The 64,311-nt window shown below is 42.7% G+C and overlaps 2 protein-coding genes and 6 long non-coding RNA genes across 13 annotated transcripts; 5 read left to right on the top strand and 3 right to left on the bottom strand.

The window, feature by feature from the left end:
• The first annotated feature begins 18,500 nt into the window (after positions 1–18,500).
• On the top strand, positions 18,501–19,025 carry LOC124462541. The gene is made up of 3 exons (XR_006955450.1): positions 18,501–18,595; positions 18,669–18,738; positions 18,909–19,025. It is a non-coding gene; the product is annotated as an uncharacterized LOC124462541 (long non-coding RNA).
• Positions 19,026–20,007, top strand: LOC124462542. Its single transcript, XR_006955451.1, has 3 exons — positions 19,026–19,115; positions 19,414–19,584; positions 19,823–20,007. It is a non-coding gene; the product is annotated as an uncharacterized LOC124462542 (long non-coding RNA).
• Positions 20,008–20,274: 267 nt separating this feature from the next.
• LOC124462546 lies at positions 20,275–24,024 on the top strand. The gene is made up of 3 exons (XR_006955455.1): positions 20,275–20,535; positions 20,658–20,697; positions 23,571–24,024. It is a non-coding gene; the product is annotated as an uncharacterized LOC124462546 (long non-coding RNA).
• Positions 24,025–26,606: 2,582 nt separating this feature from the next.
• On the bottom strand, positions 26,607–29,511 carry LOC124462536. Its single transcript, XM_047014144.1, has 7 exons — positions 29,494–29,511; positions 28,879–28,941; positions 28,357–28,474; positions 28,147–28,251; positions 27,853–28,038; positions 27,587–27,766; positions 26,607–27,456 (listed from the first exon to the last, which is right to left on the bottom strand). Exons 1-7 carry the CDS (start codon positions 29,509–29,511, stop codon positions 27,221–27,223), a joined length of 906 nt encoding a protein of 301 aa, XP_046870100.1. The 3' UTR covers positions 26,607–27,220.
• A 1,166-nt stretch (positions 29,512–30,677) lies between these two features.
• On the bottom strand, positions 30,678–31,368 carry LOC124462544. Its single transcript, XR_006955453.1, has 3 exons — positions 31,110–31,368; positions 30,872–30,973; positions 30,678–30,781 (listed from the first exon to the last, which is right to left on the bottom strand). It is a non-coding gene; the product is annotated as an uncharacterized LOC124462544 (long non-coding RNA).
• Positions 31,369–31,396: 28 nt separating this feature from the next.
• Positions 31,397–32,249, bottom strand: LOC124462545. Its single transcript, XR_006955454.1, has 4 exons — positions 32,209–32,249; positions 31,981–32,114; positions 31,601–31,793; positions 31,397–31,505 (listed from the first exon to the last, which is right to left on the bottom strand). It is a non-coding gene; the product is annotated as an uncharacterized LOC124462545 (long non-coding RNA).
• Positions 32,250–49,946: 17,697 nt separating this feature from the next.
• Positions 49,947–55,851, top strand: LOC124462547. Of its 6 annotated transcripts, none has more exons than XR_006955458.1 (13): positions 49,947–50,086; positions 51,187–51,388; positions 51,548–51,623; positions 51,869–52,137; positions 52,503–52,571; positions 52,662–52,741; positions 52,961–53,062; positions 53,147–53,352; positions 53,439–53,538; positions 53,635–54,009; positions 54,430–54,531; positions 54,745–54,871; positions 55,120–55,851. XR_006955458.1 is itself a non-coding variant. In XM_047014152.1 (7 exons), exons 1-7 carry the CDS (start codon positions 52,705–52,707, stop codon positions 55,476–55,478), a joined length of 990 nt encoding a protein of 329 aa, XP_046870108.1. In that variant the 5' UTR covers positions 52,600–52,704; the 3' UTR covers positions 55,479–55,851. The 6 variants fall into 6 exon arrangements, 1 of the variants encoding a protein (XP_046870108.1); XR_006955457.1 differs by having other exon boundaries at positions 53,147–53,538; positions 53,635–53,797; positions 53,912–54,009; XR_006955456.1 differs by having other exon boundaries at positions 53,147–53,538.
• Positions 55,852–57,407: 1,556 nt separating this feature from the next.
• Positions 57,408–59,379, top strand: LOC124462543. The gene is made up of 3 exons (XR_006955452.1): positions 57,408–57,522; positions 57,641–57,916; positions 58,253–59,379. It is a non-coding gene; the product is annotated as an uncharacterized LOC124462543 (long non-coding RNA).
• The last annotated feature ends 4,932 nt before the right edge of the window (positions 59,380–64,311 follow it).

Below are 64,311 nucleotides of genomic sequence, written 5' to 3'. Positions count from 1 at the left end.
ATTGCTTTGAAAGTACCAAGTCAATGAAGTGAATCACCAAGTACAAGTTCAAGATAAATTCAACGTATTTATTATAGATCTATAAAGTGCAGGTGTCTGCACCTTTAGTACTGGTGTCTTCCAGGTCCTCAGCTCTCTCAATACCTAGATATGTTTCTGTAACTTTTTTATTTACTGGGGAAAAAAAGGCTGCAATGTCCCTTCCATAGTTCATGATGACTTCTAGAAGAAGAAAAACAATGTAATGTGTAAAATGACTAGTGAGTGTGTCGACAATGTATCAATATACATATCAATGTGCATTCAGAAGGCAACAGGGGGAAAAGACTGAAGGATGGGTGGTAACAGTCTCTTAGGATCCTGCCAGCTTTCCTGAGGCATCGTGTGTGGTAGGTGTCCTTTAGGGCAGGGAGCATCCTGCCAATGATTAACTTAGCAGGCCGGACCACACTTCATGGGGCCTTGCGAGTGAGTCCCATCAAGCAGAGACTGTCTCCAGATTTTAGAATGAGAGGTGGGGACAGGGTGACACCCAGCCTTACAAGCTCTATAAATGATGATGGTGTCCAACCATCAATGTGCTTTGTAGGTGAGATGAAGGATTTTTTATTAGATTCTGTATTTACAGGGAGGCAGTTGAGAGAAGCAATTAATGGAAGAAATATGATCTCTCTTCCTAGTTAGATTTACATGTTTAGCAAAATATTAGCCTAATCGTTTATACAGGTCTATCTTATTATAAGGCCTTGGCTATAAATCAGTTATTCTACTTAGTCCATAGATGTAAAGTGAAGAAAACTTAAGGCCAACTCTTAATGATCTGGCAGGCTAGTTAGGAGGCCTATCTAGTAATAGATAGAGTAGGCTGTTACTTTCATATGGGCTTCTCCCGCCATCCACTCTTGGAACTGGAGTCCCAATGTTTCTAGTAATAGCACTACAATAGACATTCTCAACCAGTATTTTATCCACTGCCTGTTTTGTCCTTCTTAAGTTGTTAAATTGAATAGGCTAAACATCAACATGTAACATCAAGTATAGCCTAGACATTCCAAACGAATTAGGTTTCAATTTTACGTATGCCTAGGCTACTTGGACCGTGTCCTGGCAATACATATAGAACATTATGTTACATGTTTTGCCAGGATAAATGGGCTAGACCATTGAATGTTCATGATGTTCCTGTGTGTTTATTCCTTTGACTGAGTACAACAACGCGATCAGTCAACCGACTATTAAATGTTTTTAATGTTGGGCTACGACTAGTCATCTTCTGACAATGCCTTTGCTTCGTGGAATTCACTTACTCGATGAGTAAGTGAATTCCTACACCTGGGGTTTTAAACTCTTAAACTACAAGTCCGGAGCCTGCTGGTTTTCTGTTCTACCTCATCAGATCACAGCTTTGCAATGAAAAAATGGATTGCCACTGTCTTCGAAGGCCAGAGTGAAATAGGGATGTCCCTTCACTATGCATATTTTGTCATTTGAACAGGAGTTGTGTGTCCATAGTTTTTGTCAATGGGCATGCGCCGCTCCGGCTTTGATAGAAATTATGCATTTTAGGCTGTGATTTTGTATGTAAACACTGCATAGTGTAAGGAACCATCCCATATCATTTTTTGGGGTTTCTTGATCAGAAATATCAGAAATTCAGCATTTATAAGCTGGTCAGCTGGAAAGAGAAACTAGTTTGTTTCTTCTCAAATTCTACAAATGGCACCATTAAAGATGTATTGTATATAACTGCAAAGTACAAATTTTGTTGACCAATAGTTTTTCCTTTACAGGTGGGGCTTGGTTGTTCATGGAGCCATAGATGGATACTCACACCTAGTAACATACCTAAACTGTAATACAAACAACAAAGCTGTCACTGTACTTACACAGTTCTTGAAGGCAACATGCCTGTATGGACTCCCATCCAGAGTTCGATCTGATCATGGTGGGGAAAACACAAGTAGCATTGTTCATGAATATTGTCCAGAGTGTAGAGCGCAGTAGTCACATAACAGGGGAATCAGTCCACAACCAGAGGATAGAGCGCCTCTGGAGAGACGTGTTTCTGCAAGTTCTACACTACTTCTACAATGAATTCTACAGCCTAGAGGATGCTGCCATACTAGATCCATAAAATGACATCCACAAGCTATCACTACACCTGACCTATCTACCAGAAATTCAACGTAGGTTGAGCATGTTTAGAGAGGCCTGGAATCAGCACAGTCTCAGGACAGAAAACAACCGAACACCCTCACAGATCTGGACAGAGGGCATGCTGACCAACAGAGGCAGACAGCACTCCCATCAACAACGTATTTGGTGATGACCCATATAGGGAGGACAGTTTAGAGGCCCTTCTGGCACAACATGGCATCAACAACTTTCCAATCGACATGAACAGTTCCCAGCTGTAGTTGTCCAACAACTCAATGTAAACCTTAACCACCAACAACAGCAAGACGTTTCGAGGGCCATAGAGGGAATTGTGGACTTGAAAGTGAAATACCAAACATGCTGCACTGAAATTTCTAAGTTGAATGAGCCAGCCAGGGGACTGCCTTGAATCACATGACTAATGCATGTCTATGCTCTCTTTAGATTTGCCTTGCAATGTGCTTGATTCATAGATCTAGGTGATGTTATAGTAACAGAAAGACTTTTATTGTACAACCCTTCCGTCACATTTATTTGAACATTTTTGTACAATTGTAAATTACTTTTAAGAGGTTCAGAAAAAAAAAAGCTTGGTTTGAATTTGTGAAATAAAGATGAACAGTACCAAAAAACAAAAAGCCAATTGACAGTTTCCTTATACCATTTCATTCTAAGCCCTACTCTTGACCAAAGCCCTGTGTATTGCAAATACCAAAGTCAATATTGTACTTAAAGGCAGTGTAATCCTTGTGCAAAGGTAGACACAAGCAGTTCACACATGTGTTTGCCGTTGGAAACTTCGCCCTCTGTTGAGTGTCCCCAGGTAAAAGACTGTCAGCGTGCAGGAACTCGATGGATGGTTCCGGCTTCAAGCCAATGGCAGGTAGCGCACTGCATCCGGTCGCAAAAATTAGAATTTTCTCCAACGAGCAGGGGGAGTTACCTTCTGTAAAGAAAGAAATATGTGTTTTAAGGAAGCGAATAAAGTGATCTTGTCAGCCCAAATGTTTAGTTTTTTTTATTCTAGTTATTACTGAACATGGTAATACAGGGACAATAACCAATTTCTGAAAATGCACATTATTAATTTTTCCATAATATGCATTATTTTCAAGTTGATGTCGATTTAGCCGTTTTATTGTCGTCTATAGTTTGTATGACCGTATTGTTCGCACTATCAGGCGCACTATCAATGAATGGTCCATTTTCGATCTTTTTCATATATAAAGCGCTCTGGATTATAAAGCTCAGTTTTTTTTTATTAAAGGCTTTTAAGTGTGCCTTACAGTCAGGAAAATACAGCAGTCAAATTTGTATTTTTCAACCACTGGTTCCAATATACTAGTTCCTACCATTTACACAGTTTATATATTTTCTTTTTTTTGGGGGGGGGGGGGGGGGGGTTCAAAAGATTAGTGCAGGTTTAAGTGGTGTTCAGAATCATGCACTAGAGTATTAAGTTAAGCGTCAGCGAGCTGTAGTCTGTCTAACTCGTCACAGTGGCCGGGGTTTGGATCATGTATGTGACATTCAAGCTATGCACGGGCAGGCCCAACTTGCCTGGTAAAATTATGGTAAACTAAATAAAAAGCAAACTGATCCATTACTTGCCCTCTAAATCTAGAAGGTAGTCTCTCCAAAAGCCCACAGCAATGTTTTCCTGTACTCGTCTGTTACTTCCTGCACTGGAAAACAGATGACAAACAGGTGATCGAGACCATCTGAGCTAAGGGTCTGTGGTGGGCTGCAGAAGAGAGGACGAAAGGCTTCTGGCTGTTTGACAACCTCCTCCAACAATCCCAATGTCCTCAGGCCTTCCTTGAACCTTGAAGAATTAAAAGTGGATAGATCCAGCAGGTGAGTCAGCTCAAGCCTGAATTGTCACATTATAAAATGTAGCATTGAAAAGCAAACTAAAATTGTGTACTGTAAGAACAGAACTTAAACATTTCACGTTGTGTTACTGTGTAACCAGGCAGGCACTGCATAGTGCAGGGAATCATTATCCCGTATAAATATCTTTCATCGGATAAAAAATTAAATTTACAGCATTTGTACGCTGGTTGCTTTACAATGAATGTTAGTTCCAATGTTAGAGCTCAAATCGACAAACAGCACTTTTAAACATTTTAAAACAATGCTAATTTATACCGTTCGAGTGGACCATGGAGTCGGTTTACGACTTGGAACTGGAGGATGTCCTGCAAAAGCAGATCTTTGTCCTCCAGACATTTTACAGCTCGTAGGCAGCCTGCATTAGACAGGTAGTTACTGTGACAGGACACAACTGAAAGCAACTCCTCCATGGACTTGGCCTCTGATACCTGGCAAAATCAGATACTTTAGCACGAATAGGTCAGGTAAAAAATAAATGAAATTACCTGTACGATTTTAGCTCGCAAGTCAAAGTCGTGCTCATCATTGATGGTAGGTGAGACGTTATCTTTCACAATACAATCAAATAAAGTGGGAGAAAAGAATCCCGGTGATGGCCCCCCATGAACCATACTGACTGATATAGCCTTCCCCATGATATAGTACTTGTCTTCTCTGACAGCTGAAGAGTAAAATTGACATGATAACATTACTCCAAAGTAGTCTTACATGTAATAGCCAATTAGCCATGTTATGAAAATTACTTTATTTTATACAAAACTTCCATGGCAACCATTCTATCTTTTGCCAGTGCTACTGAAATGAAAACGTTAACTGAACATGTAGACAAAAGGGCTCACCAATCGAGTCAAGAGCAAGGTTTTTTTGTCCATCTGGACCTGCCAGCATCGGGGAGCGCTCAATTTCTTCCATCATTAGACTTAAAAGCTCTCGTCTTGGACCTCCCAAATCTACTCCTTCCTCAACATGTCCAGTTTCAGAGAACTTAACAGAAATTCTCTTAAATGGATTGTACGATTTCCGGTTGAATGCTCTAAATGCACCATCTAGTACGTTGTTTCGATTAATGTTGAATCTGCAGCTCAAGTTGTAGTTAATATTTTTCCCAAGTTCCAAAAGAATCTCTGTGCATCTGCAAACATTTTAATATTGTAAATTCAGTAAAGTCCCCCCCCCCCCCCCCCCCCCCCCCCCCCAAATGCATTCAAAGTCACATGCCAAAATCTATATTTCATCTAGAAACAACTGACCATAGACTGGAAACGTTACAACAAAATATGTACAACTCACTGAATTTTGATGTTATCAGTTAGCTGCATCTCATCTGGCTCTGACATATCAGTCTCTGGCATGTAGATTTCCTCTGCAGGTCCACACTGTGTAGGCCCAAAATCACTTTGGACAACCTCCATCAAATCAGGCACTTTAGCAGAAACTCAGTTTTGCTGCTGGTAAATGGTCTTCAGAAAGTGATAAGTTGTAAATACACAAAGATAACAGATTACATCTATAAGCATTTATGTATGGGCTCTTATTCGAAAATGAAAGACTTGTAGATTACATTGATTTCGGAGCAAAAACAAACTTAACACCTTTGTAAATCTTGACTTTCAAAAAGTACATTTTAATTCAAATGTTATCTAATTTAGTTCAATCCACAACAATGTTAACCAAATCACACTTTCAAATTGGTAAATGAGCTTTGAGGTCTAGCATGCAATGCATTAAACATGCGTTGAATGAAGTTGTAACTGCTGCTTTAATACCAAAAGGTACGTTACACATGCGTCATTGCAAATCCTGTGTTCAAATTTATTTCACAGTAACATAAATGAGGCTGTCCAAAACACAAGTGATAAATACCCACCCCACTACTTTTATTATATTATTCACCTGCACTTCCTCCATGTCCATCCATCGAACATGGAGGTTCAATGGAGAGGTGATGTTGTGGTCCAGAAGAGTCCCAGACACTATGTTGATGATAGTGGTGCCAGACGTAGTTTCTCTGATGTCAAAATACTCAGTGGCTGAGGCATGAGATCCAACAAAGTAAAACAAGGCCTGAAATAAAAAATATGTACTTATTTACTACCCGGAAAATATCAGTACAATGACAATCAAGGTTTATGACTGCCGTTTTTACCTGAAATCCTTGCTGTGCTTATAGATTTGAAATATATAAAACTATTGTTTAAACCAAAAAAATACAATTGCACTATATGCAAAATGTGGGTAACATAGTACCATATTTACAGTATAGTCAGTAGCAGGTAACGCAGTCTCATTTACACACCAGTGGAGGGCGAGTAGTAAAATGTTAAGGTTTTTAGTTTCCAGAGTTACGAGGCCTGCTTGCAGGCACCAGTAGATGGTCAATTTAGACAAGGACAAACCATGTATATGTAGGGATGAGGAAATTGATATGATATTACATAATGTCATCATGTGTTCAGAGGTTTAATTAGGTAACCTCATACAGTGCGGAATGCTAAGCACTCAATTGAATGATTTTGCCTTCTGTCAAAACAGCCTTTTCTTTGAAAAGCCGTTTTCATATTGGAGATGCAAAACCTTACAGATCGACATGCTTCAGATGGGTCATGGTTTTAGGTTGGAAAATCCTAAATTTGACAAATCCAGAAGAATCACAAAAAAATATAGCAAATTAAGCATTTATACATCTGTACATTCAACAATGTTTACCTGCATAGTATCAGATGTATGGAACCGTCTGACTTTCAGAGGTATGCCACCAGCAGGTTCCTCAGTTGTCCTTATCAGTCTCTCATCTATTGTCTGACAGTGAGTATGTAACAGGTTGAAAATGTGCCTTCTACTGAATAGATGCTTACAGAGATGATATAGTACCTTCAAACGCCTCTCCTCGTAGTCGCAGACCGCTCGTCTGCTCTGATCCTGTCATCAAATAAAAACCATCAGCTTCAGAAATTTTAATCGCCATGAAAGTTTGCACAGACAAGGAATTGATGTTGGCAGGAAGGTGCATACATATAGGAATACATAAGTGGGGTTAAGTTTAAACAAATTTAAGGTACAAAGCCAACCTAAAACCAACTACTACGGGGAAAGCTATGGAAAATAAATTATAATGTATATAGTTAATACACAATATAAAAGGTCCTGGGGACTGGAGGTGCAGCTGTTGGTTTTGAAGGAGAAGAGCAGAGGGGAAAGGCAAATACCTACAGTTAAATGTTAAAAAAAACATACCTTTTCTTGGTCAGCTCTGAATGACAGACTGTATTCAATGTCTTGTTGCTGCCGAACAGTCCTCCACTCCTGTTAAGACAATTATTAAAACCAGGAAGCAAATGCTACAACACTTTTTTATAACACAATTGTTTAAATGACAATAGTTAACAATTAATTGAAATTGCTTGGGTTTTAATTCAAGTTGTACATTACTACAACAAACCAGAGTCAAGGATAGAGACAACAATGAGTCATATAAAAAAAAAGAAGAAAACCTTGACACAGCAGATAAATGTATTTGGATAGGTCCTCCAATGTAAAGTTAGGAAAGAACAAGTTACCTCTACATCATGTGGTGTTTCAGGTATAGGCAGTACAACCAGTCCTGGACTTTGAGCTCTCTCAAGGTGTTCTACAGTCTCAGTGCTGGTCGGATGTATACTCTGATGATGACTGGACGAGTCAGAGGTGTACCCCTGCAATTCAGAAAAGCAAAGAGGACATGTGGTTACGCATTTGCTCTGATCCTCCAACCCCCCTTGTGTTCATATAAATAGTCACTGATGAAATCCAGTCCAATAGTGAAGAATTAAGACAGCGAGTTACCTACCTCTACATCATTTATTATCGCAGGTACAGTGAGGACTTCTGCTCTTGGACTTTGAGGCCTCTCAAGTGCTGGGTTGCCTTGTGCTTCATGTCTGGTGTCAGGTGGTATGGGTAGATCCTGTGCAGTGTTGGGGTAGTTACTCAGAAAAAGTAACTAGTTACAAGTTACTAGTTACTTCTGAAAATTGTAACTAGATTACTTTACTAGTTACTGCATTTGAAAAGTAACTTCACTACTAGTTACTTTACTTTCAATTTTTTAAGCAAATGTCCATATTTACCGCAACGATACATGGACAAACATCATGGCCCTTTTTTATCACTTTATTTATTATACAAGAGGCTGTATGGTGGGTACATTCAGGTGGGTCAATCAGCAGTAACACATTAAAAACAGGCTTTTGGAAACATGAGACCCCACTAAACCAAATGGGGACCTACTCCTGAGAACAAAACCAGCATGTTATAGGAACCATTGTAGTGGTTTAAGAAAATTAAATGGCACTTTTCCCATAAAATAGAAACAGAAATGCACTTAACCCAAAATATAGAAAGAGAAAATGCAATGAAATAAACAGAAAATCTACTTCATCATTGCCTAAATAAACAGAAAGTGCACTTTATCCCATGAAGTTTATCATTTCTCTATTCTTCAAAATAGCGATTGTATCGCATGAGTAAAAGTCTCTCAAATCTTTTGTCCGACAGCCTGTTCCTCCTTGGGGTCAGAACAATACTGCCTAGGCTGAAAAGCCTTTCGACAGGTGCACTTGATGGTATTGGAGTGTTGTATTGCTTTGCAATATCCTTAATCCTAGGGAACCTGGAGAGAACCTCCCAGTTGGATCCGGGCATTTGTAAGTACTCCATGGCTTCTGTTTCTGCTGCGTAGGAAAACTCCTCTTCAAAATCAAAAAAGTCAGTGTGACTGGAGGTGGCACTGGTTGGGCTCTGAACTGCTGGTCCAATCTGTGGCTCATTAGGAATCTGGGCACGACACTCAGAAATCAGCAGGCTTTTAACAGCATCTCTTCTCTTCTCACCTTGAATTTGGGCATTGTTGCAGCAGCCATGAGAGCATCCTTGCTGTCCAAGACGGATGAAAATCTGCCTTTGATCGCCTGTGATATGGAACATATAGGCTACAGTTCAATAAAGGGAACAGCTTTTTAAATGGGCACAATCAACATACTCAGCTCTGCTGCTCATCCTACAAATGCATGTTCCTCACAAATGTGACAGCATTTAAAAGGGAAATAAACAGGCTTTCCAACTCTATTTTCTGCCAAGAAGCGTTACTACAACAAAAAAATAATCTACCAAACACAAATCTTTACTTTTTGTGCTAAGTTTAAATGTTATACACTGTAGACTATTATGTTAGGGGTATTAAATTTATAATTCAATATGTATTTACCTGTACAATAGCTTCAGGCATGCCAGCTGTCATCTGAGAAAGGCCATCCTTCATCGCAAGCAACTTCCAACATCAGAATTTCCAAGGTTGGCAGGAGGGTGCCATAGTAGCAATCACCATCACCTTGCATCATCTAATGCAGCAGCAAGAGGTTTTGACACTGTACAATATTCCTTCAGGAACTGATACTCTCGCTCAGTGATGCATTTAACACCCAGTCTAGAGCAAATGTTATTTAAATCTCTGATTGGGATCTCTATGATGAGGGACAGGGCGTCATGAGTCGAGTTCCAGCGTGTAGCAGTGGGCATGATTCTTTTGATCACATCCTCAACCTGGTCTGAAGCCACAGTAGAGCGACTAGTTTTTGTCCAGAGAGCTGTGCACTTTGCGAGAGCACTTCTGTAAACTGCTTTACAGTCATTGTTACTTGTCAGCCATTTCTCAGGTCATTTTTGGAGATCAGGTTCAGTGTATGCGAAGCACAGCGCAAGTGAGGCGGCAATGAATATGTAGCGTCTGATTCTGTAGAGAGTACTTCAGAAACATCGGTAAGTGACTGCCTCCTCATCGTCGGATAGCTCGTCAGAGTCAGACCCATTATCAGGCTGGGATTCAAACATTCTGAAGGCTTTTACAAAATTGGTGCCATTATCTGTAACGCATGCTGTGACTTTATGCGATAGTCCATAAACTGAATGAATCTGTTCTATTTCATTAGCTGTGACATCATATGTATGTCTTCCTCTCACTCTCTTACAGGCTAGAGCTGCCTTCTGACGTTTAAAACTAATGGTGTTAATCCAGTGAGCGGTCATTCCTAAATAACTTTTGTTGTTGGCGGACCAAATATCTGCAGTTGTTGTAACATAATCCAAGGACTCAAAGTTTTTTTAAGATTGGATTCCATGTCAGAATAACATTGGTCTAGGTATTTGGAAAATGTTTTCCTGTCTGACGTTGGCGTGCGAGTGCTAGGTATTTTATCTAGTATTTTTCCAAACCTTGGCGATTCAATAGTGGACAGTGGAAGCATGTCTTCCACGATGTACCCGGCAACTAGTTTGTTAATTTCCTTTTGTGTTACCTTCTGCACTCCAAGACCAAGATGCTGGAAAATCTTAGCTTGTTTAGGCGGGGTTGGTTCGTGATGAGCGTCTTCAACTGACAAGCTAGCGGAATCTTTCGCCACAAGTTTTGAAGTGCTATGCTGGCGTGTCAAATGCTTCATCAGGTTGCTCATTGAGTGTCCAGCAGTTGAAAGACACCTCTCGCCTGGACATAGAGTGCATTTCACCGTAATATTTGTCCTTTCGACAAACAAAGTTAAAATAATGCGAATATCGCCACAGGCTGAACCCTCCTGTCTGTCTCATCCATCTTTCACGTCTACGCAGTACGCACCAGCAGCTACGTCACTCAAATCACTCAAATCGGTCTCTGTGGCAACGTTGCTAAGACAAGCAAGCACACAGGCAGACATGCAAGCGCCACTAAAAGAGAACTTTTCGGACTGGCAAAAATGGCTTGGGTAACGCAGGAAAGCGCGTTCCTGAGGTCTAGTAAAGTAGTGTAGTTACCAATATTTTGAGTGTAATGCGTTACTTTACTTCGTTACTCATAAAAGTAATATCGTTACTGTAATCCGTTACTTTGTAACTCGTTATCCCCAACACTGATCCTGTGTCTGAAGAGACAAATCAGAATATTTTATTAATTATGCACTTGGACACATGGACGCAAATAGTGAATAGAAACTGCACTGTACCTGCCCCCCTTCAGCACAGGGGACAATGTAGAGTCTGCTCTTTCCCATCACTTTCTTCAAGGCTCTCACAGAGTTGGCTTGGACCTTTTTGATTTTTTTGCCCTTAAACCCCACCAGGTTCAAGCTAATCATTGGGAATCTCTAAAAAACTAAGTGGTTCAATTCTGCCAGACTCCAATTCACCTCAATGGTGGACAGTTGTCCATCCACTGACTCCTGCACTGGTACTCCTAAAAGAATATTGTAAACAAATGAATGAAAGACATAATCCTCTAAAACTGACAAACCATTCACTGCATTGACTATGCCTGTGTTGGCTTGCAATACTAGTTTGATTATATACATTAACTTTTTTTAAGGATTGACAAACTGCAAATGCATTATCCATTTGATCATTTTGAATTACAAAAGTTTCTATTATATTATATTACCAATGTCATACAAGTTCATATTAATTTTTGTCAAACACATTTCATTGCTTCTACCAAATAACAGTTCATGATGTACCTAATCCATTATTTGTTAGAGCCTGACATGCAGAAGTTGATGGCAGAGACTGGATATCTGGTCTTGGGAGCAGAAAGAGGCCCACCTGCCAAGTCGAACGTCCCCTTCTGGAGGATGTGCCTAAATCAAAGTTTCAGTAAGATCCAGATTTATTTTATGAATGAATAATTTAAATACTTGTCAGGCGATTTGCAAAGCAAACTTCCAGCTGTGGTATTATAGCACTCTAATTTAAAGCCAGCATGTAGCCCATCTGCATCTCAAATTAGTTTTAAATATCTAGGTTCACTCGTATGCAGTTTAGCCAGCGGGACCAACTTTTAAGGGGTGGGAAAATAAATACATATAGGAGAGAACAATGGTCGTAGGCCCACTCGCCGAAGCATTGAGCACACCCAATTATGTTATTGTATTAGGCTACAGTGTCAGTTTGGAAACTTTTTGGTCGGTGGTGTGCTGCAAGATTTTTCCAATGTAAAAAAATGTGCGGCTAAAACAAGTTTGTAATCGCTGAGCTAACGCTAGTATGTCATGGATGAACACCATGTGCACCCCCAACCGATTTTCAAGCTGCAATGCACAATGTTTAAGCTAAATAACGTGGCAGAATCGATAACTAGCTATATTTGTGCATTTAGGTAGGAATATTGTACAACGAAAGTAAAAAAATAATGATCTCTGTAATTATCTTAAGCCATAATTAGCCAAATTACATAGTTGCCTGTGCCACCACTGAATGAACTGGATAGAGCTAGCTACTAACCTTGAACTCGATTTCCACGTCTTCTGAAAAGATTTCTGGTCGATGTCAAAATGTTGGTGCCAGAAGTCCCTGCCGATGGAGCCACCGTCAATTCGTGCCTAGCACGTTGCAGAGCATTAAACACTCGGTCAAACACTGCTGCAGCTGTAACTGGTTGCTCATTAGTGTCTTGGTTAGTGTTCGTCGGTGAACGTGTCTCCGCCATAGCTCAATTAGCTATATGGCGATCAGCCTGTGCTGGTGAATAGTCAGGCTCCAGAAAGGCGCGGGAATTGAGCTAGGAGATTTCTTTGGCTGAATAAAAGAAATACAAAAAATGGTGCGGTCTTCTGTGAGGTGTGGTCTTCAGCAGCTAATTTGCATGTTAACCAGATATCTTCTAAAGCCAATTTGCATGTTAACTAGATATCTTGTTGGCAATAGTTACTAGTAACTAAAGAATAGTTACTAGTATCTAATGAAAAGTTACTAGTAAAACGGGAATAGATACTAGTAACTATTGGATTAGTTACTAGTAACTAAAAAATAGGTACTGGTATCTAATGAAAAGTTACTAGTAAAACGGGAATAGATACTAGTACCTTTTGGAATAGATACTAGTTGGAAACAAATAGTAGATATCTGTACAGGAGAGCCCCATATAATACAATTGTAAAATTGGGCAATTTGTTACTAGTAAAACGGGAATAGATACTAGTAACTAGTCTTTCCTTACTAGTAACTATTCCGACAAGAGATATCCCGAAACCAATAGACCAATTATTTGTTTGTAAACAATCGGGATGCGCGCGCAATGTGGCTGCAGAAAACTGGGAAAGGATAGCATTTTAAATGGCAAAAGGACCACACGTATAATACAAATAGTTAGATTTAAAAAGACCAAAAGCGTCGAGGAGGACATGCCTGTAGGAGAGAAAGCGATTACCCAATGATCTGTCGCATCAGAATTTTGATTTGGGTCACGAAAGTCTTGAAATTTGAGTGAGAATGTCGCCCGGTACAGACCGCATAGTCGAGCGGCAACCATGTCTTCACGTCATGTCACAAAGTTCATAATTTTACAATTTTACAGTCAATTCTACATTTAAAAAGTCAAGCAGGGCAGCTTTCAAGAGATATGGGAATTCTGCTTTTAGTCAGCTGGTCCAATTATTTTTCTGATTTGTTTAAACTGGCAATCTGAGTGAGACTACCCAGTTACACTGTTTTGACTTTAGCCTCAGTCAGACTCGCTCACTGGCAGTCTGCACAATGTTGTATTTCACTCCATTCTACACCAGAAACATCAGGGAGGACTGCCTAATGTAGATACGAGTCTGGTGAAGATAGCCAGAATCTCAGATTTCTTTAACCTGTCTGTTTCATTCGTCATTTGCCTGAGAAAGCCACCTCTGTTAGCCAGGCTAGTTTTGCCCGATCACTTGGACAGGCTATTTAAGGGTATCGGGGTCAAGTGACTTTTGTGCATAGACAAGTGAACGTAAATGTATTTGTCCAAAGGCCAAGAGCCTCAAAAAGTTAATATCAAGCCCTGCAATCCAGTGGCCAGAGATATATGATGACCTGAACGACACTCCAAGAGTAATAGAATGGGGAGAAGTTCGTCTTTTGCAACCCACATGCGCAGTTGAGCCTGCTTGACAGTTGTGTGACGTAGGGTGATAATTGGTCTATAAGTACTAGTAACTATCAGGGCCGGATTAAGACATTTTGAGGCCTGGGGCTAATTACCAGTGTAGCGCTTCCTAGAATGTCTTCTGTTAATTTGGAGTGCGCTCCCCGAATTCTTTTTATAGTAAAAGGTCTCTCTAATTAATTAATTTATATCCTAGTGTGGTAATTTTTAGATTCCTTTAATCTAGTATGATAACCCCTAATATTACCTGTGTAAAACCCAAATGCTTAAACAATAATCAAAAAGAAACACGTTTTATATATTTACTGAAAATATATAAATACACATGAAATACAAATATGCAGTCAATTGAACAAATCTTTTCACCCCTCAATTCGTTATCCTAAAACTAAGCCGGCATCCCTTAACTAGTCCACTAAATGGAAAAACAGGCGATCATATTAACCAACCATGTTGCAGGCCCGTTGCATGACTTGGAGTGGAGGATCTCAACAAAATGTCCATTTGCGCCGTTGTGCCTCAAACCAAAACCCCAAAAATACTGTTGCGGTGGTTGATGTCCTCCCCGCCGTTGCAGCACTTTCCTGGTGGTGCTGGGGAGGTAAACGTCCTAACCTCCGATGCTCCTGGAGATTTGCACTCTCGAAACATGTGCCCGAGACAACCGAGCAGGCAACTCGCAGGCCACAGTTCGTTGAAGCTTCTAGCTAACTCGAGCTGACTAGCTAGCTCTCTCAAATGTAAACTCTAGTCGAGTCTTACACCACAGTCACATCACCGGCAACGTACATCAAAGGTTTCTTCAGACTCACTGTCCGTAGTCTGCATAAACATCACACTCACACTTAGGCTATAAACTTTACTCTAATTTATACCGCCGCGGTGGTCCGTGCCAATCTCACTCCTTTTCTCCCCGTTTTTTCTCTCCCTCCACAGCCAACGACCTCTCACCCCTGTCCTCTGATTGGCTCTTTTTAAAGGAACGTGAATATTACTGAACTCAATCGAAATACATAAAACAGTACAAAACAAATTAACATTTGAATCAATTCACTTTTAAATCTTAAATGCTATTTAGTATATATTGAACTTATTTATTCTAACTTATATTTATATAGCCATGAATACAATTCAACAGGGTTACACCGGTTACACCAGGATGAGGCCCCTATATCGCCCCAACGCACATCATGACACGCACACAAACCCACACCAGGTGCACTGACACATCAGTGCTTTAAAGTCCACAGAGCCACTCTACAAATATGATCAGTTTAAACATGTGACTCACCATCATCACATCAGTGATATTAAAAGGTCAGTTTTCTGCTCTTTCTCAATGCAAACTCATCAATTAGCTCTTCAAAGTAGAGAACAAGTTGAAAGAAAAGAAAGAAGTTGGCGCAGTATGTCATGCTCTATTGACTAGGGATGCACCGATTCGGTCGAATATTGGGCTTTCGGATGGGATTCGGTTTCGGCCGAACCCAAAAAAAATTCCACCGAACCCAAACCCTACGCTTGCGTTACGCCGGTTACGCTGATCGAAATAATGACGCCGCCGTTGAATTCGGGAATGTGTTTACGTAGGTGGTCCGTTCAAGGTAGTAGCAGAGCCTGTTTAAGGAGAGCCTGCCCACTCCCCATTAATCCCCATTGTACCGAATTTTGTTGCAGTTCCACCAGAGTTCCACTGGGAGTGATCGCGGTCGAGTGCATGTTGAATGGGAGTCTATGGAGCTAAACGGCTAAATTTGCCTCTTTCTTCTGATTGTTGTTGATAAATCTCAGATTTGATTATAGTTTTTGCATGTTCAACATGGATTACAGATCAAAAGTTGAATGAACGAGTATTTACGTCCTTTCGATTTCTTACAGGGTAAGTCGTTGTTGCCCATAACACGCTAGCATTCTGCTAACGAATGTTGATTGGTTAGTGAAGGACTGACTACGACCAGAGATCCCGCTTGATGGCATCCGAAGCAGAACCAGAATGTCAGAGCATTAGCAACATTAGCAACAACATTAGCAAGCCAAAACTCTTTCTAGCATGTGTATTGACAGGGAGAGCCTAACCTGTCAGCTGTGTTGTCGATGCCTCGAGAGTAAAGTGGAAGTAACCAGAGCTTGTCGTCAAGCAGTAGCTCTGGTTGTACGATGTGTATGACGTCAATGCCATTTTCAAAGGCTTTTTAGAACAGAAAGGCGACTTTAAAAAAAATCTAACACCCAGTGGTGTGTATTTGTTTTGCCTCCCCTTTCGATTTCAGAATTCAAATTACTAGACAAAAAATTATATCCTGAGAAAAGTGGATTTTGAGGGGTATAGGTCAATAGACCTCCATTCATTCTGCACTCGACCGTTAGCGCCCTCATATGGAACTTGAGTGGAACTGCAACCAGTTCAGAACCCGGAAGTTTCCCGAGAGTGGGAGTTCTCTCTTTATTAGATATTCTCTGGTAGTAGGCTGAGAGAAAATGAAAATGGAACTCAAACGCAGAAAAAGTGTTGTGCAGTAGCGTTTTCTTTAAGACTGCAATGAAAGCTCAGCTTCCCTTAAAATATCAAAAAACGGATTTACATTTGGTGCTTAACCCGAACCTAATAGCCTACCTAGTCAAGGTTTTGATCGGAAATTTTTACATACATTTCAGTGCAAAATACTTTTTTTTAGCTTTATGTAGCCTAGCCTAATATGAACATTACTTTGGAGTCATATTCTTAGTTATATTTTCCGGAAATTACAACCCAATTGTTTACCTGAAAGATTCAGGGCTTTTGAGAAAACATATTGTTCCCACGCTTGCTGGAACCTAGATTTATCAATTGACGGATCTTTCTTTTTTTACCTGGCTTTTTCAGTTCCTCCTGGCATCTTTTTCCCTTCCATTTTATTCTTCTCTGGACGCTCAGAGTCTCTGGGAGTGAACGGAGGAGTGGGCTGGCCTGGACGCTGGGCTTCTGCTTGATGATTGGAGGGTGTGTCGAAAGACTGCATCTCCTTTTGATTGACAACGATTTTTTACTGTAAAAAGTCGCCGAAGCTATTCGAGTTTAGTAATTTTGGCCACTCTCTGCTTTCCTTGACCGGACATTTTCGCACATTTAGTTTTTGTTTTCACTCTGAATTTTTCTAATGTTATGCGCGGTGCCGTTGACTCACTCGACATCGGGCAACCCGAGGCCCCCCTGGTGGCGAGGCCCGGGGCTGCAGCCCCTAAAGCCCATTGTCTTAATCCGGCCCTGGTAACTATTGCCAACAAGATATCTAGTTAACCAACCCAGTCTCATCCCAACTCGTCAAATATTGACGCTTGGGCAGAGCCCTTTGGCGTCACTATACCGACGCCGGGGGACGCCTTTTTCGTCGTTTTTTGACGCCTAGGGACGCCCATTGACTTCCATGTTAATATGTTCGGCTTTTCCCGTAGAAAATTGTGAACTATGGCGTCGTATTTTGACGCATTAGGTCTCCCATAGATTTTGATGAGCGGCTTTCGGATTTTTACAAAACGTCACCATAATAAGTCGGGTGATTTCGTAAAAATCCGGCCGATGTGCTTTCAACATGATTTTTTTTGTTATATCCAAGACATAAACGTTATCAATGACATAAACCTTATTTAAGGACATAAAAGTTATTTATAAAATGGACTGATACCAAATAAACCGATCTAAAAAGGTAGGCCTATATGCATAAAAAAGAAAAGAAAAATAGAATCCATCGGGGGAGGAATATCATTTTATTTTAATCATAATTTTAAGCGCATGGAAGCAATCATGTCAAATGCACTGACAGCAAAACCTATAAATTATCCAACATTATTGTAATTTAGTATTACACACGAGTCGCCTAAAAGTTTGACGCTCAATATCTGGCTGGAACTACTTCTTGTCACCCAAACCTCCGCTCTCTCGTACTGAAAAGGTAAGCTATTATCGATGAGGTAAACGTATATTTAAGATACTATCCTACTATACAGTTTTTTTTTTATTGTTTTTAGGTTGGTTTAATGTTATTATGTTTGACGTACATTGCCCGGTGCTTTGCATCACCAATATAAATTAATTGACTTTGTAAACTGCAAAAATAGGCTAATACACTGTGCTAGCTAGTTAGCTAGTCTGACGTTATGTCATGCAAGGTCATGAACCGGTGCACTTTCATTGGACTCAGACCAATGTTTATCTTTGCTGGCGTGGTCCTTTTTACATCTCATAGCTTGCTAGGTATGACATTTATTGTATTGTATTTTTTATCTTTTCTTACTTGCAGCTGAAGTCACGCATTTTCTGGAAACGATATCGATATCCTTATTACCTCACCATATTATTACCTCACCATATCCTTGCCTTACTGCCTATTTTAATAATTTGTCAGGACGTACCTGTGTATACCTGTGTCCACCTACCTCTGTCCACCTGTGTTACGCCCTCCACAGGCTCTGCCTGTCTTTCTGTTTGTCTTTCTGTTTGTCTGTGTTTGTGTGAATCTCCAGGCTCCAGTGATCCAGTCCACCCTACCTGCACAAGATCCACACCTGCGGTCCAGTTTCCCAATAACTTGCGGTGACATACCCTGGTTTGCCCTCCACTCACCGCCAGATCGTTGTTTTTACAACCTGGTACCTACGTTCCTGGCCTCCTTGTACTTCCGAGTCAAAGTGTTCTAATATTGCACTTTCTTGTGTCCCAAAGAAACATCCCACTCACCCCAACTCTCCATCTGCCTGCCTACGCGCTCTGCTTGCTACCTGCCTCGGTGTTTGTGAGACAAATATATACATTACTTCTTTCCATGTTCATGCCGAAGTTCATACTTTACTACAATACCCATAAGCCATAGGAATGAAATGTAAGAATAATAATTATTTTATGTGTGTTACTCATATTCCTACTTGTAATGCTTATAACATGTCAATGTGTTTATGTTTGCAGAAAATGACCAAACCCAAAAGCAGGCCTTGCCCTCACTGCCAGGTCATGAATACTGTCAACCGCAAAACATGCCTTTCATGTTTTGCAAGCCTCTCACAAAAAAAGAGGATTAAGTCCAAGGAGGAGAGTTTGCATGTTGGTAACTAGGGGGAGAATGTGAAGAAGCACCGCAACGCAGGCAGAGTGATAGATTCAGCCCGCATATCTGTGAGTGAGAATGTGGAGATCTTAGGTTACGGTTCCATTCAGATCCATACTATAATGGTCGGAACTTGATATCAATGCCAGTTTCATTGGTATCAGGCCATATCATTTAATCAATAGCAGCATCACATCTTATAGTCTTCCTGTAAGGACCCCTAGCTTTGTCAATTTGAAAAGAAGTATAGTAGATACTTTGAAAAGTAGGAAGAAGTATGATACTATTTCAAAAGTAGTTGATCAGATGGCAAGAGAGCTGATACAGAGGACAAAGCCTGATAACTTGTTAATGTCTGTTTTTTAGGTCAATAAGCTGCATGAACTGGACTTAAAGCCCCTGCTCTTCATGGGGAAAGAGAAGAGAGGGGGGGGGGGGTTACAGCAGAGGTCATTGCAGGCATAGGCTTCATACCAGAGGGGCCTGTGAGGGAGATCATTAAAAAAATGACCACCCTTTATGAATACTATCTTAAATGTAAGAACACATATTTTGCATTGGGACATGCTTTTTTATAACTTTGTATTTAGTTTCTAAACACGTTATGTAACATAAAATATACTAATAGAATATTGTTGATGAGTAAATATTCCCCGATTAGACCCTGTTTCTGTTTAATTAACCTCATTTGTGGGGCTGTTATAGTTAGATTCAAGCTGGGAGCAGAGAACATATTGCTTCCCTCTACATTTACTTATTTGTCTTTATCTCTCAGACCACAATAGCCTCGTTGCCACAGCTGGTGAAGAAACAAGAGAAGAAACACCAGAAGCAACATCCCCTGCCTCCACTCAGAATCAAACCTTCACCCTTAACCTTGTCCCGGTCCCCCACCCACCTCCTATGACTTCCTCTCTCTCTTTATCTACTCTTCCTACTCCCTCTCTCTCTACATCTACTCTTCCTATTCCCTCTCTCTCTTCATCTACTCTTCCTACTCCCTCTCTCTCTTCATCTACTCTTCCTACTCCCTCTCTCTCTTCATCTACTCTTCCTACTCCCTCTCTCTCTTCATCTACTCTTCCTACTCCCTCTCTCTCTTCATCCACTCTTCCTACTCCCTCTCTCTCTTCATCTACTCTTCCTACTCCTCTCTATCTTCATCTACTCTTCCTACTCCCTCTCTCTCTTCATCTACTCTTCCTACTCCCTCTCTCTCTTCATCTACTCTTCCTACTCCCTCTCTCTCTTCATCTACTCTTCCTACTCCCTCTCCCTCTTCACATCCTATGACTCCCTCCCACTCTTTCTGTTCTCCTGCTCTTCCCTCCCATTCTTTCTCCGCACCTCCTTTCCCCAGTCCCTCGATCTCTTTACCTCCTTCACCAACCCTCTCTCTATGTTACCCACTTTCTACTTCTTCCCACATCTCTTCTCCTCAAGGTCTTCCCAAAAATCATTCCCCGGGAAAAAGAAAAATAATTTAAGGTAAAGGTTGTCTTATGTAAGGGTCATATGCTTATGCATTATGAATAATCTTTTCTTGTAATGACCCCAAAAAAATCAGGCAAATCATCTTATTTGTTATTCCTCTGTTCATATATTTTCAGGCTGCAATTTCCTGTTTAAAAAGAGGGACGTTCAAAGCAGGTGAGCTCAGATGCATGCAATTGTGTTTCATTTAAATTATTTTTAGTGGGGGTTTAATTATTATTAAAGCTTTTTTGAGTTTGTCCATGAATCCATCTTGCCAGGCTTCAAGTTACATTTACATTACATTTAGTCATTTAGCAGACACTCTTATCCAGAGCAATTTACAGCAAGTACAGGGACATTCCCCCTGAGGCAAGTAGGGTGAGGTGTCTTGCCCAAGGACACAACATAATTTTGCACAGCCAGGAGTCAAACCGGCAACCTTCTGATTAATAGCCTGATTCCCTAACCGCTCAGCCATCTGACCTTAGGCCGTCTGAAGTAATGCACTTGTGGCCAAACAAATTATCATCCTACAGAGGAACTCCTGGCAGCTACAGGCCTTAGATAGAGAGTGATAGATAGGGGTGGGCCATATGGCCAAAATCTTCTATCACGGTATGAGTAATTTTATATCACGGTTACGGTATATATCACGGTATAGTAATTGTTCTGTAAATTCAGTTAAGAAATTTTACCAGTGCCACTAGTGTGGTGGAAAAAACAGTATTGCATGTACTACAAGACGTTACTGGCTATTATTTAAAGGCAACGACAGTACGAGCGTTCCGATTGGCGGATGCAAGTCATGCCATCCGCATGGTGACGTACTCACAGCTCAGAGTTTTACTATCAATATCTAACTTCGGTGTCGGCGTATCAACCTTGCTAAAGCTCGGTCGATACGTTAAAGCCTCAGTTTGATATTTCCCGGCATGTCCTCACTCAGACTTTAGATGCGAGCCCTTTTTGCCCAACCCAAAACATTTAAAAGTAGTCAAAAAGTATACCGCGGTTGAAACGGTATAGCCAAAACTCTCCCGGTTTCTGCCGTCGAACGGTATATACCGTCATACCGCCCGGCCCTAATAGACAGATACAATCCCTTGCAATTTTAGGGGTAAAAGCGCCTGCCCTTTTCCTAACAGTTTCCAAGGATGACTTCCCCAGGTGGTTCTGTGCAACAAACTATCTGACTTGTCACCATTTAGGCCCATCGAACTCTAAGAGACTGTACTCTTATCTTTTGGCTATATCTCAAGTTCTTTCCTCCATCTGAAATGTAGCCAACAGCATTTTTCATCACAAGCAACTTGTGAAAAGCCTATAGTTCCTGTTGTTAAAAGTTGAACATTTATCATTAAACATACATTGCCTCTGTGAAGAAACTATCACCAACTTGAATCAGAGAAATTAACTTCTACTCTACTAAAGAACTGCAGTATCCAATAAGAATTCGTTATTCTTTGTGTTAATAATAGTCCTGTAACGGCCACAGATACCAGATTCATATTACTGTCCAAGCAGTTGATTTGATTACTATTAGGATTTGAATTTTATTTAAGCCAATACGACAAAATGTGCTTCTCCAAACCCTTACTTATACAGTGTAAAAGGTCCCATGATATGAAAACTTAACTTTAGGAGGTTATTTAACATTAATATGAGTTCCCCTATCCTACCTATGGTCTAGCCTGGTCCTAACCAGACCCTCGTACATTTCATTTGTACAGAGGGTCTGGGATCTCTCCATTGACAAACGTTAACTTCCTTGAAGGCGGGTCCTCTGTTGAAGTGTAAAACAATTGGATCCGCCCAGAACCACTCTGATTTGCCATAACCAATCGCAAGCGTTCGCCTTAGCCAACTCCTTCACCACTACTGTAATGGAGCAAGCTGCCGTAGCTGGAAAATCAAACTTTTCCCGAACCCCGTGGGGAGGAGGGCCACAACATCATGGCCACCAACAAAACTCAGCAAGGAATGTTCTTGCTCCGGCTTTAACCTATATTCGGCAGCGTTGCCACAACCGCAGAATAGTTTCGCTCGCATCTTTCTCCGCCGCCATTACTGAACCACTCAAACAAGTGCACGACATTAACGTCATCGTTCTCAGCCACTCCCTCTGTTCGCTGATTGGACCTACAACAAATTTGTTTCTGGAAACCGACTTCAGAGCCGAGCTCCCAGACCTAGTACAGAAGCAAAATCCAAATTGAGCGGAAGTACGTAGGAGGGCAGAGCCAGGCTACCTATGGTCCCCCAGTGGCTAGAAATTGCGATATGTGTAAACCAAGCCCTGGATGTCCTGTTCCGCCTTTGAGAAAATTAAAGTTCAGATGGGCCCATCTGGAATTTTCCTCTTATGCGTTATAAGGGGGAAAGGTTACCTCCCCTTACTCTGCTTTGCCCGTCCAAAGAATATGGCCCGCCAATGATAAAATTAGCTACGACTGTGCAAGCACGATATTGTTTTTTCCTCAAGAGACATCATGGCTTACAAACGACCGAAGCATGGCAGTTAGCCCCGCCTCTCTCCTCCTCATAGCATTCAAAACTACAGATACAGGAACGGCACATCCTGAGGAAAGCTCATTGTGGGACTGCTCGTAGTGGCTGTAATTCTGCACGAAGGCTGAATTTCGGGAGGAGACTTCAGATATAGTATTAGGGGACCACTAAGGCCTATATAAAAGCATCCAAAAACAGCATGCCATGGGGACCTTTAACTTAAGTCACATAAACTCATGGTGAAATTGTAAAAACAAATAACATTGATCACTGTATTTCACCAACTTTTGATAAAGTAACCACTTTGTTATCAAAATTGTACTTACTTAGTCTTACTCTTATTTTTATACATATTTTATATTTAAATTGTTTTATTCTTAGATTTTAGTTCTAAGAAATAGTTAAACTTTTGCACTTTTACTTACTTTAAGATCCGTATGTTTATTGTTTGCCCCTCCCTGCCACCGTAAATTCTGTGTTTGTTCACATACATAGTGAATAAACCATATTCTGATTCTGATGTGTATTTCTTTTCACAGTGTAAAAGAATGGGAGGATACCTGGAAGTCTGCTGTTAATATTTCTGTGCCTAGCTGCCTGGTTATTGTTTAAAGAGTTCCCAATTCTATATTTGTTATTGATATACACTGTAACATGTTATGAGCTTATTGTGATACTGTTACGGCCACAATCTTTTTCTAAGTTCAAGTTTTGTTTGTTATCCACTTACATTTAGTCATTTAGTCACTTCCTGGGTTCTAGGCATCGATTTATGGTTGCCTCCATAAAACTTAACTTATAACACGGGTGAGTTGGTGACCAAGCTAACGTTTTCGGGTTTTTGTTTTAGATTCACTGTTAGGTAAGGGAGCGCGCTGGCTCCGCCTTCCCATTGCGGGGAGGGCCAGCGGCTCCCAGGTTTTGGTTTATTTTCACTAACTCAGTCTTGTTTTTCTGTTCAATAAACTTTGGTATTACTTTTATAAACATTGACTTTCATGGTTGGACTCACTTATGTTAGCCTACAAGCAACCGTCTGATCCTTTGCTTGGTGGAGGTAAGAGTAGACTACCTATGAAGAGAAAACTTAGATTAAAAGTTAGGCCATCACAAGCGGATGTAAATTTGTTATCTTATTAACACCACATTACATACAATGTTAAATGATGGATCCTTGTGGCTGAATATGAATAATCTGTACTGGGAGTGTGGCGCGATGACGTCACATTCAGAATAATCCATGCCTTAATAAAGGTGATGGCATGAAGATAGGCTATATGAATTATACATTATATATTCTATTTTTTTGCATGTTGACACGTGGTAAGACTTATACAAGTTTTTTAAGTAATTGAATAGGTCATTAAATAATGTGGGCTACACTAAAATGATAACCATAGCGAACTTACGTGGACTACAAATATGGCGCATATTAGCGTTAAAACATATTGGCGGGGTTGTGGGAAATGTAGTTCTTTTCTACTTAAATTTAAAAACTAATTTTTTGAGAAGATCTTTGTCCTCAGTTACATTTAAATCACTTAATATGACAAATATACATTCATTGGTCTTTTATGAAAGACAAAATGTATCAGTACTCGAAAAGTCAACATTTAAATATCCTTATATGTAAACTTTACTTAACATTATTTGACATCATTATCTTCGCACATGGTTCCAGTATGATGTGAAGAGTGTCAATATTGGTCTAAATACAAAATCCCAGGATGATCCTAGCTTCAGATAGGAAAGAAAATTGAATTGAATTTTAGGAAAAATTACCTTTTCTAGGTGGCGCTGTTGATCCCCTGTAGGGGCTAGGGTTATGAAACTAAAAGACACAGTTTATCTAACCCCAGTCATTCACTGTACCAAGCCAGGACTATGTGCCATGAAAGGAACCCAAAATACCATACTACTACTAAATATAGGGCTTTAAGGTGACCCCTGGCAAGGGTTCAAAGGTCAATATATCAGATAAGGGTTTACAGGAATGTGTCAAATTTACATAAATGAACCCGCAAGCTAAGACCTTTCCAAAAATGGGTTTGACGTTGTTGTACGACAGTCTTATTAAAATCCAAATCTGCCATTGCAGTGAGGTATCTTTACAAGTATAGATTCCAAGACCATTCATAATCTAAATAGACGACATCAGTGGTCAAAGTCAAATTATGTTTTGGTGGCACATAGTCCTGGTTTAGCACAAACAGAACCAGGGTACAGAACCACTTGTGCATTTGTTTATCCCCAAACTTAAAAGATGATTAGTTGTTCTGCATAAGACATGGTCTGAACAGACAGCGCTAGGGTTAGGGGTTTGATGTCCTTGGTGGTACTAGTTCGTGGCTTGCCCTGTCGAATATTCTGGACTAGTAAATACTTTTTTTCACATGGCTTTACCTCTAAGCCAGATAGAGGCTCAACAGCGCCACCTTGAAATGTTCATTTTCAAAATCTAAAATGTGTCTTGTACTCCAATGTATGCTGCTACCGGGCTGAAAATGTCCATGTTGCTCCATTGAGACATTCCATGCAGTGTGACAAAAACATTCAAAACTCGGATTTAATATAAAATAAAAGTATGAGAAAAAGACATTCCAAAGTTTACTTTTGTAGTGCTGATTATATATAATGCATATTGATCTATAATGCATATACATTTTACATTTCTGATCAATCTAATATAAAATTGGAGATGATATTGGTGTAAAACACAAATTACTAAAATAACTACAAACGTATTCCATTAAACACTGAATCGAGATGTTGAACGACGCCATATTTGTAGTTCAACTAGGCCTACATGTTTCAAAGTTTACATGTTTAGGGTTTGAAAACAGAACATCTTAACAATTGATATATCACATACAAAGTATGTATGAATAGATTATAATATAATGGAGGTGTTGAAGAGGTAATCAATATTAGCATTAAATGCCCTAGTTGGCAATGGAGTAGTATTTTAAATGAGATGACGCATCGAGGGATTAGCCTTGACTTTAGGTGTATTCGAATTCATGCAGCGCCGGCGGCACCGACTGCCGGCCTCGCTGACTTGAAGGAGTGAATGCCATTGGCTGGTCCGCGCCGCCGGCCCTGCATGAAGTCGAACACACCTTTTGTGTAGGCTAGGGCTACTTAAATCATGGTGTATGGCAAGATTTGTTGGTAGCTATATTTAGCCTTTTTGGTTTGTCATAATGTGTAATTTCGCATGATTAGAAACCATCCGATTACTTCGTTTTACGATTGTTTGGAATCTCATTGGTTTTAAAGAACTACAGTTAGCTATCAGTAGCTTTCAGCTAATTCAGGGTTCCGTTGGGAGGATCCCTATTTGCGTGGTTTATATGCCAAATATTCCCACTCATTTCTATCAACAGAAAATGCGTCTATAGGTACATTCGACTTCATGCAGCGCCGGCGGCGTCGACAGCCGGCTGCCTTGAATCTGAGAATACCATTGGCTGCGTCATGTCAGCCGGGCTGCAGGCGACGCCGGCGCTGCATGAAGTCGAACGCACCTTATATTACACACAGAACTTCAACCTCATCCAGACTCAGATTTTCACTAATGGTCACTAATCAATATTAAATATTGAGATGATAGTTGTCTCGAGTTATACAGAGTTAAATCAGAATTTTTCAAAAACAATCTGGATAATTGAAATATATGATGAATAAATATATGATGAATAATAAATGAATAATTTATCCCCATCATTTCCCAATTGCCCAATCTGCCAGCCAACATAAATTGAGTCCAACCACGCAAGTCAATGTATGTAAAAAATAATACGAAAGTTTATTGAACAGAAAAGACTTGAGTTAGTGAAAATAAAACCAAAACCTGGGAGCCGCTGGCCCTCCCCGCAATGGGAAGGCAGAGCCAGCGCGCTCCCTTACCTAACAGTGAATCTAAAACAAAAACCCGAAAACGTTAGCTTGGTCACCAACTCACCCATGTTATAAGTTAAGTGTTATGTTCTACCACTCATTTACAAATAATGCTCTGTGCTCTGCTGCAGTCATGCTCTGGAGGCAGCCTTTGTTGCAATTGACTCGCCTGGGCCATTACACGTAAAGATCAAAGGGAGAGAACACACAGTATAAATTACAGTATATCAAGTTAGGTCTCAGGCGATTACAGCTGTGACTGAGTGATTCAGATCCAAGTGACTTGAATTCAATTCTCTGCATCCTCCTCCTCATCACTATCATCATCCGAGCTGTTGCCACGTTGCCAGTCCATGTCTTCTTCCATTTCCCTGTCCTCCTCTTCCACCAGCCTGTTACTTGGTTTGAGAGTGCATCTGTAGGTGCCTGCTATGGTCTGCTGTTGGAGTCTCAGGTCTTGCAGTCTTCTTTTTAGTGCACTGATGAGGCCCTTGGACCCCTCCTCGGTTAATCCATTTGGCAAGCCTGGAAATGTTGTTAATTTATGTTGAAATTAATTTACCGAAGACTATACTTGCAGGATTGGTTTCCACTTAAATAGTTTGACCTATAAATTTGAAAATGCATGTAGCCAGATCATTTGATTTACACTTACTTCCTGTCTGTGTGCTCACTAAAACAGTGCCCATCAGTGTCTGGACCTTTGCCACTGAGTCCTTGAGGTACTGGCAGTGCTGCAGCATCTCCTTCACAAATATCTGCTTTTCCTCTTTTAGTCGTGAGGCAAGCATTACGTGGTCAAAGAGCTTCTTCTTTGTAAGGATGTCCACACCGTCTGTCAAGGAATAAAAACATTTGACATTAATAAACTAATTTGATGACATTTTATATGCATACTTAAGTTAAATCTTGATGCAACACCTGTGTTCTGTTCCTGCCAAGGCCAGATCATGCTCTCTGCAGCTTTGTTAGAGAGTTTCTGCACAACTAACTCTGTGTCCACAAGGTCACCATCAGGCTGTTGGTTGTATCTCTGGATGTCTTCCAGCAACCGTTTCTTTTCCTGGGCTATCTTTTGAGTTATTTTCTTTCGCCTTTTGTTGCGATCTGCAAATACAGTAAAAACAATAGTACATAAAAAGAGCTGCCATGGTAATGAAGATATCAGTATAGCCTAAGATTTATCTGCATTAGTTATGTTTACACTATACATACCATTTTGTCTGTAAAGGTAGTGCTTTTTCTGACAAATGCTCACAAAGAGTGCTTCGATTGTGATCTGCAAACTTTGAGCATCAACAGGACCAGGTGCTGCGCTTCCTTGATTAGAGATAAAATAAATACACTTTTAACATTTAAGCTACAGATATGCAGATATTACAACCAAGTGACTGAGAGTGTTTATGAATTAAGTATTTTTCTTACTGCTACTGGCCCACTGCTTGACATCAACAACCCATTGTTTCAGCATGTCATCACAGCAATGCAACTGCTCCTGCATTGTCTTCAGGCTCTCAGCTACATCCACAGTCTTCTCTACTGTCTGAAAACAGCAATACAGAAGGTCTTTAAAACTACCAGAGGTCCTGTACCACTACAATTTCTACTAGGGGGTACTATAACAACCTGATGCATTTTGGGTATAATAAGTAAAAGTTACGTTTATATGTAACTGCTTTAAAAAGTTAATCATCTTCAGTATGTCTTGAATCTTGACTTCTTGAATCTAGAAGACAAGGCTATATGGAGGCCATTCTCTTTCCGTTCATTCCACCCCATAGCATGGACAGTCAGCATGTCAGTTCTTACTGTGAAGAACAAAACAAAATCACAATACAATTTTGTAAAACAAGTACATTTGCAGGCTGGCAGGGGGAAATAAGCTTACAAACCTGACTTGGCCATATACTTGGTGGTAAGGGCACATCTGGAGAGAAAACTATTCACTTGCTCTACTTCTTCACCGAGAGTGGTGCCGGCGCCCTCCTGGTTCCTTGCAGTCCACAGAATCTACAGGAAGAAGATAATGTGTAAAGCAGTGTGGACACATGTTATTGAAGCATATCCTGAGATTACCAACTTTAGAGGGCAGCACTTAGGGGCTACAGAAAAACTTAAACACACTCCTAGGTTGTTGTATGGGTCAGTCCAGACCACTGTGGTATGGCTATTGTCATTTATTATGGCATTTTACACTCAGTTTGCCACATCATACTCTAAAATGTACGGTCAAGTAGCCAAAAGCATCACCTCGCATTTTGTATTGTGGGCTTTGGCATGCATCACAGACAAGCAATGCCTCATTTCCTGAAGGGGTTGAAGATGCGTCAGGGCCTCTGACACTTTTGTCAAGTATGGCACATATCGGCAGGTCACATCCATGGCCAAAAATGTAGCACTCTGGAACTCTTTTTGGAGAAACATTGGATATGCAAAGATTTCTCCTCTATACATCTTCAGACCTTTAAAAAAAGCACAATGCACATGAAAGAAGATTTAGATAATAATATAAATATATATTATTTTATTTTTTTACTACTACTTAGCCAGACCCATACCAACCTTTGAGAAGAAATCCATGTCTACACACAGCAATTTCCACACCTTCTTCATCCAACTTGTTGGCCCGCTTTGAAGTCTCTCTTGCTGCATTCCATTGGGTGTCACCACACATCGCTTTTCCTGCGGTCTACCAAAGTAAATCATTTGAACATGACAATAGTTAATTCAAGTACACTAGATTGCAGGACTGTTCACGCAAACACACAAACTTTAACTGTCAAGATTTTGTCATTGCCTGACCTATCGTACATTTGAAGGATAAAGCAATATGCAATATGAATGTACTGTGCCCCCTGGATAAGAATCTAGTGCTGTATCCCCACCTGATCATAGACTCCCTTCTCAGAAGGCAATCGTGTTTTCTACTTTAACTTTAATTAGAACAAAATAATCCCAATAAATGTTGTTCAGAATAATGTAAAACGTACACTCTTGACAGTTCCCCGGACCTCCTCAACAAAACTGGACACCTCAGAGTCTCGGGCTAAAAACACTCCATCGAAGAACCCTGGCTCTTCACTCCTTTAAGACAATGTATTATGGACTACCTTTGTAATAGGACCTTTTATTTATGTAGCACTTATCAAAAAAAACATTGACATTAACAGTGTCATTAACAGCTGGACATACTGTATATTAACTACATTGGCTGTTCATAATGTGTGCACAGAACTCACTGGTTTGTTTTCTGGAACCTGTACAACTTTCTGTTGCCATCCACAGAAACAGCCACCATTTCAGGGCTACAGGCTGGACAGACCAATGGCTCCTTTCCAAGAAGTTGGTTCTCTTCATAGTTGCAGTACACAAATTGCAGAAAACTTCTCTGAAATGCATCTGCATTCACTTTGCCAGTCTAAAGAAAATAATATAATACAGCTTTCAAAAACGATAAACTACATCTTTGCCTTTGTATGTTTTGTGTTTTGTATGCAACTTTTCAAATCCATAAGGAAGCAAATGACTATTTTGGGTGGTAAGGTCTTCAGTCTATAATCTGAAATATGTACTACCTACTACAGCCACTTGTGGACCTTGAACTGCTTTTTACTTACGCTTCCATATTGCTTTGTTCTCTGGTCCAACATTGCTGTAAAGGCTTGTCTGGACATTCCTGGAGCTGCTGTCTTCATAGCCTCAAAGGAATGGAAGAGATCCTGGTGGAACAGTGTCTGTGCCTGCATGGTAGCAGGCCAGTAACCACTCTTTACAAAGTCACTGACTTCTGGAGCCCATTTCTGGTTGCAATGTTTGCATGTTAGCACCGGAACGTGAAGATCATAACGGCCTGAGAGCACATGAAAGGCAAATCAATAACATGAAACCAAAGTGACGTGTTAGTAATATAAAAAAATTCAACAGTTTAACAAGATCCTACCATTTATGCAAACCAGTATGATGGATCTACCAACAGAGACTGCTGCATCAGCGGTGTCACAGGAGCATATCCTTTGAGGTAGAGCTGTTGGCAGAAAACAATCTGCAAGGCAAAGAACCATAAGGTATACAATTAATAATGTTTGGGTTGTGAGTAATGACTTAAATAACACATTTCAATTTCAGATAAGAATGATCTGTTAAGAAAATTGACAATCAATTGTAAAAGAAATGCCAACCTTGTTCACAAATGCTGTATTTTCCAGTGTCACAGAGTGTCACAGCCTCTGTTGGTGGGATGTATTTGAAAAATCCATCCATGATGGTTTGCCTGTTGTGTAGAGTGTGGTGTTTACGCACCGAGCCATCACACTCAGCACAAAACCACTCTGAGGGCATACATTCCCCACAACGGATGACAGCTTCTTTCACGTGACAGTGATTGCATGTCATCTGTACGATGTTCTCAGCAGAAAGTAAATTGTCAAAGTTCTGTGGCCTCGCCTGTTGCCAACATTGTTGGACCTCTTTCTGCCTTTGAATCCAACTGGACAATGGTGGCTGCTGAACAAAATCTTGTGATTCCATGTTCTCTGAGTCCTGTAGAAGGTCCTCAAGCTGCCGCATATTCAAATCTTCAAAAGGGAGGAGAAAAAATAATAATATCGTAACTCCAACATCGCCACAACACACTGTTGAAATACAGCATTTGGAACGAAAGATTATTCACCATGGTCTAGGTGTTGGCCATGGTCTAATGGCGGTGAAGAAGAAACATGTCTTCCTTCGTCTGGTCTTTGTGATGTTGACTGCTTTCTAAGGGCTCGTGGGCGCTGGTGAACAATGTCCCCATTGTGGTCCCTCTTCTTCCAATGAACAGGCTTTGGTGATGTGGTCTTAGTTTTCTGTCTGTTCTTCTCTGTCTAGAATTACAACTTGGTTTAAGAAAGGTTTACCAATATGGGAAATGCCTTCGGACTACTGACAGAAAAAGCAGTTAAAGTAGTGTAACCCTCCTGATTCATGTCTTTTAAATACGCCTCCATGTATCTTATATGAACTGGTAAGAAGGAATACTGTTAACTATAGACAAAACAGAAGCTGCTTTACCTCTTCTGTCTTGAGATGTTCAAGAAATGTATCTACACTCTTGAGCTCATCCTCCAATTCCATCAACTGCAAATCACTCATCATTGAGTTGAAAGAGTAGACAGACAAATGGGCAGATGGCGAGTGGGATGTTTCTTTGGGACACAAGAAAGTGCAATATTAGAACACTTTGAATACAAATAGTAGATAATAGACTCGGAAGTACAAGGAGGCCAGGAACGTAGGTACCAGGTTGTAAAAACAACGATCTGGCGGTGAGTGGAGGGCAAACCAGGGTATGTCACCGCAAGTTATTGGGAAACTGGACCGCAGGTGTGGATCTTGTGCAGGTAGGGTGGACTGGATCACTGGAGCCTGGAGATTCACACAAACACAGACAAACAGAAAGACAAACAGAAAGACAGGCAGAGCCTGTGGATGGCGTAACACAGGTGGACAGAGGTAGGTGGACACAGGTATACACAGGTACGTCCTGACAAATTATTAAAATAGGCAGTAAGGCAAGGATATGGTGAGGTAATAATATGGTGAGGTAATAAGGATATCGATATCGTTTCCAGAAAATGCGTGACTTCAGCTGCAAGTAAGAAAAGATAAAAAATACAATACAATAAATGTCATACCTAGCAAGCTATGAGATGTAAAAAGGACCACGCCAGCAAAGATAAACATTGGTCTGAGTCCAATGAAAGTGCACCGGTTCATGACCTTGCATGACATAACGTCAGACTAGCTAACTAGCTAGCACAGTGTATTAGCCTATTTTTGCAGTTTACAAAGTCAATTAATTTATATTGGTGATGCAAAGCACCGGGCAATGTACGTCAAACATAATAACATTAAACCAACCTAAAAACAATAAAAAAAAAACTGTATAGTAGGATAGTATCTTAAATATACGTTTACCTCATCGATAATAGCTTACCTTTTCAGTACGAGAGAGCGGAGGTTTGGGTGACAAGAAGTAGTTCCAGCCAGATATTGAGCGTCAAACTTTTAGGCGACTCGTGTGTAATACTAAATTACAATAATGTTGGATAATTTATAGGTTTTGCTGTCAGTGCATTTGACATGATTGCTTCCATGCGCTTAAAATTATGATTAAAATAAAATGATATTCCTCCCCCGATGGATTCTATTTTTCTTTTCTTTTTTATGCATATAGGCCTACCTTTTTAGATCGGTTTATTTGGTATCAGTCCATTTTATAAATAACTTTTATGTCCTTAAATAAGGTTTATGTCATTGATAACGTTTATGTCTTGGATATAACAAAAAAAATCATGTTGAAAGCACATCGGCCGGATTTTTACGAAATCACCCGACTTATTATAGTGACGTTTCGTAAAAATCCGAAAGCCGCTCATCAAAATCTATGGGAGACCTAATGCGTCAAAATACGACGCCATAGTTCACAATTTTCTACGGGAAAAGCCGAACATATTAACATGGAAGTCAATGGGCGTCCCTAGGCGTCAAAAAACGACGAAAAAGGCGTCCTCCGGCGTCGGTATAGTGACGCCAAAGGGCTCTGCCCAAGCGTCAATATTTGACGAGTTGGGATGAGACTGGGTTGAGTTAACATGCAAATTAGCTTCTGAAGATATCTAGTTAACATGCAAATTAGCTTCTGAAGATATCTAGTTAACATGCAAATTAGCTTCTGAAGATATCTAGTTAACATGCAAATTAGCTTCTGAAGATATCTAGTTAACATGCAAATTAGCTTCTGAAGATATCTAGTTAACATGCAAATTAGCTTCTGAAGATGTCTAGTTAACATGCAAATTAGCTTCTGAAGATATCTAGTTAACATGCAAATTAGCTTCTGAAGATGTCTAGTTAACATGCAAATTAGCTTCTGAAGATGTCTAGTTAACATGCAAATTAGCTTGACAAGATATCTAGTTAACATGCAAATAAGCTTTAGATGATATCTAGTTAACATGCAAATTCGTTTTTGAAGATATCTAGTTAACATGCAAATTAGCTGCTGAAGACCACACCTCACAGAGGACAGCACTACAGAGAAAATATCGACGCAAACCGATTTCAGACATGGCACATACGTGTTATTGACGTGAATTTAAGAAGACTCGAAGGCATTTAATCGATGGAGAATATGGAAGAACTTGTTGCTAGTCTTTCAGAACTCCGAGCTCTCGTCACCACGCACTCGATGTCAATAAGAGAGCACAGCGAAGACGGCTTCTCAGACCCTCGTATGCCATCAGGTAACTTTTGGATTTCGCTTTTAGAATAACATTACTCGTACAATGGTAATATGGTGGTTAGCCAAATATACCTTGTATTAGAGATCCCCGTAGGTTATATTACTTAAACTAGCTTGCTAGCTGGCGAGCGCTAATGTTATCTACCTAGAAGTTTATACTTATCCAAATGTCTACAGTAGCCACTGGCTGCCTGACCAAAGACAGGCTAGGGGAACTCATATTAATGTTAAATAACTTCGTAAAGTGTCATTTTTATGCCTTGAGACCTTAACAAAACAATCACAATGGCAATGACTACGCAATGGAACTTGCATTTAGCTTAGCCTAGTTCTAACAATAAGGGCCAATATATGGTTATGGTGTTGCATTACAAGTTATTGGCTATCCAATCAGAATATGCAAAATGTGTGTCATTAAACAGTTTGTGATGGTGCCCTTACATGTGTTGCAGCTGGCTAGGGCAAACTCTTTTACATTTGTGTCCTGTCTCTCCACTGTCCTATCTGAGGCAAAGGCTACTACTTGACTGTAGTTCCAAATTTGTGTGCTGTTTTTCATGACTGCAGGTACATTGATGACCTCCGCGAAACAGGACGATTGACATTATCCACCTCTGCTGCTCACCAGGCTGCTGCACTGCTACTTGAAAATGGCGTGGGCACAGATTTGGACGTGGAAGCTGGGCAGTGCTCTGTGCCGACACAGTCAACCAACACAGCGTACAAAGTAAACTTGTTACACTTCACCTGTGAGGAGTGAAGTGTGGAGAGGGTGGCGGGACTTCCGCTTCTTGGGGGTCCAGATACAGGACAGCCCATCCTGGAGTGTGAACCCCTCTGAGCTGCTGAACAAGGCCCAGCAGAGACTGTACTTCCTGAGAACACTCAGCAGGAATAACATCACACAAAGACTGCTGGGGTCCTTCTACCGAGCCTCCATTGAAAGCATCCTCACATACTGCATATGTATTTGGTATACCAGCTGTACAGTGGCTCAGAGGGTCATCAACAGCATTGTTGGCTACCCTCTCCCCGCACTGGAACACCTACACAGATCCTGTTGTCTCAAAAATGTCCAGAACATCATAAAAGACAGTTCACACTCTTGGGCACTCCCTGTTTGAAATGTTGCCTTCAGGCAGATGATACAGATCAATCAAGGCAAGGACAAACAGACTAAAACAGTGTATATCCAACTGCAATAACCACTGTTGCTGCTGGCAAAACATAATGTGCACAATGTTATGTATTATGTAATGACTGTGTGTGGTTGTTTACGGTACAGTCTTAGGTATATTTATTTGAGTAATTTTAGCACTTTAGTAATTGTATCCTTTTTACTGATTTAAGTCAATGAATGATCCACTGACTGGAAGCACTTTAATTTCTTTGTACCTGTGACAATGACAATAAAGATCTATTCTATTCTATTCATTTGTATAGTATGCAATTGTGTTGGGGGCACAGCCTGGGCCAAGGAAAATGCTGTAGACTGTAGTTACATGGAGATTTTTATGAATGGACCCAGTAGTGTTTGTTAGGGGACAATTTATACATGAGATGATGAAAACTACCATACTTGAGAAATCCCCAGAACAATATAATGGATCAATTCTCGCAACTGGCTAAGCCTAAAACATCAGAATAACGGCCATTTGGTCTCATAGACACAAGTCCTTGTATTCCACACCTTCACTGGTACAACATGATACTAGTGTGTCCATTTCTCTCAAGCAGACAGTCTGAGAGGTCGACCAGCCCAACACATATTTCCTACATTATCCTACACTAACTGCAGCTGAGGTGAGGCAGTGCAGATCAACCCTCGCAAGGCTCCTGGCCCAGACGGTGTATCAGGTAGGGCCGTTGGGCTGTGCTGACCAGCTAGCAGGGGTCTTCAGTGACGTCTACCACCTCTCCCTTAGCCTGTCTGTACCCCCCACCTGCTTCAAGATGATCACCATTATCCCTGTGCCCAAGAACACCAAGGTCACATGTATGAACCACTATTGCCCGATAGCACTGACCTCTCATCATGAAGTGCGTCCAACAGGTCTACAGACGATGCCATCGCTCTGACAATGCACACCGCTCTCTCCCACCTGGACAAAGGGAATAAGTATGTGAGGATGTTGTTCATTGACTACAGCTAAGCATTCAACACCATTATCCCCTCCAGACTTGTCTCCAAGTTTGTGGACATGGGACTAAGCTCCTCCCTCTGCAAGTGGATCTTCAATTTCTTGACGGGGAAGCCACAGGTGGTGAGAATCGGTGACCGCACCTCATCCACACTGATCACCAACACAGGCACCCCCCAGGGCTGTGTGCTTAACCTTGTTCACTCGCACAGCACCAACATCCTTGTTAAGTTTGCTGACGACACAACCATCGTGGGCCTCATCTCTGACAGTGTCAGCCTACAGAGAGGAGGTTGATGACCGGAAATCATGGTGTCAGGACAATAGCCTCTCTTTCAACGTCAGCAAGACCAAGGAGATGATTGTGGACTATAGGAGGCGGCAGGAAGAAGAGCACCCCCACACATCAACGGATCCAAAGTGGAGAAGGTCAGCTGCTTCAAGTTCCTCGGGGTGAACATCAGTGATATGAAGATTTTCTATACATATGTGAGGTTGTCTCTTGCTGTGGTCAAGAGGTCACGCAGTGGGCCTTTGACAATACCCATATAGATCAGGGAATGTGCTCTGTTTAACCTTTGAGAAAAGTACAAACAATGAGTTATGACGCATCACCTTTGTGCTATTTCTCCTGTGCATTAAGTTGTGAAATGTGCACCGTTTAAGGGCATGTTTTGGTGGTTACTACAGTGCCCTCCAAAAGTATTGGAACAGTGAGGCCAATTCCTTTATTTTTGCTGTAGACTGAAAACATTTGGGCTTGACATCAAACGATGAATGTGAAACCAGAGATCAACGTTTCAGCTTTTATTTCCAGGTATTTACATCAGGATCTGATGCACAAATTAGAAAATATCACCTTTTTGTTCGAACCCACCCATTTGTCACGTGAGCAAAAGTATTGGAACATATGACTGACAGGTGTGTTTTGTTGCCCAGGTGTGTCCTATTACATACATTATTCAATCAATAAATACCACTGAATGTCTACACTCAGGTTCAGATTGGGTAAGATAGGTTTTGTCTATGCAGACTGTATTCAGAGGTGAAAACAACATGAAAACCGGAGCGCTGTCTTTGGGTGAAAAACAAGCAATTGTGAGTCTTAGAGAAGATGGAAAATCAATCAGAGCCATTGCAGAAACATTGGCCATAGCCAGTACAACCATTTGGAATGTCCTGAAGAAGAAGAAAACTACTGGTGTACTAAGTAACAGACGTCGAACAGGTAGACCAAGGAAAACATCAGCAGTTGATGACAGAAACATTGTGAGAGCTGTAAAGAAAGACCCTAAAACAACTGTTAGTGAGATCAGCAACAACCTCCAGATGGCAGGAGTGAAGGTATCACTATCTACTGTTCGCAGAAGACTTCATGAACAAAAGTACAAGGGCTACACCAGAAGATGCAAACCACTCATTAGCAAGAAGAATAGGAAGGCCAGGCTGGAATTTACCAAAAAGTACAGAGATGAACCTCAAAAATTCTGGGACAAAGTTTTATGGACTGATGAGACAAAGATTAACTTTTACCAAAGTGATGGAAAGGCTAAAGTTTGGAGAAAGAAAGGAACTGCTCATGATCCCAAACACACAAGCTCATCTGTGAAACACGGTGGAGGTAATGTCATGGCTTGGGCTTGCATGGCTTCTTCTAGGACGGGCTCATTAATCTTCATTGAGGATGTAACACATGATGGCAGCAGCAAAATGAACTCGGAAGTCTACAGAAACATTTTGTCTGCCAATTTAAGGAAAGATGCAACCAAACTGATTGGCAGAGCCTTCATCATGCAGCAAGATAACGACCCAAAACACACTGCCAAAACAACAAAGGAGTTCATCAGGGGCAAGAAATGGAAGGTATTAGACTGGCCAAGTCAATCTCCAGACTTAAACCCTATAGAGCATGCATTTTACCTGCTTAAGAGGAGACTGAAGGGAGGAACCCCACAAAACAAACAACAACTGAAAGAGGCTGCAGTGAAAGCCTGGGAAAGCATCAAAAAGGAAGAATGCAAAAGTTTGGTGACGTCAATGGGTCACAGACTTGCTGCAGTTATTGAAAGCAAAGGATTTGCAACTAAATATTAAGTCTTATTCACTTAAATATGTTTTAAGTATATCTGTTCCAATACTTTTGCTCACATGACAAATGGGTGGATTCAAACAAAATGTGATATTTTCTTAGTTGTGCATCAGATCCTGATGTAAATACCTGGAAATAAAAGCTGAAACGTTGATCTCTGGTCTCACGTTCATTATTTGATGTCAAGCCCAAATGTTTTCAGTCTACAGCAAAAATAAAGGAATTCGCCTCACTGTTCCAATACTTTTGGAGGGCACTGTAAATCTGTATGGGCCAGCTCATGTATATAATGGACCTCTGAGAGACTTGTTTCTCTCTCATGCTATCCCTCTGTCATGGACTGATGGCATGATTTGACGTCGTTACTAATAAACCAAGCTTGCTTGGAGAAAGAGATCTCATCGTTACAATCAGCAATGATCTCACCTGGTCTGTTCACACTGACAAGGTGGTCAAAGCGGCCCGTAAACGCCTCTTCTTCCTGTGGAGACTGAAGAAGTTCAGCCTCCACAGGCTGTAGGTCAGCCTCCCGGGTGTAGGTCTTCCAGTGCGGGGAGAGGGCAGCCAACAATCTTTTGAGTGGTGTTGATGACCCTCTGGAGCGTTTTCCTCTGAGCCACTGTACAGGTGGTATACCAAATGCATATGAATATGTGAGGATGCTTTCAATGGAGGCTTGGTAGAAGGACACCAGCAGTCTTTGTGTGATGTTATTCCTGCTGAGTGTTCTCAGGAAGTACAGTCTCTGCTGGGCCTTTTTCAGCAGCTCAGAGGGGTTCACACTCCAGGATGGAAGGTCCTGTATGTGGACTCCCAGGAAGCGGAAGTCACCCTCTCCACACTTCACTCCTCACAGGTGAAGTGTAACAAGTTTACTTTGTACGCTGTGTTGGTTGACTGTGTCGGCACAGAGCACTGCCCAGCTTCCACGTCCAAATCTGTGCCCACGCCATTTTCAAGTAGCAGCGCAGCAGCCTGGTGAGCAGCAGAGGTGGATAATGTCAGTCGTCCTGCTGCGCGGAGGTCATCCATGTACCTGCAGTAATGCCTTTGCCTCAGATAGGACAGTGGGGAGCGACAGGACACAAGTGTAAGAGAGTGTGCCGTAGCCAGCTGCAACACAGGTAAGGGCACCATCACAAACTGTTTAATGACACATTTTGCATATAGCCTACTGATTGGATAGCCAATAACTTGTCATGCAACACCATAACCATAAATTGGCCCTTATTGTTAGAACTAAGCTAAGCTAAATGCAAGTTCCATTGTGTAGTAATTGTCATGGTGATTGTTTTGTTAAGGTCTTAAGGCATGCAAATGTCACTTTATGAGGTTATTTAACATTAATATGAGTTCCTCTTGCCTGCCTTTGGTCACCCAGTGGCTAGACATTTTGATAAGTATAAGCTAAGCCCTGGTATCCTAGGTAGACAACATAAGCGCTCGCCAGCTAGCAAGCTAGTTTAAATAATATAACCTACGGGTATCTCTAATACAATGTTTATTTGACCAACCATATTACCATTGTATGAGTAATGTTATTCTAAAAGCGAAATCCAAAGGTTGCCTGATGGCATACGAGGGTCTGAGAAGGCGTCTTCGCTGTGCTCTCTTATTGAGATCGAGTGCGTGGTGATGAGAGCTCGGAATTCTGAAAGACTAGCAACAAGTTCTTCCGTCGTCTCCATCGATAAAATGCCTTATTACATTCACCAGTAATGAATTAAATAGGCAATCAATTGTGCGTGGCGTATGTTGCCTTGTTGGAATTTGTTCAATAACACGTGTGTGCCATTTCTGAAATAAATTTGCGTCGATATGTTCACTGTAGTGCTGTCTTCTGTAAGGTGTGGTCTTCGGCAGCTAATTTGCATGTTAACTAGATATCTTGTTGGCAATAGTTACAAGTACTTATTGGTTTCGGGATATCTCTTGTTGGAATAGTTACTAGTAACTAAAGAATAGTTACTAGTATCTATTCCCGTTTTACTAGTAACTTTCATTAGATACTAGTAACTATTCTTTAGTTACTAGTAACTATTAAAATTCTTACTAGTAACATTATTATTCTTACTAGTAACAAATGACTACTTGATAGTAAAATGTTACTAGTAAAAGGGGAATAGATACTAGTAACTATTGGATTAGTTACTAGTAACTAAACAATAGGTACTAGTATCTAATGAAGTTACTAGTAAAACTGGAATAGATACTATTTGGACACAAATAGTAGATATCTGTAAAGCAGAGCCCCATAGGATACAATTGTAAAATTGTCCAATTTGTTACTAGTAAAATGGGAATAGATACTAGTAACTATTGGATTAGTTACTAGTAACTAAAGAATATGTACTAGTATCTAATAAAAACTTACTAGTAAAACGGGAATAGATACTAGTAACTATTGGATTAGTTACTAGTAACTAAAGAATAAGTACTAGTAACTTTAAAATAGTGACTAGTACGTTTATAGAAATAAATGTTAAAACAGCCTGCCATATGCGTCTGCTAAATGAATAAATGTAAATACATTTAAGTTTGTTAAAATATCCACTAGATGGCAGTGTGAGTGCACAAATAGTAAGGGCAGAGCCTTTGGTCAATGTGATACGGTTCAAGATGACATCACTCTGAAGTACCATAAACAATTCCACCTTGGTATGTCTTTAAATGATTTAATTCAAATGAATTGCTCCACAGCTCGCGCTCCAAATTGTCACAGGCTCATCCAGCTCCTTGACACTAGGGTGACTACCTGTCTCACTTTGCGTTGTGTTGCACAGCATTTTCACCCCTTGTTCCGCACGTTGCATTTTGAAATTGCTGTGCGATACAATGCAAAGCTGGACATGTGGTCACCCTACTTGACCCACGTGCGAGCTTGGCGAGACGCACATACATTCTTTCTGGAAATGATGACAAAGCTCCCACCCTTGGTCTTTAGCTCCTGTTTCATTTCGCTTCCAATCGCTGCTCGCCCTTACGAATATAAATTATATTTCGGCGGCAATGTTGTTTTTAACTGGAATTGCCTGATAGCCATGTTGTAATAAGCCTATGTGCCAGGGAGACCGCATAGGCTTAGGCGGTAGCCATGTTTTGGTCGCGTCATGTTCATAAGTTCACCATTTTACAGTTCGGTCGACACCAAAAATGTCGAGTGGACTGAGACTGCGCCCTGGGGTACATTGTTTTGCCTCAGAGACAGACTTGGCTCACTGGCAGTGTGTTAACGATATTGTATTTCACTCAATTATACTCCTAAAACGTCAGGGAAGACTGCTTTTTGTAGACTAGAGCCTCTTAAGTGATGAAACCAGTTCAAGTGATAGACTTTTGACCTGAATCCAATGATAAGTCATCTGAATAAAAACCACTCAAGAGAAGTACTGCTTCTTGGATGATTTGTGCTCCACATCAGTTCATCTCACACTGTAGAGGTTTGAAATCTCGAGATATGCAATGGCTTACGCTGTAACTATCTAACATTATTCCAATCAGCTAATCCCATTTGCAATGTCCGTTAAAAATGCAGCAACACAGTCCAATAAATCCACATCCGCAACGTTGTTGAAATAAAAGATGAAAATCTCCGGGTTTTATTCCTTGGTTTCCGATTTACAAAATAAATTCTTAATAGACATAGCTAGAAGTTAGCAGTTAGCAGGTAAGAAAACCGTTAGCTTCCACAGGTCTCAAGATCTGAAACACACAAAACTGAAAATCAATGTAACATAGCCGGAGAAGGCTGTTCTTAAAGAGGCAGTACATCATTTTACCAATATGTACATAATCCTATAAAAGCGTGGATTCTAGTATGCTTTTAACCTTTTAACATTAAGTCTTATTCACATTACTTATAAATTGTACTTTGGCCTCTACATACCCGGCCCCGAATTGCCTTCCAACCTAGAAGCAATTACAACTTTAAATGTCTTTATTTTGAGTAAAATTCAATAACAGTCCTTCTCATACTGCTTCCTGAAGTAAGCAGAGTTTAGTTATCGGCCTCTCAAGTTCATTCGTCTTTCTCTTGACTCGAACCTTGCGGACCACTCCATGCTCGTCCTCCATAGTCGAGTCGGCAGTGTGAGTGCACAAATAGTAAGGGCAGAGCCTTAGGTCAATGTGATACGGTTCAAGATGACATCACTCTGAAGTACCATGAACAATTTCACCTTGGTATGTCTATAAATGATTTAATTCAAATGAATTGCTCCACAGCTCGCGCGCTCCAAATTACTGAAGTAAGCAGAGTTTAGTTATCGGCCTCTCAAGTTAATTCGTCTTTATCTTGACTCGGACCTTGCGTACCACTTCATGCTCGTCCTCCATAGTCTTAACAATTCTTCCCATCAGCCATGATCCCCTGGGGGCTGATTCGTCGACAATCAAGACTACGTCTCCCGGGATGAAGTTTCGTGATGGATGTGATAGTCTGTTCGAGACCTTTTTTGCTCAACATCTCCCTGTTCACCCGTTGATCACTGTACAATCCATTCATCTCCTTTCTCTTCCTTGACAGGTTTACCAGAGTTCCCTTGAGTAATGTGAGCCACGCCACAGCCTTCTTGAGGCGCATCCATGAGGAATAGTATCAAATTCGTTGTTGCATTGCATCAGTGCTTTTTTCTGCTGTTGTAGCATTGACAAATATGCCTTTCTTGACCTCAGGATCTTCGGCCGTGAGCTCTTCTAGGTGATCATGCTTGTCTGACCATTCCCTTACAGGTATACTGAGGAAGACAGGCCCAGCTATCCAAACTTTGTTCTTCATGTAGACGCTCACCTTTTGTCCCCTGGAGGCGCAATCAGCAGGATTCAGCTGAGTGCTGACGTAGCTCCATTGCTGCACTTTTGATGCTTGCAAAATTATGGCAATTCTGTTCGCCACAAATGTCTTAAATCTAATGTTCTCATTTGCTAAGTACTTGAGTATGGCAGTACTGTCCGTCCAAAACCTTGAATCAGACAGTGGCAGCTGTAGTTCTTTCTTCAGCATGACATCCACCTTCACAGCTAAGGCAGCCGCCGTAAGCTCCATCCGCGGGATAGTTGGTGGTTTGAGAGGGGCAACCCTTGCCTTTCCCAAGACAAATGAGCAAAAAATTTGGTTGCTACTGTCCGTCTGGACTAAGTAAGTAACAGTACCATAGCCTGTTTCGCACGCGTCACAAAAGTGATGCAGCCGAGCTTGCACTGTTTTCCCAAACTCTGGTGGCTTAAATCACCGATCCACTCCAAAGTCAGTGAGCTGTTGAAGTTCCTCAGTACACTCTGTCCATTGTTGTGCAAATTGTTCTGGCACAGTGTCATCCCAGCCTGTTCTTAGTCTACCCAATTCTTGCAGGATGTTTCTAGCAGGCAGTATGACTGGCAACAACATTCCCAGCGGGTCGTAAACTGAACTCATCGTGGACAGGATACCTCTCCTGGTGAGAGGCTTTTGCTCTATGTGCACGTGGAACTTGAACTGATCTGATCGGATACACCACTGTACTCCCAAAGCTCTCTTGATGGCGAGTGAATCCTGGTCAAGGTCGAGATCTTTGACTTCTGTTGCCCGGTCCTCAAATGGAATGTTTAACAACACATTGTGATTGTTTGTTGTCCATTTTGTCAGTCTAAAACCTCCTGTTTGACAGATGGCCTTCAAATCTTGGAGTAGTCTGACTGCTTCTTATTCAGTGGCAACTGATCTCAGGCAATCGTCTACATAAAAATTATGTAAGACTGTATCCACTACTGTTGCACTAAACGTATTCTTGATGTCCTCCGCACACCTTCTCAACGCATAACTCGCGCAGCTTGGTGAGGAGGTGGTTCCGAATAAGTGTACCTCCATTCTGTACTCTTGCAGCTATTTTGAGGTGTCGCCGTCCGGCCACCACAAAAACCCGAGGAGGTCAGCATCTTCTGGTGAGACTTTGACCTGGTGGAACGTTGTTTCCACATCCGCCATGACTGCGACTCGCTCTTGACGGAATGTAGTTTAGACACCAATCAGATTGCTCGTCATGTCAGGCCCTTTCAGTAATTGTTCATTGATACCCCCTTTCCACCAAAGTGAACCAGGAGCTAGTTCGGAGCTGGCGCTAGAGCCAGTTCGGAGCTGGTTCAAGAACGGAGCTTACTAAGAACTGGTTTGCTTTTCCACGGGCGAGAGCCACAACAGAGCCATGTCATTACGTCACTGTATACGTCTCATATTTCCAAGCAACGCTAGCGCGGTAGCGCCAAACACAACATCAACAATGGCAGACGTTTCGTTGCTGTTGTTGCTCATGGTTTTGCGAACCTACATCGGCATCCAAACACGGATGACCGATTATATAGACCAATTATCAGCCTACGTCACACAACTGTCAAGAAGTCTCAACTGCGCATTTCGGTTGTAAAAGACGAACTTCTCCCCGGTCTATTACACTTGAAGTGTCGATCAGGTCTTCATATATCTCTGGCCACTGGATTGCATGGCTTGATATTAACTTTGAGGCTCTTGGCCTTTGGACAAATACATTTACGTTTCACTTGTCTATGCAGAAAATCCACTTGACCCCGATACCCTGACCAAGTGATCAGCCAAAACTAGCCTGGCTAACGGAGGTCGCTTTCTCAGGCAAATGACGAATTAAACAGGCTTGGTTAAAGAAATCCGAGATTCTGGCTATCTTCATCAGGCTCGTCTCCCTGACGTTTCTGGTGTAAAATTGAGTGAATCACAACATTGTGCACACTGCCAGTGAGCGAGTCTAACTGAGGCTAACGTCAAAACAGTGTAACGGGGACGCAGTCTCACTCATGGCCAGTTTCAACAAATCAGAAAAACAATTGGACCAGCTGGCTAAAAGAAGAATTCCCATATATCTCTTGAAAGCTGTCCTTCTCGACTTTTAAAATGTAAAATTGACTGTTAAACTGTAAAATTATGAACTGTTAAATTATGACCTTAGTGACATGACGAAGACATGGTTGCCACTCGACTATGCGGTCTGTACCGGGCAACATTCTCACTCAAATTTCAAGACTTTCGTGACCCAAATCAAAATTCTGATGCGACAGATCAATGGGTAATCACTTTCTCTTTTAAAGGCTGTCCTCCTCGACCTTTTTGGTATTTTTAAATCTAACTATTTGTATTATCAGTGTGGTCCTTTTGCCATAAAAAATTCTATCCTTTCCCGGTTTTCTGCAGCCACATTGCGCGAATCCCGAATGTTTACATTACAATCGAGAATAATAAAAGTCGGAGCAAATTTACAAATTAGCAGTTTCATCAATAAAATAAGCACATTTTCAGCAACTACACTGCCCACTTCTCGATACATTTTCATTCAGATTCTGATTTACAAGTACCGTTTAGCTGAAATATGAATTGTAAAAACTTTGCAATGGCGGACAAAGCGTTTTGTTGGTCACGGTAACCCCGCCCCAAGCGGTTCTTTGTTGGTTCATAAACTAGACCAGCTCCGAAGTGGTGCTCGTTCCGAACCACGTACGAACCACGTACGAACCACTTTTCCGGTTCCCAGTCTGTCGAAAGAGGAAGAACTGATTCGCAATTAGGCACCGGCTCCGAAACGGCTCCCAAAATGCGTTGGTGGAAAAGGGGTATGAGTGTGGTTCCTTGATATGAAGCGCCACAGTCGAATACCACTCGCATTTTATGCTTCTTAGGGTGGTATACACCGTGATGCGGGATAAACCACACCTTTCCATCACTCCGTTTTAGTTTTTAATCTGGGACCTTTACAGCGTAGCCCTTCTTTATCATATCATTCATGAAGCTGACGTAGTCTTCTTTGAATGTCTGATTTCTCTGAAGCTTCTTTTTTAGGTTGAGCGCTCGTTGCTCTGTCATTGCTCTATTGTTGGGCATTTTCACCTCTTTGTTCTTCAACGGCAGACCAATAATTTGGTGACTATGTCCATAAAAAGTTGGTCTTCCTTAGACATTTCTAACTGCTCTCCTTGAGCATTCTCAGGAAAATCATACTTGAACTGCTGAGTCCACAAGTCTTTGAGTCGAGCCACTGAGATCCGATTCATCTGGATATGCGGGTGACCATTCTTTGTCCAGCTTCTGATGTTCTCCCGCAGCGGCCCGTTTACTGTCCATCCCAAAGCTGTGCGTACTGCATACGGCCCATCCTTGACACTGCGTATTACCTCTTTTGGCTCCAAAGCCTTTGCCACATCGGTCCCAATCAGAAGACCGATATCCGCGTTGATCGATGGAATTTGTACACCTCGCAGGTGTGGCCACTTATCCACATCTTCTTGGGTTGGAATGTTCTCTTGCGGGGATAACCTTTTGTGCGAAAACACCTGGAAGCTCGATGAAGTCATCATCTTCTAGGCTACTCACTTCTAGGTCTGATACAGCTTTGCATGAGACTGTCTGTTGGTCTCCCATAGTGGTGAGTAGGATGTTCAATTTCTTTCCTTGCAGGTGAAGGTTGTTCACCAGCTTGTTAGTGCAGAAAGAGACATTACTCCCTGGATCCATGAATGCATAAGAAGTCAGCACCTTGTTGCCTTTCTTTGCCTTTACTCTCACGGGAACGATGGCGAGGACACTACCTGTACCCCCGACCCCAGTCTGAGAGCGAGCTTCCCCTGCGTCCACGAATCCACTGACAATAGTTTGCTCTTCCTTTGGAGACTCCTATTTTGGCTCCCCCTGTGAAGACCCTTCCTTTGGTAAGTCTTTATATCTCTGCTTTATATGTAAGAGCGTAGGGTGTGTCGCTGAACATATCTGACAGCTCTTCTTTTCTTCACAGGCGTTACTCATGTGTCCTCCTATAAGACAACTGAAACAAAGTCCTTTGCTCTTAAGGAATTCAAGCTTTTCTTTGTGCAGCCTTTTTTGGAGTTTCTTGCACTGTTCCATGATATGATCTCCTTGACAGAAGATACAAAGTTTCATGAAGGCTTTGTCCTTTGTTTGTTCCCTTCTCCTGAACTTTGTTGTTTCCGGCACCAGCGGCATCTTTCTCAGCTTTCTGTTCTTTTACTTCGGTGGCTAGTGTTGTGATGTTTTTCTTTCCACTTGACCTTTCGGTCTGGTGCTTTGTTTGTCCTGAGATTTCACCAAATACAGGGTGTGCTGCCATTTCAGCCTGTGCGTTAATAAATTACACTACGTCTTTGAACCTTGTCCGACGAACTTGTTTTTTCTAAATGTCTATGGCGACACTCCTAAATCTCTCTCTCAACCTGTATGGGAGCTTTGAGATGATCGTGCGCATGTTAGCAGCATTTTCCATCTCTTCTAAGTACTCCAGATCTGACATTGCATTATTGCAGTTTGCTTTGGTGTCATCTGCTTTAATGGCAGGCCAGTTTAAAGCCTTGTCAAGATATGCCATGGATATCTTATATTTATCACCAAAGCGTTCCTTTAGCAGTCTCTTGGCTTCAGGGTAACCCTGATCTGGATCCATATGAAAACAACTGCGCACTAACTCATTAGGCTGCCCATTTGTGTTCTGTTCTAGATAGTAAAGCCTATCTTTGCTGTTTTCAGTCTTGCTTTCTATGCGGTGCTCAAAGGCTCTCATGAAGAGACTATAGTCTAATGGATCTCCCTTAAAAACTGGAATGTTCGGTGATGGCGATGCCTTTGCCGCTTTATTAGGCTTTCAGTGATGTCGTTTTGCCGTTTCATGACGGTAACCAGGTTATCTGTGTGATTATCTGAAGTGACAGGAGCTCGTATCACATCAATGCCTCCTCCACTAGTGTGGCTATGCCAAGTTCCACCGCTAGCTACACTTCTCTTACTGTGGTTGACATAACGTTTCCTTGGCTCGGACATCAATATTTCCACTCTTCTGCCTTTGGTTCTACGTGACACATCTGAACTTTCATATTTTCTTAATACGGCTAATCGTGCGTCGGTTGCAGCGAGCCCTGCTTGCAGCTCAAACTGTTCTTTTTCTATGGGGCTATTATTGTAGCAAAAGTATTCACAAATGCACAGCACGATTCACAAATGCACAGCACGATTCACGAATGCAAAGCACGATCCACGAATGCACAGCACGATTCACGAATGCACAGCACGATTCACGAATGCACAGCAAGATTCACGAATGCACAGCAAGATCCACAAATGTGTACGATCCACAAATGTGTACGATCCACAAATGCGTACTGCGATCCACAAATGCGTACAAGGATCCACAAATGCGCTCTCAGATTTGTGTATGTGTAAAACCTTGTCCAAATACGTAGTCACAAAGGCTGGCCTCTCAATTGGCTGTGTTTTTTACACGTGACTTTTGCTACACTTCTGCCGTGGTACAAATCCACAACTCTTGTGCGTGTGCGAGTGCATGTGCGACGATATGTGCCTCGGTAGCTGTAAAGCCTCCATACCACCAGTCGGCGGTATAGCGGTCCAGTGATTTTTAAGGCAACGTGATATTGCTACTATTGTATTTTACTGGGCTATATAAGGCTACTTATGACGTCATAAGTAGCCTTATATAGCCCAGTAAAATACAATAGTATCAGTAACACTAGTTATGAGTCACCGAGCATACATCATAGAAGGCCACTAGCAAGCTAGCTAGACCAACTAACCTAGCTGAAAATGTCTATGCCACATTATGTAGCTAGGTATCGAGTCAAGGTCGGGAGCCTATCTAGTTTTAAAACGAGTTTGGGGGAATTTGTTTGTATTTAAATAAGGGTAATAATTAAGAGTTGTCCTGAAATGTCATCGCCTAGCAAGCTAGGCACATACAACAATCGGAAAAGGTGTGCCTAACCTCACGTGGTAATCCAACGTGCATTGAGCTACTTCGATAGATCAACCCCTTCCGTTTTGATAGCGATTAGAACAGTTAGCTGGAGGATAAATTACTTTAAAGAGTTTATTTGACTGCACATTTTTCAGATGACAAATTAAAATGGCTATACAATCCACAATTCAGTTAGAATTATTTTGAATAGTTTCAATTGAAAGCTTGATACATAGCATTTGAAATAAAAAGGGGAGTCAGGTGAATGAAGAGTGCATCTTAGACGGTTGAAGTAAATTTTCCATGCATTGGTTTCAGTGTTTCCTCCATGTTGATTTTGAATAAATATATTGTTAATATATGCCAGAATGCTTATCCTATCAAGATCAAATGAAGCAGACAGTGTACATGCTTCCCAGTGGCCCCTTAATCGATAGGCTACCGACCATTTACAAAACGTTGTTACGTAAATTATTAATTGGCAGCATTTATGCCATTTAGAACATACTTTATGACTGTAAGGTGTCATTAAGTAGCGTAAATTTCTTCTTTAGGAAAAATATGACGAAAATATGTGCAATATTACATTACCTATTCGATATTACATTAACGGGGAAATCCTAGAGGAAACACTGGGTTTTCATAGGTATTACAGTTCAAACTTGTTTGTCTTGTTTCTGTAGGGGTCAGAGAAAGATGTAGAGTACGTAGCCAGGAACCTGATCGCACTCATACAACAGAATCTTGGCGGAAGTAGTGCGACAAGAGCGTCTGCTAATCCCTCACCAAGAACACCAGCTGACTTAAATCATGGACTCAGAGCAACAGCCAGCACCTCATCAAGAACTGCCACCACTGTACAAACACCAGTCTCATCAGAAATGCAAAGGTTGGTTAATTGTTCGATAGCATGTCTATCAACACAGTTTGGAATTTTAAATACACTATTGGATTGGAGTAGCCTTGTATCCCAAAAATGTGGGGGTGCGGGGTGGGAAGGAATGTCATTCCCAAAAAAAATATTTACCTGGGAGGTCCATGCATGTGAACTCTACAACATATTAACATCCCATTTTGATAGCCTGTACTTGGTCTTTTGTTTCCTCATCTCTTTTCTTGCCTCTTCTCTACTCTGCTCTCCTGCCCCACTCACCTCAACTACTGCCTGTCTATCTATTAAATAAGGTTTTATATTATGTTGCATAATTACTTTACGTCATCAATAGTGGTTAAAGGAACCCTCAGTAATAACTTAAACATTGTAGTAGTTCAGAACTAGAAGTCTCTTTTCCCCAATTTCAGAGCATAACTTGACTCTCTGCCTCGCTATCTGAGTCTTGGCCACTAGCTCTAGTGCTATAGTATACCCATCTTCAGAAATCTTTCTCTTCTTGGATAAATATTTGTAACTAATCTGAAAATGCTATTTATAGTACGTACCTAGCTTAGGTTAACTTTGTTGGAATTAATATTTTTTCATTGAAGTCCAACTTCACCTTACTGGCTTACAGGCTCTAAATTCAGAATTTGCTAGCTCTAGCTTCAGTGGTGCTAGTTAGTGGTAGATGTAACAAAACCTCTTGATTAACAAAATTGTATGTTTAACTTAAACATGTTAATGTTGCCAAGTTAAATCTTGTAATGCTATCCTCTGCCCTGTTTGTCACTGCCAGTCTGAGCCGAGGTTAAAGAAAATGGTTGCTGTACTGGCGCAGTTGTTTTAATTTCTGACTTTGCAAGTGATTTGACATCTTGTCTCAGTTGACTCAAGTTGCTCAACCTCCGAGAGAGAGAAAACGACCGTTCGTTTGAGTTCCGTGGAGCGGACAGCTGACAGTCGTGACTTTGACTTTTAGTAGAAGTAAATATAGTTATATTCATAAGCAGTATCAGATTCGGTGCCAAATGCACAGAGCTGAAATGCTGTGTGTGTGTATAGAATGACTGAAGACGATATAAAATATTGATTTCTTTTTTCATTGGTCACAGATCTTTTCCAGGCCTTTTCAGGGGAAAGAGGAGGTTTGCGAACACACTGCGAACAGTGCATCGCAAAATTCAATGTTTTCAGTTATATCTCCTCCCTTCTCCTGCAACTATGACTCCAAAAGGAGAAGATGAGTTGAGGCTGTGCCAGGCAGGGCTAGGCTTGAGAATGGTCTCATTGCCAGAAGATGCAACTCATGATCAGGTTAGGTGCAGTGGTGTTTAATGCCAAACATTAAATTCAAAAAAGTAGAGCGCTTCAGATAAAATGAGAACCCTCTTGCCTGAGGCTCAGTGTCAGATTAAATAAGTTTGCTGTAATCAACAATAAACTCAGTCTTGCTATGCTACTGTCTTTCTGTAGATATCAGACATACTTAACCACGAGTACCCTAAAATCCAGAGCCTGAATGGCTCCTGGATGTTTTACAAGTCTTCAGGTAAACACACCCATTGAACTAATACATAGCACTTATACTGTGGCGCTTTGCTGTTGTTGGCATCAGATATGTCACCTCAATATGCAGAACGTTTGTACCAGCAAAGTGTTGGAGAACAATACACAAGACCAAGTCATTTTTTAGCTAGTTTTTGTGCTGTCATTATGCTGGTGGAATTTACCATAGCTGCACCTTTGTCATGTCATTAGCAAACACTTGAGTGTTGACAGTTTTATATGTTTCAGGGGGAAGTGGACGCAGGCGGCTGACAACTGTAAGCCCCCAGGTGGAAGGATACACCACCTCACAACTGAAGAGGTCATCCAACAATGGAAAAAACACGTTGTACATTTCCCCATTACAGGGTGAATTGGATGTTACCCCCCTTGCCAAAAATGCCTCAGAATTTTCAAAAATGCCAAAGGCAACCTGTGAAAAATGCCAGGAGACGATGCCATTGCATCTTTTGGCCCTACATATTGACAGTTGCACAGAAAATGTTGACGACTGTGAAGTAAGTTGTGTTCTTCCATCAACATAATAGTACTTTATAAGTGGCGGCTCCTGAAAAACATCTTGGGGTGGGGGGGTGGGTCACAGTTTGGAATGCAAGGGAGAAAACAGGACAACGGACCTTTAAAAAAAAACTAAACATAAAAAAGACATAGTTAAGGCGGCAGGCGTGTGTTGCTTGGTGGCCAGCTTAACTGAAAAGTGCTTTGGGAAACCTTGCAATAGTTGCATTTAAAAAAACATTTTGCTTCCAGTAGTCCATAGAATGTCCCAATATTGGTCCCTTTTTATCATATCAGTATATATTTTGATATTGATTATTTGACCCCACATCTAATTATGGATCCAACTGTTGTGCTCCTTTAGGACTGGCGTAGTGAGGTCCAGGTTCTTTCTGTCACAAATTCACCACTTGAAGAGTCCAGAGATGAGCAGGTGATAACGATTAACTGTAATCTGTCTGGAATTCTACACTTTCTTCAAGATAATTGTGCTTTTGATTTGAACTTTTACAACTGTTCACAGGATAGAAAGGAATGCCCTATATGTTGTGGTTGCTTTCCATCAGATGACATTGCTCTGCATGCAAGCTTGTGTGGTGAAAGGTTTGCTATTTTGTCATGTTAAATATGCACATCTTAATTAACATGTTGTTCATTTTATTTCACAAATGTTTGATCTTTTCATTAAACTTTTTGGGTTGTAATTTTCCTGCCCAGAGTTAGCACTGGACAGATAGACATTCTAAATGTGTGTGGTTTAAATGAATAATTATTTATACATTTTGCTGGAAAATGTAGTGTTTTAATATTGATCATTCTCAGTCAACAGGATACTTCTGACTACAATTCAGACTTCTGTCCCACTTCTGGCCCCACTAGTAGTGTGCTGTGCGAGGGAAGCATGCCTATGGCTGATATATCTAGGTGATTTGTGTTCTGCATTTATCTTTCATTGGTTTTCTTAAAATGTGAATCAAAGTTATTGTTTTCTTTTGCTTTTCTTAATAGTGAACATGATATCCTCCAGATGCTTGCAAATCAAGTAGATGAAAGCAAAGATTTTAAGATCTGCATCACCCGGGATGACCTTGTCCAAAGAGGCTTCATTCAGTGGGCAAGACAAAAAAAGGGTTCCCCTGTCAATAAACTCAATGTGACTTTCATAGGAGAAGCAGGAATTGACACTGGTGCCTTAAGCAAATAATTTTTGACGGGTAATGTACTGAAACTTCAGAGGTACAGACTCAGTTATAGTTTAAGTTATTTCATTAATTGTGTCGTCTTCGTTTGCTATATATAGATATGATGAATGGCATTGAGAGGCGACTGTTCGAGGGCAATGGCAAGAAGGGAAAGAGTCCCATCTACTCCATAAGTGACCTAGAAAATGGCTTCTACAGGTTTGCAACTGTTTCATACTTGTCCTTGTTCTACAGTTTCTGCATGCAAGTGTGAAAAGGTCTTGTACAAGTTTGAATTTTTTTGTTGATATGCAGAACTGCAGGAGAAGTGTTCTCAGTCAGCCTCGCTCAGAGTGACCCAGCACCATGCTTCTTTAGAAATTGGTGTTTCCAGTTCCTTGCCACAGGAGACTTTGACACTTTGCAGTTGACCAAAGACGATGTGGACGATCAGGAATATTCTTCACTCTTAGAAAGGGTGATTACACCTGCTGTAACTAGCTTTAGTAAGCAGTGAAAGAAACAGACAGAATGCTTTCATTGATGTACAATATTCCATTGCTATCCTGTAAAGAATTAGAATTCATTTTAGGTGGAGGCGGCAACTGATCTGACAGAGTTGACAGAAGAAATAGTGAGTTGTGGTTACACAGGGCTTGTAAAGTTGGACAGGAAGGACAGTATTATAAGGTGTGTAAATTATGCATGTACACATACATTTAGGAAAAATTATTTATATTATACATAAAAAATCAAATAAAAAAAATGTTTGGTCAATTCTACTGCCAATGCCCTTGACCAAGGCATAGCTTATGGCCCACTATGGTGCGAATACATTAGCCGATGTCAAAATACTTTTGGTATGAAAGAGGGTTGATGATAAGTAAAGGTAAAAACATCTAAGAAATGTGTTATTTAAAAAACCTAATCTACACTGTTAGTGGAAGTGCTTCATTAGTATTCTAAATAGTAAGTAGAGCCTAACCTTGGGTCTTTTTCCAGAAATGTTTTGTTGTTTTGTTTCTCCACTAATCAAGACAAATGTTATTTCCTGCTCACAATAGAGCCATTGTTCTACATGCCACAATGCGTCTGACTCCTATCTTTCAGCAAATCAGAAAAGGCATGAAGTTCTACAACCTTGTGGAGTTGATTGGGAGGCACCCAGATCTCTGCTCAAACCTGTTTGTCCCCAAAGACGATGATGACAGGGTAAAGATGCTGGACATTTAATCATCTCATTTACTTGACTGATTGGTTAAAAATGATTCTTTAAATCCATACATATTGTATAGCTGCATCTCTTTGTATGATTATTGCACCATTATCTTTTGATGACTTGCTGTTATTACTTTGTTGCACATTGTTTTTGAAGAATACAAAGACATATATAATGTAAACTGTTGACTTATTTGTTATCTTTAGGCAGATGCTGATTACATCATGAGCATCATAGTGCCTGAGCTGGGTGAGAGGGGAAGTCCAAGGCATGCAAAAGAAAATGCCATTGTAAACTTCTTTCAGGACTTTCTGCAAGAGCTTGAAATCACAGGTTTGACTTTTTTTCTGACCTCAAACAAAACTTGTTTTAATCCCAATTTGCCATGTAGACTGTTACTTTAAAAATAACGTAATAGTTGTCTTCTATTTTCATGTAAATGTACATGTAATAAATACAAAAATATGCAGTAGGTGCTGGCTGAATTGGGTCATGAATTGGGTCCAGAAATGTGTTTTTGATTCTTACATCATTGTAATTAAAAGCTGTTTTGTTTACAAAATGTTTTTTCAATCATGCAGGTCAGGATGAAGACCAAGCTGAGCCTTTGACCGAAGAAGTCAAAGACCCACAAAGTCAAAATGAGGAATGTCTGGAACCACATATCAACTTGAGCCTGTCTGTACCATCAGTATTGCAGTGGTTAACTGGACAAAGGCACAAGCCCCTTCTTCCCTCAGAAAGGGCGTCTTTTAAAATCAATGTCAAATTTGAACACCACTGCAAAGAACTACAGCCAGATCACCGTATTTGTTATCCACTTGTAAGTGCCTGCACAAATACTATAACCTTTCCTGTTGCACATATGAATACATACAGTGAGTTCAGAGATATAATGACGGTAGCGATCCGAATGAGTAGAGGTTTCGGACGAGTTTAGGAGGCACGTTTTAAAGACCACACGTTTTAATAGCCATAGTGAGCCAGTATTGTGAATTGTGCGATGCTCAGTTTCTGTTCCTCAGATCAATGCAACTTTTACTATTGAAGAACTTCTACATTTTTCTATCCACATATGTAATAAGTTAATCTTATTCAAGTTCAAGAAATTCTGTGAAATTTTCTGTGAAATTTGAGTTCTTTACAAGTATATGCCAATTAAATGGTCATCAAGATCGACTTGAAAACAAATTGTATTGATGTTGACAGTATGTCAAACTTCAATTTAAGTTTTGACTGGTAATGCTTGATTTGTTTCAGCAGTGTTAACATGTGTAGTTCAGCAAGTGCAAAAATAAAGAGCATTCATAGAATTTGAGTTTCATGACATGGCTCTACATCAGGGGTGTTCCATCCTAGTCCTCAGGGTCCAGCTTAGAGGTTGAGGAGAAGGTTGCAGCAAGGATGCCATTGGACCTGCCACTGGAGGAGCGGCAGGTATTGACCCTTGCTTAAGGCGAGGTCCCTGTGTCTTTTCTGGGGTAGCTTTATAGTCTCTCCCAATCAATCTCCATACCGGCTAAAAAAAGGACATGTTTTTTTGTTGTTGGTATAAATGACAACGACTTGCATCCTTCTGTGTTTGTGATGTACATTTTGTAGGCAACAGGGTGGAATGGTTTCACTCCTTAACCAATTAAGATGGGGTGAAGGTTTGGTGACCACTCCGATATGCTAAAGACAGAGAAATATACTAATAGTGTGGTTGGACCTAGCCAAAAGACTGATATACAAAGCACATCAAGTAATATGCACATATCATTGTATGTTACTGTATGAGCACAATGTACTATGACACAGACCATTACACTGGATAAGTTAGTACCCTTGGCTGGAACAGAGGTGTGGGGGGTACTGTAGAAACATCTTGCCTCGGGAGGCGAAGGTGTGGTTAACCTTCACGCGCTACTTAGCCGGAGTGCTTTCGAAGCGGGGGGGGGGGGGGGGGGGGGGGGGTAGGGGGAAATAAATGCTCATCTCCGGTTAGCAGCAACGCAGCGACATAAATGTAGGCATTTTGGAAAGGTATTTACCAGGGCATGACGTGCAAAGCCGGGCAGACGGGCGCACGTGCATTTCCGCTCTGCAGCGAGTGCGCGAGCGAGTGAAAACTTTAAACAGAGCTACCAAAATGAGGATCTCACTTTCGAGTCTCCAAAGCTTCCCTAATCGATGCTCCGTGGTCTGACTCGAATTACAAACGTGTCCCCAATCGAATCTCATGTTCAGGCGCATTACTGTGAATTTCAAGAAAGAGGGGGGAAATAAATGCTCATCTCCGGTTAGCAGCAACGCAGCGACATAAATGTAGGCATTTTGGAAAGGTATTTACCAGGGCATGACGTGCAAAGCCGGGCCGACGGGCGCACCTGCATTTCCGCTCTGCAGCGAGCGAGTGAAAACTTCAAACAGAGCTACCAAAATGAGGATCTCACTTTCGAGTCTCCAAAGCTTCCCTAATCGATGCTCCGTGGTCTGACTCGAATTACAAACGTGTCCCCAATCGAATCTCATGTTCAGGCGCATTACTGTGAATTTCAAGAAAGAGGGGGGAATAAATGCTTATCTCCGGTTAGCAGGAACGCCGCGACATAACGGTAGGCTTTTTGGAAAGGTATTTACCAGGGCATGACGCGCGAAGCCAGGCCGATGGGCGCATGTGCATTTCCACTATGCAGCGAGCGCGCGAGCGAGACAAAAACTTCAAACAGAGCTACCAAAATGAGGATCTCACTTTCGAGTCTCCAAAGCTTCCCTAATCGATGCGCCGTGGTCTAACGTGTCCCCAATCGAATCTCATGTTCAGGCGCATTACTGTGAATTTCAAAAAGAGGGGGAAATAAATGCTTATCTCCGGTTAGCAGGTGCATTTCCACTATGCAGCAAGCGAGCCAGCGAGACCACAGTCTGGGTCAACACCTTCAAGGTGTTGCTGGATGAGTTCAAGAACGGCGTACAAGCCCACGGACGGCACCATCGGCAAGGTTGGCTCACAGACTGCTGCCGCTCTACTTTCTACAAGTGGTGTGTGTCATGCCTGTTAGACCAAGGCATGCAGAGCAGCCGTCACTGACCAGTCCGTTTTGCTGGCTCTTCTCCCAGGTTCCCAAACCAGAACGCAAGAAGAGGAGGAAAAGGGAAAGCGATATTGATACAGTCTCATCCAGAAACAATTATCATCGAACACAGTATTTATTTTGTTCTTGTCTCCTGCAGTACATGTTGTGAGAGATGTCAGATGAACGGTGCTTGTGTGTGTTTGGCAGGTGGAGGAGCATAACGGGCACATGTTTAGGCCCGCCCAGTACAGCATCCCCACCTACTGCGAGTACTGCTCGTCTCTCATCTGGATGATGGACCGCGCCTGTGTCTGCAAACGTGAGCACGCACACACACACACACACACACACACACACAGGCATAACTACTATGAAACACCCTTCCACTCTTACTTTATTTATCCCACTTGTTTCAAAGTGTCATAATCAGATGACCTTCTGCTCGTCTGTAATAATACCCCTCTTCCATCTTGGAACAGAGCTTCTATACCATTCTGATTCTAATTCTGGTACTGTACGTGATGTGAACAATGTGATACTTTGCCAACCAGTGTTTTGCTTGTATGTGTATGTGTACCTCTGTGTATGTGTGTATGTATGTATGTCTGTGTGTGTATCTGTTTGTGTGTGTGTTTGTGTGTGTGTGTGTGTGCAGTACATGCTACATGTCTCCCCAGCCTGCCTGCCTGCCTGCCTGCCTGCCTGCCTGTCTGTCTGCCTGCCTGCAGCTCTGATATCAACCGTAGCTCGCCTTCCTGGTTTTTGACTGACTGGCGGGCGAATGGCAGATGATTTTACAGCTGGTAAAGAGGTTAGAACCGGCTCTGCGGAGTCTGTGTATCTTCTCCTTCCTCCAGTGTGTCGCAACCGCGTGCCACAGGAAATGTTGCTCCAGGATGACCAGTCAGTGTAGTAAAAAAAAAAAAGTAGGAGGGACCTTTTTGTTGGATACAGATAAACGTTATCACTGTTAATAAATGTAACATATTCATAGTGTATAGACAACATTTTATACCTTGGACCGCAATCTCAATGGCTGTCAGTGTGTACGTGTGTGTGTACGTGTGTCTGTGTGTGTGTGTGTGTGTTTAGTGCGACCCAGAGCTGTCTTCCAGGCAGTTTGGAGTGGAGCTGTCTCGTCTGACCAGCGAGGAGAGGACAGTACCTCTAGTGGTGCAGAAGCTCATCAACTACGTCGAGATGCACGGCCTGTATACAGAGGGCATCTTCAGGAAGTCTGGCTCTACCAATAAGATCAAGGAGCTCCGGCAAGGCCTGGACGCGGGCATGGTTAAGGGGTTAACAGGGTTCTCAGCCCGCCATGTTTATTTGTGGGATTATTAAAGGTTGGGCGCCCTGACCTCCTCCCCCTTTCTGTGTCAGATGTGAACAGCATGAATCTGGACGACTACAATATCCACGTCATCGCTAGCGTGCTCAAACAGGGGCTACGCGACCTCCCCAACTCCTGATGACCTTTGAACTCTACGAGGAGTTCCTGAGAGCCTTGGGTAAGGACAGCCATCCTGACTGACTGGATCCTGGCTTTTCAAGTACCGCGGAACTGGCTATTTGTAGGTGTAACAAGAATGGATAGCTTTGACAGATCTAGCCAGGGTGGCTTTTTGCATGGCGTCAGCACGTTCTTTAGCAAGCTGACCTGCCCTTCAGTGTTTGTCTTCAGCAGAAACCTTGAGAGTGTGTGTGTGTCGGCAGCGGCCTGTTGCTGAAGTATTCTGAATGGTTGCTCCTCTGCAGGCCAGGCAGACAGGCGGGACGAGTTACGGGGGGAGGGAGGGCGGTGTACGCTGTGATTGACCAGCTCAGTAGAACACACCTCAGCACCCTGGAGAGGCTCCTCCTGTGTGTGTGTGTGTGTGTGTGTTTATCTATGCGTGCGTGCGTGTGTCTGCGTGCATGCACACACACACACACGTGCATGCACGCAGACACACGCACGCACGCATAGATAAACACACACACACAGACATTAGAGATCTTTGTAGTAACTGATATGCTATGATACTGGATGATAAAGGATTCTACAACATTCACTCACATAAAACCTTGCTCTGCTCCCAACTAACCCATTTTCAGTACCCTCATTTACAACTGCTTATATCCTGACTCAGCGGGCTGGTGTCCCTGGTGCCGTACTTGACCAGGTGAAAGAGGAGCCTCTCCAGGGTGCTGAGGTGTGTTCTACTGAGCTGGTCAATGAGCTGGGCTTGTACGCCGTTCTTGAACTCATCCAGCAACACCTTGAAGGTGTTGACCCAGACTGTGGTCTCGCTGGCTCGCTTGCTGCATAGTGGAAATGCACCTGCTAACCGGAGATAAGCATTTATTTTCCCCTCTTTTTGAAATTCACAGTAATGCGCCTGAACATGAGATTTGATTGGGGACACGTTAGACCACGGCACATCAATTAGGGAAGCTTTGGAGACTCGAAAGTGAGATCCTCATTTTGGTTGCTCTGTTTGAAGTTTTTGTCTCGCTCGCGCGCTCGCTGCATAGTGGAAATGCACATGCGCCCATCGGCCTGGCTTCGCGCGTCATGCCCTGGTAAATACCTTTCCAAAAAGCCTACCGTTATGTCGCGGCGTTCCTGCTAACCGGAGATAAGCATTTATTCCCCCCCTCTTTCTTGAAATTCACAGTAATGCGCCTGAACATGAGATTCGATTGGGGACACGTTTGTAATTCGAGTCAGACCACGGAGCATCGATTAGGGAAGCTTTGGAGACTTGAAAGTGAGATCCTCATTTTGGTAGATCTGTTTTAAGTTTTTGTCTCGCTCGCGCGCTCGCTGCATAGTGGAAATGCACATGCGCCCGTCGGCCTGGCTTTGCGCGTAATGCCCTGGTAAATACCTTTCCAAAAAGCCTACTGTTATGTCGCGGCGTTCCTGCTAACCGGAGATAAGCATTTATTCCCCCCCTCTTTCTTGAAATTCACAGTAATGCGCCTGAACATGAGATTCGATTAGGGACACGTTTGTAATTTGAGTCAGACCACGGAGCATCGATTAGGGAGGCTTTGGAGACTCGAAAGTGAGATCCTCATTTTGGTAGCTCTGTTTGAAGTTTTTGTCTAGCTCGCGCGCTCGCTGCATAGTGGAAATGCACATGCGCCCGTCGGCCTGGCTTCGCGCGTCATGCCCTGGTAAATACCTTTCCAAAATGCCTACATTTATGTCGCTGCGTTGCTGCTAACCGGAGATGAGCATTTATTCCCCCCCCCCCCCCCAGCTTCGAAAGCACTCCGGCTAAGTAGCGCGTAAAGGTTAAGGCTGCCATTGGGGGATTAGGGCTAGGGTTAGGGTTGGGGTTCCAGACTTCCGGGACCCCTACCGTTGGTCTGAACCTGTTGCCAGGCCTCCCCTGAGCTCCGCCGCAGGCCGAGACCTGAGGTCAGCCCTAGCCCAGCCCCGATCCCAACCCTCGCCCTGTTGCCATTAAGGCTGCCATTGGGGGATTAGGGCTAGGGTTAGGGTTGGAGTTCCAGACTTCCGGGACCCCTACCATTGGTCTGATCCTGTTACCAGGCCTCCCCTGAGCTCCGCCGCAGGCCGAGACCTGAGGTCAGCCCTAGCCCAGCCCCGATCCCAACCCTCGCCCTGTTGCCATTAAGGCTGCCATTGGGGGATTAGGGCTAGGGTTAGGGTTGGAGTTCCAGACTTCCGGGACCCCTACCGTTGGTCTGATCCTGTTACAAGGCCTCCCCTGAGGTTTGACGCAGGCCGAGACCTGAGGTCAGCCCTAGCCCATTCCCTATCCCAACCCTCGCCCTGTTACCATTAAGGCTGCTATTGGGGGATTAGGGCTAGGGTTGGAGTTCCAGACTTCCGGGACCCCTACCGTTGGTCTGAACCTGTTACCAGGCCTCCCCTGAGCTCCGCCGCAGGCCGAGACCTGAGGTCAGCCCTAGCCCATTCCCGATCCCAACCCTCGCCCTGTTGCCATTAAGGCTGCCATTGGGGGATTAGGGCTAGGGTTGGAGTTCCAGACTTCCGGGACCCCTACCGTTGGTCTGAACCTGTTACCAGGCCTCCCCTGAGCTCCGCCGCAGGCCGAGACCTGAGGTCAGCCCTAGCCCAGCCCCAATCCCAACCCTCGCCCGGTTGCCATTAAGGCTGCCATTGGGGGATTAGGGCTAGGGTTAGGGTTGGAGTTCCAGACTTCCGGGACCCCTACCGTTGGTCTGATCCTGTTACCAGGCCTCCCCTGAGCTCCGCCGCAGGCCGAGACCTGAGGTCAGCCCCAATCCAGGCCCAATCCCAACCCTCGCCCTGTTACCATTAAGGCTGCCATTGGGGAATAGGGCTAGGGCTAGGGTTGGAGTTCCAGACTTCCGGGACCCCTACCGTTGGTCTGAACCTGTTACCAGGCCTCCCCTGAGCTCCGCCGCAGGCCGAGACCTGAGGTCAGCCCTAGCCCATTCCCGATCCCAACCCTCGCCCTGTTGCCATTAAGGCTGCCATTGGGGGATTAGGGCTAGGGTTGGAGTTCCAGACTTCCGGGACCCCTACCGTTGGTCTGAACCTGTTACCAGGCCTCCCCTGAGCTCCGCCGCAGGCCGAGACCTGAGGTCAGCCCTAGCCCAGCCCCAATCCCAACCCTCGCCCGGTTGCCATTAAGGCTGCCATTGGGGGATTAGGGCTAGGGTTAGGGTTGGAGTTCCAGACTTCCGGGACCCCTACCGTTGGTCTGATCCTGTTACCAGGCCTCCCCTGAGCTCCGCCGCAGGCCGAGACCTAAGGTCAGCCCTAGCCCATTCCCTATCCAAACCCTCGCCCTGTTACCATTAAGGCTGCTATTGGGGGATTAGGGCTAGGGTTGGAGTTCCAGACTTCCGGGACCCCTACCGTTGGTCTGATCCTGTTACCAGGCCTCCCCTGAGCTCCGCCGCAGGCCGAGACCTGAGGTCAGCCCCACTCCAGCCCCAATCCCAACCCTCGCCCTGTTACCATTAAGGCTGCCATTGGGGAATAGGGCTAGGGTTAGGGTTGGAGTTCCAGACTTCCGGGACCCCTACCGTTGGTCTGATCCTGTTACCAGGCCTCCCCTGAGCTCCGCTAGCCCAGCCCCGATCCCAACCCTCGCCCTGTTGCCATTAAGGCTGCCATTGGGGGATTAGGGCTAAGGTTAGGGTTGGAGTTCCAGACTTCCGGGACCCCTACCGTTGGTCTGATCCTGTTACCAGGCCTCCCCTGAGCTCCGCCGCAGGCCGAGACCTGAGGTCAGCCCCACTCCAGCCCCAATCCCAACCCTCGCCCTGTTACCATTAAGGCTGCCATTGGGGAATAGGGCTAGGGTTAGGGTTGGAGTTCCAGACTTCCGGGACCCCTACCGTTGGTCTGATCCTGTTACCAGGCCTCCCCTGAGCTCCGCCGCAGCCCGAGACCTGAGGTCAGCCCTAGCCCAGCCCCGATCCCAACCCTCGCCCTGTTGCCATTAAGGCTGCCATTGGGGGATTAGGGCTAGGGCTAGGGTTAGAGTTCCAGACTTCCGGGACCCCTACCGTTGGTCTGATCCTGTTACCAGGCCTCCCCTGAGCTCCGCCGCAGGCCGAGACCTAAGGTCAGCCCTAGCCCATTCCCTATAAAAACCCTCGCCCTGTTACCATTAAGGCTGCTATTGGGGGATTAGGGCTAGGGTTGGAGTTCCAGACTTCCGGGACCCCTACCGTTGGTCTGAACCTATTACCAGGCCTCCCCTGAGCTCCGCCGCAGGCCGAGACCTGAGGTCAGCCCAGCCCCAATCCCAACCCTCGCCCTGTTGCCATTAAGGCTGCCATTGGGGGATTAGGGCTAGGGCTAGGGTTAGGGTTGGAGTTCCAGACTTCCGGGACCCCTACCGTTGGTCTGATCCTGTTACCAGGCCTCCCCTGAGCTCCGCCGCAGGCCGAGACCTGAGGTCAGCCCCACTCCAGCCCCGATCCCAACCCTCGCCCTGTTACCATTAAGGCTGCCATTGGGGAATAGGGCTAGGGTTAGGGTTGGAGTTCCAGACTTCCGGGAACCCTACCGTTGGTCTGATCCTGTTACAAGGCCTCCCCTGAGGTCCGCCGCAGGCCGAGACCTGAGGTCAGCCCTAGCCCTTTCCCGATCCCAACCCTCGCCCTGTTGCCATTAAGGCTGCTATTGGGGGATTAGGGCTAGGGTTGGAGTTCCAGACTTCCGGGACCCCTACCGTTGGTCTGAACCTGTTACCAGGCCTCCCCTGAGCTCCGCCGCAGGCCGAGACCTGAGGTCAGCCCTAGCCCAGCCCCGATCCCAACCCTCGCCCTGTTGCCATTAAGGCTGCCATTGGGGGATTAGGGCTAGGGCTAGGGCTAGGGTTAGGGTTGGAGTTCCAGACTTCCGGGACCCCTACCGTTGGTCTGATCCTGTTACCAGGCCTCCCCTGAGGTCCGCCGCAGGCCGGGACCTGAGGTCAGCCCTAGCCCAGCCCCGATCCCAACCCTCGCCCTGTTGCCATTAAGGCTGCCATTGGGGGATTAGGGCTAGGGCTAGGGTTAGGGTTGGAGTTCCAGACTTCCCGGACCCCTACCGTTGGTCTGATCCTGTTACCAGGCCTCCCCTGAGCTCCGCCGCAGGCCGAGACCTGAGGTCAGCCCTAGCCCAGCCCCGATCCCAACCCTCGCCCTGTTGCCATTAAGGCTGCCATTGGGGGATTAGGGCTAGGGTTAGGGTTGGAGTTCCAGACTTCC

The sequence above is a fragment of the Hypomesus transpacificus genome, unplaced genomic scaffold, assembly GCF_021917145.1.
Source record: "Hypomesus transpacificus isolate Combined female unplaced genomic scaffold, fHypTra1 scaffold_224, whole genome shotgun sequence".
Taxonomy (NCBI): domain Eukaryota; kingdom Metazoa; phylum Chordata; class Actinopteri; order Osmeriformes; family Osmeridae; genus Hypomesus; species Hypomesus transpacificus.
Note: the sequence above shows the minus strand (reverse complement) of the source record. Positions and strands in the feature narration are given on the sequence as shown.

What these genes read in the sequence shown, in the direction of transcription:
- LOC124462536 (XM_047014144.1), bottom strand. An exon ending in TCGGTGAAGAAGTAGAGCAA is followed by an intron (nt 28,475 to 28,878) that starts GTGAATAGTTTT and finishes TGCTGTTTTCAG; the next exon opens with ACAGTAGAGAAGACTGTGGA. An exon ending in CTACCTTTACAGACAAAATG is followed by an intron (nt 28,039 to 28,146) that starts GTATGTATAGTG and finishes CTGTATTTGCAG; the next exon opens with ATCGCAACAAAAGGCGAAAG.
- LOC124462547 (XM_047014152.1), top strand. Translation starts at nt 52,705, where the DNA reads ATGACATTGCTCTGCATGCAAGCTTGTGTGGTGAAAG. An exon ending in CCTATGGCTGATATATCTAG is followed by an intron (nt 53,063 to 53,438) that starts GTGATTTGTGTT and finishes TGCTATATATAG; the next exon opens with ATATGATGAATGGCATTGAG. An exon ending in CTAGAAAATGGCTTCTACAG is followed by an intron (nt 53,539 to 53,634) that starts GTTTGCAACTGT and finishes GTTGATATGCAG; the next exon opens with AACTGCAGGAGAAGTGTTCT.